The sequence below is a fragment of the Pinus tabuliformis genome, chromosome 7, assembly GCF_031772625.1.
Source record: "Pinus tabuliformis cultivar Carrire ecotype Pingquan chromosome 7, CPIR1, whole genome shotgun sequence".
Classification (NCBI taxonomy): Eukaryota; Viridiplantae; Streptophyta; class Pinopsida; order Pinales; family Pinaceae; genus Pinus; species Pinus tabuliformis.
In genome coordinates this window covers 795,718,488-795,790,576 of record NC_142293.1, presented here as the reverse complement: position 1 = coordinate 795,790,576, position 72,089 = coordinate 795,718,488, and the positions used below count along the sequence as shown (strand labels likewise).

The following is a 72,089-nucleotide window of genomic DNA, read 5'->3' as shown; positions in this document are numbered from 1 at the left end:
TCTAGGTTTTTGACACTTCCTTCAAGAAGATGATGTATACCTTGTCTTCAAAATTCCTTGACAAGGAGATGATATTATAGATGCTTTGATGTCTTTCTAGAACTTTGGTCCTTGAGTGCTTGAGTGTCCCTTATTGAGCTGGTCTTCCTTGATTTGTCAACATAGCTCTAATACCATGTTGAGAGATCTCGATCAAAGATATTAGATGATTTCTCTTATAATGATAACTTCTTGTGAGGAATTTTTACTTTTCTTAATTAGGTTCTTCTTTTACTTGATTACTGTTATGTGTTCTTCATCAAACAACTACAAAACCATAAACAAAAACAAGAAAAAGGAAAAAAGATGTAGGTGATCATCTAGGGCCAAAATGTCTCCAAGCTTGAGAGGAAAGCCTAAAATAATTCTTCTTCTTATAGAATCTTCAAGTGATGAGTTCCAAGACCAAGACCCTTGACCTACTAAATTCTCAAGAACAACTCACAAGGCTTCGTTAAATAAATTCTTCTTCCTTGAGTCAATGATAGTCAAATTGATTGTTTCACCAAGGATCTTGGCTTCTCTTCAAATTTCAACATATTTTTTCAGAACAACAATTCATGGCTTCTTCAGATAGCCTAGTTACAACATATGTGAGGGACCAACACTAATTTTGTCCTTTGTTTCCCTTCTCTTTGGATGGAGTATCCTTCTTCTACAATTTAGCTTGTATTCTTGATTTTCTTTCCTTCTTAATTTGGCCTCGTAAGATGGTAGTGATAACTTTGGCTTCTTCTACAATAGAGAACACTACTGTTCCTCGCACGTGTGAAAGGAATTTTCCTAAAACAGATCATCATTACTTTAGCATCTTCCCTTCTTTTCATTTTCTTGATGGGAGGCTTGTTCTCTTGTGTTTCTCACACTTTTTCTCCTATTTCTGATGATTGATCGAGTGCGCATCAAGTGAGGCCAAGTCCTCTATATATATCATAGTATTCCCATGAAATAAGTTGACTTATGCAAGTGTGTAAGGTGACATGCTCTTCTAGAATGATCTCCATATTCTTTTGGGGGCCGATGTGAAATAGTACTTGTGACAAGGCCTTGGAGGGTTTGTGACACAAATAAATTCTCCTTTTACAATATATAATATGCCCAAATGGGTCTTCAATCCATGACAATGACTCAATAGACTTTATGACTTGATGACTAGACCTAATAGCTCACAATGGGAGCTTTATCTATAAAATAAAATTCCTTAAGCATGAAACCCATGACTCAAGCATAACATAAATAATTTTATTTTTTCTTCTTTGCATCAATTATATAAAATTTTGATTACACGTCATTATGAAGACTGAACCTAGTTGCATATTTCAACACTCTTGGGAAACTAGGTTTTCGCCATTTTATTTGATTTCGTCATTTTTATGCTACAATTATTTATTTTTTGTGCAATATTGTAAATCTCCAATTAACATTGGGAAAACTAACATTTTTCCATCATTTAGTTTTCTCCAGGGCATTTTCAAGTCTCAGGTGTCACCTTCAGTTTGACACTAAATTGGGTTTATCGCAGGAGTTTCCCAAGAATTGTCATGGCGGCTACTCTAGTTACATTATTTCTCATTTTTGTTTTACTCAACATTCACTCCTTTGGTATTTTGTGGTCTCTTGGTAACTCCATTTACCTTTTAGGTTTTTTCTTCTACATTTCCCCTTGTTTGTTGTTCAAGATGGGTGTGGAGGTCGTAAATTTCTGTGAAATGTTGCCGAAACTCTGTGAAATGAAGCTGACACTAATCCTATTCGGCTCTTCCCTTCAGGTAACCATATTACCCTATCTACCCATCATGTGAATGTTGATTGAATTTATATACTTAATGGTTCTTATGATATTTCATGCCTTGTCTCTAATTAAATTTGTGTTAAATGTTTTATTGTAAAGGGTTTTACATTTTATATACCTATTCTTCAATCATTCTAATTTTTAATTGGGATCCTGTGTTTTTTCTTTTTGCAATGGACATTTATAATAGCATTGTCCTTTTTCCAATGGACTCAGGAAAGTGCCTTTGATATGGGAATCTAATTCTCTTCCTTGTTGGGTTGTTACACGCCTTCTCAAGGTGACTATGCATTGACCTTTCAGATATACATATCTTCTCTTTGTTCTCTGAAATTTTACCCAACCTTTTTGCAATGAAATTTCCTTACACAAGGGGTCTTCTAACACTTGCTTCTCTCCTCATATCCTCTAGGTACACATCGCTCCATTCATACTCATGATTACACACCAAAGTATTTTATTTTTGATTCACAGTGGATTTATTTTCTTTCATCAGATGTGTGCTTCAGGTCGGAAACCATTTGTTTTGAATTTCATCCTACTTCTTGATATCTGCAATCTACTACGAATCTGGTTTCCTTTTTCATTTTTTCTTGTAGTTGAGGGACCTTTTTAAAAATATTTAAGTTACATTTCTATATTGGGCACTCCATTCGCATTTATGATGCACAAATGACTAAATCTTACTATTGTTAATTTATAACACTTGCGGTGACATTATTCCATATACAAAAAACAATATTTAGTTGGAAATATTTTTTTACAATGATTCCATGTGTTGGAAATGTTTGAAACTAGTTTGGTCTTCAAATATTAAAGCTCTTCATTATGGAAATTACTCTATTTTGGAAAGGGTCGCACCCTAGTGACTCGTTGTATTTATTTATTTATATTTTGGTTTCGAAGGAGTAACTAACATTGAATATTTTTCTGGTAAAGGGGTTTGTCTGTTTCAAACTCCTCCCTATGAAAAAAAAATTAACCTTTAATATTCTCTGACTATGTATTATCGCTAGGGACTAACATCTTTCAATTTGTAACTCCAAAAATTATTATCATAAGATCTAGCTTATTCTAATCTATATTGTGTATTTCATGTTATTTGTAACAGTCCAAAAACTTCGGACATGTTTCATGTTATTGTTCAGATTTTCTGTTTTGAATAAAATAGGCAAAATCTCAGTAGATGACAACAATAGGAATTAGTTCCTAGATTAGCTCTAGTTTGTTGGGAGGGAGTTAATACATCCTAAATTTGAGTTGAGAGGATTTATGAGGCAGTTAGATTCTTCTTGCTATATAACAGGTATTCATACGGATGGTTTGGGTGTAGTGTGAGAGTTTATGTAATCTCCTGTTTGATTAATAAAGAATTGTCGATGCCTATGTTTGGTGGACGTAGCCCAGATTGGTTGGGTGAACCACATTAATTCCTGTGTTGCCTGTGTATGATTTAATTGTTGAGTATTTGATTTAATTTGTTGTGCATCTGATCTCCAAAAATTGGTATCAGAGCAGTTGGAGGTGGAGCGCGTGCTGGTGCGTGGAGACCTGCGTGGAGGCGTTGCTGTTGCGCTGGAGCGGGGAGGTGTTGCTTGGTGCTGCGTGGTTTGGTTGCTGGCTATGTGGAGTTGGTTTGGTTTCTGGTGCTGCATGGAGTTCTGAAGGTGCAGCAATCAACAAACTGATTTGGAAGAACAGCACTCAGAGTTCCCAGCTTTCTTCCATGCGCAAAAGATTTCTACATTCCGATTACTTGTTTCAATGAATGGTGCTGCCTGGAGGGTGCTGTCTAACCTGCGTAGTGCTGAGTATTGATTGATTGTTGCTGCTATGTATTGATCGAGTGCTACCTGGAGTGTTGCGTATGGTTTTTTGATTGCTGCGTGGGAGTCCAATTCATTGTTGTCTTTGGCGTGAAATCTTTTGGAGCAAAGGGTGAGTCCCGCTGCCAAATTGGTGTTCAATCCAAGTTTTTTAGCTTCAAGGTAATTTTTTTTTGTTGTTTTGGATTAAGGCAATAAAATAAACGTCTCTATTACTCCCGTCCGCGATTTTTGGTTGTTGAGATATAAACATATATTATACACATATGTTACATGGTGGATTAAGCTTAAAGTGGGTGAACGCATATGGTGGGGTGAAGGTATATGACTTATGGTTGAACATTGTCACGACAATGATAATGTCATTAAAGTTTATGGCAATGCATATATATTAACGCAGCAAGTGCGGAGTATTTCCACGCCACTGTTCACATGCTTGTCGCCATTATTGTACAATGGCAGAAACTTTTGTTTAAAAACAAAACAAAGGCATATAAGTGCATATGGCAGAAATTTGTATGTGAAGTACAAAAGGCAGATATTTGTTTGTTTTTTAAAGGCATAGGCATTTTTTTTGTTAATTGCTGGTATTTAAACATTGGTTTTGGAGATTATTGTGTTTTTTGCTGATACAAGATGGCGAAAACTCAAAGTGCCCGTTTTGAAATTGAGAAGTTTAATGGCAAGAATAATTTCGAGATCTGGAAGGTGAAAATGTACGATTTGCTTGTCCAACATGGTGTGGCAAAGGCGTTGTTGGGCAAATCCAAATAGCCTTACAACATCACAGATAATGAGTGGGCCGAGATGGATGAAAGAGCGATAAGTGCTATTCGACTGTGCCTAGCTGATGATGTCCTGTTTAATATCGTGTTGGAGACAACAACTGCTGGTTTGTGGACGAAACTGGAGAAACTGTACATGACCAAATCCTTAACCAATAGGATTCTCCTGAAACGACAGTTGTACAGTTTGTGAATGAGGGAAGGTACATCGATTGCTGATCATTTAAATGCTTTTAATACTCTTCTTGTGCAATTACAAAGTATAGAAGTAAATATTCAATCCGAGGATAAAACTATTACTTTATTGTGCACGTTGCCCGAATCATGGGATCATTTTGTTACTTCTATAAGTCTTAGTTCATCAGAAACTATTGAGTTTGATGATGTAGTTGCATCCTTATTATCGGAAGAAACAAGGAGAAGGTCGCATTCTGAAACCTCTACATCAGAAGCTATGATGGTTAGAGGTCGTTCGAAAGAAAGACACTCCAGGAGGCTGAGCGACTCACGTTCAAAGTCGAAAGGGAAGAAGAGTAAGCTAAAGTGTTGGTTTTGTGGCAAATCAGGGCATTTAAAGAAGGACTGTTGGAAGCGACAGCAACAAACTTCAAAAGCAGATTCTTCGACAGAGAAGAAGGAGGCAAATACGACAGATACAAGTTCAACATCTGGTTCAGGTATGAGTGATGAAGTATTATCATTTAATGTGTCAAATCATGGTAAACATTGGTTGTTAGATTCCGGTGGATCAAACCGCATGTGTATTCATAAAGACTGGTTTATGACATATAAATCAATTGATGATGGTGTTGTGTACATGGGTAATGATGTAACATGTAATATTGTGGGAATTGGGAGCATACAACTGCAAATGTTTGATGGGACAACAAAAATATTAACTAATGTAAGGCATGTACCAGATTTAAGGAAAATTTATATTTCATTAGGAGCACTTGATTCAAATGGATATAAAACTGTAATTCAAGGTGGAGTAATGAAAATTTAGAAAGGTATTTTACTAGTTATGAAAGCTAAGAAGGTAGGAAATCTATTTCAGTTAGAAGGAAGTACAAGGTCAGATTATGTGTCTACGGTGTCTGAGCATGACAGTAGTTCCATTCACTTATGGCATCAAAGATTGGGGCATATGAGTGAAAGAGGGTTAAAAATTTTCGCTGATCGCAAGTTACTTCCAAATCTAAAGTCTGGAAAGTTAGATTTCTGTAAGCATTGTTTGTTTGGAAAACAAAGTAAACAAAAGTTTAAAACAGGCAAACATACTAGTAAAGACATACTTGATTATATCCATTCAGATGTGTGGGGTCCAGCTCCTACAACTTCATATGGTGGTTCATCTTATTTTGTATCATTCATTGATGACTTTTCTAGGAAAGTGTGGGTCTACATGTTGAAAAGGAAGTCTGATGTTTTTTCAGTTTTCAAGCAGTTTAGAGCATTGGTAGAAAACAGCACTGGTAGAACAATAAAATGTTTAAGAACTGACAATGGTGGTGAGTTTACTTCCAAGGAGTTTGAAAGCTATTGCAAGGTTGCAGGGATCGAGAGACATAAGACCACGGTTTATACTCCTCAGCAAAATGGAGTTGTTGAACGCATGAACAGGACTCTTCTAGAGAGAGCAAGGAGTATGCTGAGTAACGCCGGGTTGCAAAAGGAGTTGTGGACGGAAGTAGTGGCAACAGCTTGTTATGTGATAAACCGATCTCCATCAACGGCGATAGGCTGCAAGATTCCACAAGAGGTATGGAAAGGACACCTTTGTGATTATTCTAAACTCAGAGTGTTTGGTTGTGATGCATATGCTCTAGTGCCTAAACATCAGTGAACTAAATTAGATCCAAAGTCCAAAAGGTATATCTTTGTTGGGTATGGTGTTGGAACAAAGGGATATAGATTGTGGGATCCTACTACCCGCAAAATCATCATCAACAGAGATGTGAAGTTTAATGAATCCTCTCTTGTACAGTTAGATGTAGATAGTAGATTGAAACAGGATGATGTATCTGATTTTCAGCACATTCAGTTTGATAGCAATTCTAATAATAGTCGTGATGACCATAGTTTAGATACTAGTCATGATCAGGTTTCAGAATCAGAACATGAACAGGGTTCAGGTATAGATCATGAACAGGTTTCAGATACTGGTCATCAAGAAGTTCCTACAGATGGTAGTCATCCAATCGAGGAAGCGCCAAAAACATCATTAAGGAGGTCAACAAGAATCAAACGGCCACCGAGAAGGTATGATGATTATGTCACTTCTGTTGCATTTACTGCTAATGACGATGAACCTCTGTGCTATCAGGAAGAAATAGAAGGTTCGAAGAGTGATAAGTGGAAAGCAGCCATGAAGGACGAAATGATGGCCTTGGGTAAGAACAACACATGGGATCTGGTTGAGCTTCCGAAAGGCAGGAAAACTGTGGGGTGTAAATGGGTGTTCAAGCTGAAACGGGGTGTGAATGATACGGAAGACAGGTACAAAGCGTGGCTGGTTGCAAAAGGGTTTTCTCAGAAAGCCGGTATTGACTTTCATGAGATTTTTTCGCCAGTGGTTAAAATTGTTTCAATTAGAATTGTGTTAGCATTAGTGACTTTTGCTTGATTTAGAGTTGCAGCAATTAGATGTTAAGACTGCATTTCTACATGGTGACTTAGATGAGGAAATTTATATGGAACAATCGGAAGGGTTTGTTCAGCATCGCAATGAGAAATTTGTCTGCAAGCTCAAGAAGTCTTTATATGGCCTGAAGCAGTCGCCTCGGCAGTGGTATAAGAAGTTTGATTCTTTCATGTTGAGTCAGAAATATGTTAGAAGTGAATATGATCATTGTGTTTATTTTAAACAGTTAAATAATGGCATATTCATTATCTTAGTATTGTATGTTGACGATATGCTTTTAGCAAGCAAAAGCATAGAAGAAATCAACAGGTTGAAGGCTCAGATGGCAAGGACTATTGATATGAAAGATCTAGGAGCAGCAAGACAGATTTTGGGCATGGAGATTTTCAGAGACAGAAGCAATGGTAAGCTATGGCTATCACAACAAAAGTATATTGAGAAAATAATTTTGAGGTTTGGTATGAATAACGTGAAGCCTGTGTCAGTCCCTCTCACTTCCCATTTCAAGCTTTCTTCGAGTTTATGTCCTAATTCAGATGAAGAAAAGGATTATATGTCTCGAATTCCATATGCTAATGTAGTAGGGTGTTTAATGTATGCGATGGTGTGTACGCGACCAGATATTTCACATGCAGTTGGGGTTGTTAGCAGGTACATGGCAAATCCGGGTAAAGAACACTGGTCAGCAGTGAAATGGGTGCTTCGGTATCTGAGAGGCACAAGTAGTTATTGTATCACTTACAATAAGAGTAGTGAATTTGTTTGCGGATATGTTGATTCTGATTTTGCAGGTGACTTAGATAAGAGAAGGTCAACTTCAGGGTATGTCTTTACTCTTGCAGGTTGAGCTATAAGTTGGATGTCAAAGCTACAGAACATTGTCACTTTATCCACTACTGAAGCAGAATACATTGCTCCTTCGCATGCTTGCAAAGAGACAGTTTGGTTGAAAGGTTTGCTTGGTGAGTTTGGTAGGTTACAGGACAACATCAGGTTACTTTGTGATAGTCAAAGTGCAATACATTTGGCCAAGAATCCGGCCTATCATAGTAAATCAAAGCATATTCCAATTAAGTATCATTTTGTAAGACAGGTTATCACTGAAAGGGGAGTCTCTCTTGAAAAGGTGCATACAAAGGAAAACTGTGCAGACATGTTCACGAAACCAGTTTTGTTGGAGAAGCTACGCTGGTGTTTGGCTTCTCTTGGCTTGCAGAAAAGATAAAATAATAATAACAGGGCATCAGGCGAATTGTTGTCAAGGTGGAGATTGTTGAGATTTTCTGTTTTGAATAAAATAGGCAAAATCTCAGTAGATGACAACAATAGGAATTAGTTCCTAGATTAGCTCCAGGTTTTTGGGAGCGAGTTAATGCATCCTAAATTTGAGTTGAGAGGATTTATGAGGTAGTTAGATTCTTCTTGCTATATAAGAGGTATTCATACGGATGGTTTGGGTGTAGTGTGAGAGTTTATGTAATCTCCTATTTGATTAATAAAGAATTGTCGATGCCTATGTTTGGTGGACGTAGCCCAGATTGGTTGGGTGAACCACGTTAATTCCTGTGTTGCCTGTGTATGATTTAATTGCTTAGTATTTGATTTAATTTGTTGTGCATCTGATCTCCAACAGTTATAAGGTATTAAAGATTTCTATGATTGTTCACTCATTATATTTGATATAAATTGACCGGCAAACAAATTTAGTTATTCAAATCAGTACAACCGAGAATATAATTTCTCATTTGTGTATACTCTATGTTTCCTTCCAGACGAAATATAAATTACCTATTCATACAACATGTGGAATTCTTTTCAACTCTAATATAAGGAGTGGCATTTTAGTAATACTATCAAAACTACATCTTTGGTCTCCAAAAGATCCTAAATTATACCAAGTGTATATATGCTTGATGGGTTGGTTCCCTTAACTCTTTGCATCGACCTACTCATTATCAATTTGGTCGCTATACCATACCCTATATCATAGAATTTGTACAACATCTTTTTAAGGTAATGGTAGTGTAAAACGATGTGAGTTGAAGCCAAACTACCCCACCCTCTCATCCCATAATAAAACCTAACTCTGGTTGTTTCCGATCTTTTTTCAACCTGCACATTTTTAAGGGGAAATGGTATATATATATATAGAATTTTCCCTCTTAACCAAAATAAGTGTAGTCAAAATCATATAATATCAAGCCTCATACATGAAACTTAATTAAACACACATAAGAAACACAAAGATAAAAAAATAATTTAGACACAATATGCAAAGAAATATTATATGTTGCATGCATGTTTTCCTTGTGTTATTCTGTTTTTAATTTACTTCTTTATATACACATATAATAAACACATAAATTCAGAACTTAAATCTAAATAGACGTTCTAACCATGTATGCTGATGGAATTACATTTGGGAAAAAACACACTATGCTCCCAACCATGAACTGATCCACCAGTTTCCCCCGAGCTCAAATACGCTTGCCAAAGGAGTCAACAACCTGTGTCATTCCCATGTATTGTAATTTATAAATCTCCTTCCCTAGAAGATTTTACCAGTGTCACACTTTTTGGGTCTGCCAACGCACTTGCCTAGGTTTTTTTTTCAAAAAATGTGCTTTTCATTTTTTCTTAAAGCTTGTCTTTCTCTCCCGCAACAATTTATTCCACCCATATTTAGTGTCTTTCTCCAACTAAGTGATTTAATATATCTTTCTCTCCCATCATATTAAATCGTGTTTATTGTCTCCTAAGGATTTTTAGGAGTCATTTAAAGAAAAAAAAATGGATCTCATGAGCCACCACTAATGGTTTCCAAATCTTGTCAAAAGTATCTTAACTCGAGCATTTGCTTCCCAAGTATTTTCTAATTTTTTTATTTATTAATAAAAATCTATTTATACAGCACATTAACTTTATTGTTCACATTCATTTCAAACCAAAGAGAATGGTTTCCAAATCTTGTCAAGAATCTCTTAACTGAGTGTTTGTTTCCCAACTATTTTCCAATATTTTATTTATTAATAAAATTCGATTTAATACATCACAGTAACTTCCCAACATGGCTTTCCAACCATAAAATTTAAAAATAGTTAAAGTCTAGAAATGAAGGGGTATTACAATATTTTTTAAAATAAAAATAAAATATTCTCTAAATAAAAAAGTAATAGCCATATAAGAAAAGACAAAAGGTTATTTTTAATTAAAAACATCATAAAACGTCAATAATCCCACTCTCATTGTGATGTATTGTTAATTGTTTGGAGAGAAGCTTTCTATAAGCCAATATAAGGCAAGGTGTAATTTGTCTCATTGTGATGTATTGTTGATTGTGTGGAGAGAGACATTTTATAGGCCAATAAGACAACGTGTAATTCCCCCTCAACTTGAAATTGATACATGTAATTTAATTTTAACTTGAAATATGATCTATCAATAATATTATTATTATTATCAATAATAATATTATTCTTATTGTTATTATTTCTAATGAGTAGAGGTCAATTATTATGGATTTTGGGTTGCAATATGATCTATCAATGGTATTATCATGATTATTTTGTTATTATCATTTGTCACCCAAAAAATTGACAACCGGTAACTACCACTATATTTCCCTAATACATAAAATCACATTATCATTATAATTTAAAATAATTAATATTAAATAATTATTACATGGATAATTATTAATGTTATTAATCAACGCTCATTTTCCCGTTTTGTCTGTATGGTCTGTTCGGTGTTTTATGGATTCTTACTTGTGTAGCTCAATTCGTCAGGCACCCTCAAACACTCCAGTCAGCGTGTTTATGAAGCCTAGGATTTATCGCTATGTGCCTATGAATTCTCGTTACTGCTCTTTGTAAATTTTGGAAAAGCTTCTTCTTTCACTAAGGAGAGCATATGTAACCTGAAGATTCTTGATATGTGTTATTGGGATAAAAAAAAATTGGGCAGACAGTAGGATAGATTACTCTCTTTTACAGTGTCTTATTTCGTGAATGGAATATGGAATTTATAAAAAATAAAATAAAATTATTTATTATTAAATATTTGCTAATTTATTATAATTAATTAATATAAATATTAATTTAATAATATTATTATATAAAATATTATAAATTCTTTAAATTATTAATTAATTAATAGTAGTTTACACTAAAAAAAATTTCACATAGATTTGATGTCCCACCGCATGATATCGATCCGAAATTAGATACATGTAGGATGGTACAGTGAATGGTATACATTAGAAGATGAATTGAATTTAAAATGAATCCTCAATTTACCCACTCAAATCAAATATTAATTATAAATTAATTTTATTTGGCTAGCTATGATGAAAAGAAACATTGTCCACTTCCCAATCCAAATCAAATTACAGGTATTAATCTAATGACACTTGTGAAGGATATTAGTTAACTAATAAAAACTGTAAACTTGATAATTGAAAATTGTGTTAAAGCATTAATCTCGCCAATCTTGTGAAAGATATTAGGTAATTATTGAAAACTATAAAATAGATAATTGATAATATTACTGCGGTGTTTAGCATTCACTTCATGGGAAAGTCATTTTGTATCACTTTATTTTTTATTATAAAGTTTAAATTTGATTTTTAAATTGGGTAGAACGACTACATCATATTTCAAAATATCCCAGAAAGTTTACGATGCACTAGTAACTATGATATTAATTTAAATTTAAACATTTCATTTTTAAATTGGGTAGAATGCCTATATCACAATTCCAAATATCCCAGAAAGTTTACAATGCACCAATAACTCTGATATTAGTTTAAATTTCATTTTTAAATTTGGTAGAATGTCTACATCACAATTCCAAATATCCCATAAAGTCTACGTTGCAATATTAACTATGATGTTATGTTTTGGCACTTTTTTTTTTGTATTTTTGTTTTTTAAAGTACTATAAGGATTTTGGTATGATGTTATGTTTTGGCACTTTTCTCCTGTATTTTTGTAAATAATGTACCAGTAACTATGATGTAAGTTTTTAAATTTCATTTTTAAATTTGGTAGAATTCCTACATAACAATTCCAAATATTCCAAAGTATATGTTGCAATATTAACTATGATGTTATGTTTTGGCACCTTTCTCCTGTATTTTTATCTTTTAAAATACTATGAGGATCTTGGTATGATGTTATGTTTTGGCACTTTTCTCCTGTATTTTTGTAAGCACTATGAGGATCTTGAGGATTTTGGTATATTGATGCGAATTTTGAGTGCAATGTAATAATGGACTATGAGGATTTTGGTATGATGTTATGTTTTGGCACTTTTCTCTTGTATTTTTGTAAATAATGTACCAGTAACTATGATATTAGCTTTTAAATTTCATTTTTAGATTTGTTAGATTGCCTACATACCAATTCCAAATATCCAAAGTATACGTTGCAATATTAACTATGATGTTATGTTTTGGCACCTTTCTCCTTTATTTTTGTCTTTTAAAGTACTATGAGAATCTTGGTACGATGTTATGTTTTGGCACTTTTCTCCTATATTTTTGTAAGCACTATGAGGATCTTGAGGATTTTGGTATATTGATGCGAATTTTGAGTGCATTGTAATAATGGACTATGATTATTTTGGTATGATGTTATGTTTTGGCACTTTTCTCCTGTATTTTTCTAAATAATGTACCAGTAACTATGATATTAGTTTTTAAATTTCATTTTTAAATTTGGTAGAATGCCTACATAACAATTCCAAATATCCCAAAGTATACATTGCAATATTAACTATGATGTTATGTTTTGGCACCTTTCTCCTGTATTTTTGTCTTTTAAAGTACTATGAGGATCTTGGTATGATGTTATGTTTTGGCACTTTTCTCCTGTATTTTTGTAAGCACTATGAGGATCTTGAGGATTTTGGTATATTGATGTGAATTTTGAGTGCAATGTGATAATTGACTATGAGGATTTTGGTATAATGTTATGTTTTGGCACTTTTCTCCTGTATTTTTCTAATTAATGTACCAGTAACTACGATATTAGATTTTAAATTTCATTTTTAAATTTGGTAGAATGCCTACATAACAATTCCAAATATCCCAAAGTATACGTTGCAATATTAACTATGATGTTATGTTTTGGCACCTTTCTCCTGTATTTTTGTCTTTTGAAGTACTATGGGGATCTTGGTATGATGTTATGTTTTGGCACTTTTCTCCTGTATTTTTGTAAGCACTATGAGAATCTTGAGGATTTTGGTATATTGATGCGAATTTTGAGTGCAATGTAATAATGGACTTTTGAACACTAATATTAAAATATATATTCTCAATTTATAGATTAAAGTTTTTTTTTTTTTAACTATAAAATAAAAATATTGTTAATTAATATAATAATATTGATTTAGGAAATTTTTTAGTAGAATAAATTATAAAGAAAATTAGTGAATTTATTGTTTTTTTCATTTTTATTTAAAAATTAAAAAATTTGGGACAAAAAGATAAAACCACCTACTAAATTATTATATAGAGGTTAACCACCAAACATCAAAATACGTGTTATCTCATAAAAATTGACGTTTTCCAAAATGATGAAAATATAAAATTAAAATATTAAAACTATATGAGAATGAAAATCATAATGCAATTCATGAAATGATGGAATTTGTAAAAAGGTTTAGATATTTCAATGAGTGAATTTAGGAGCTTCAATTTATAATTCTCAATAGGTCCATAATGGTTATTAGGGTTTCAAGTTTTATCCATTCTATCAGGTTTTCACGAACAACCTAAGTGAAAAAGCCAGTTAAAAGACCCTATTATGATCTAACGTAAATAATTACAAACTATAAGGAAAATGATAAAAGTCATTAACCGAATACATGAAATCATAGCCATATTATACCATATGCATGGATTCACATTTTTTACAATGCAAGAGCCTCATTTATTCTTTTACCCATATTCTTACACAAATGACCATACAATGGTCCATAATGTTGTCAATTCCTTCTTATCATTAATGCATTCTTATAAATCTTTGTGAATTTTAGGCATGCTATCAAGCTACATGTATTGCATCCAAGATTCATAAACATTCAATTTCATGGAGTGTAGATAATGGAGTGTAGATATGCATAGTTCCATCCAAACCTTCAATGACTTGGCTAGGGAGAACAACTAGATATTACACTTGCTAGAGTAGACATGATCTGAGAAATTTTTGTGAGCGTTTTTAAACAAAAATCCCCATCATAAAGGGCCTTTGATTGATGCTTACATTTTCTTTGTGGAATCATGAGAAATGCATATTTTAACAACATTTTAGAAAACCATCAACAAGAAACAGGAAACCAATAAGAAGCAATAATCATGAACAAACATAACTCAATAATATGATAATGAAGTTCACCCAGTGTGGACTACGTCTTCAAGCTCGGTGTGAAGAGTGGGGAGACCACTTCATTAGGTGCTACAAGAAATGATGAGTACATGATGCAATATTTGTCAATACAAGGATGAAACCCTTTTACTAGAGTGACATGTCTCTTCACGAGACTTTCTTCCATAAGAAATCTCACTCATAAAGCCTCTCTTGCGCCATCACATTCTGTAATATCAGTGACATAAGCTACCATTAAAAAAGTTGTAAAATGAGTGTTTTTGAATAATTAAATATTATCAGTTCTTATATTAATATTACATGAAGAATATTCTTCTAATTTTTAATTACAAGAATATTATAAGAAATAATTCTTAATTTTTTTTTATTAGGAAAATTAGTATTCTTCTATGTAAATAAATTGTGTTTTCAAAGTTGATATATTTTATGAGTTTTAGAACTAATGAGACATGGTTTTAGAAAATGTATGGATAAGTGATATGTTGTCCAAAAGGAAAAACCAAATCTACCTTGAAAAAATTCATGAGATATTTATGGATGATTTATTGAGTGATTTTCAAATTTAGTAAAATATGATTTATGGATGATTTATGGAGTGATTTTAGAATTTATAAAAAAATGGGATTTATGGAGTGATTTATTGGTGATTTATGGAGTGATTTTAGAATATAGGGAGAATCTAATTTATGGAGTGATTTATGGAATGCTTTTAGGATTTAGAAAAGTTATTTCATTTTCTTAATCCTGCTTATTGTGAGATTATGCGAAAGTATGAGAAATAATGACAAAATACATGTAGAATCAAGCCAAGAGAGAGGAATGGGTGTTTTTGAATTAGTATATGTACAAAATTGGTTGAATAAAATTCGGCCTGATAGGGAACTCAACGTAGAATTGCTCCGTGTCTTACTTGACCATCGTTGGCTATAGTAGTGTCGCAAACATAGTCAATTTGACATAGAATACCACATCAAGAGTCTCATTGGGATGAAGGATTCAAAACCTGCATTAAAAGATAAATAACTATGCTCTTTGAAAATTATTGTGCTTGCATATGGTGCATGAACAAATAAGAATCAATTTTACTTTCTTTCATATGATAAAGAGTTGATATTATTTTCTTGGGAAAAGCTCCATGGAATTTTGTGCATATATGAATAAGTGTTTTGTTCATTGAATTGTTAAAAGATTTCATGTGCAATGAATTCTTCAAAGATTTTCATGGCTAAATAATTGTGTGAATTGCATGAGTTATTCAAAAATAGGATCCAAATATGTTATCATATCTACCAAATCACGATATATGTGTAAAATCTGAAAGTGGTTTTTGTAAATGAGCCTATTATCACAAGAATACTCTTTTATATTTGAAGCATTCATTTTCAGTCTCTCAAAAACTACATCTAAACTTGATGAATAAAACAAGAAACTATTTAATATTTAAATCTAGAACAATGGTTTGGAAATATTCATTCAAATATTCTAAACCATGACACCTGTGTAAAAACTTAGAGAGGTTTTTATTAATGAACCATTTCCCAACAAAAACATTTTTTTTTTCAATAGTTCACTTCGAGACGTTCGTAAACCATGCCCAAATTTGATGTCTAAAACGGACTAAAATAAAGTATTTTCATTTGATTTGTTAGCGCAATAAGAATAGTTGTTTATGTATATATAGAGATAACTATTGTGTTAATCTTCTTGAAAAGAAATTAATTAGTTGCATGTAGAAATAAATAGCTATTAAGTTTGATATTTCTTAAAAATAAATAATTTATTCACATGCCAAAAAATAGAACAATTATGTTGATACTTCTTGAAAAGAAATAAGTTATTCGCATGCACAAAAATAGAACAATTGTGTTGATAATTCTTGAAAAATAATTAAGTTATTTCATTTAAAATATTGCCAGGGATTTTCTCATGATGCATATGCATTAATGTTTTAAAGAGAAATATTGTAATCTTAAAGAAAATATCTACTTATGTGCATAGAAATAATATATAGTATATCTGGTCTACTGGGAATGAATAGGTGATTTACATGCATGGAAAGTTTAAGTCGTGCAAAAAGAAATAAGTAACTTTTTTGAGAAAGAGCTCACATAAAAGCTTTGCATAAAAGACAATCGGTTATCCTGTTTGAAAATGATTTGTTATTGATGCTATTTCTTGAGGAAGCATTACAAGGATTTCTAATGTTTGAAATGATAGGAATTTTTTTGTATTGCATGCATAATAGCTATTGAGTTAGCTAAATTTTCAAGAAAGAATAATTAGTGTGTTAAATTCCTTGGAATATATATATATATATATATATATATATATATATATATATATATACTATGAAAGAAAATATTTGTTGTGTTAGAACTCTTTAAAAGGAAGAGGAGATCTCGTAATCACATGTTTTATTGTGTTAATATTCATTTGGAAAATTCTTTAGAGAAACATATACACTTGCATTCATGGAAAATTATGGTTTTGGTATGATATTTCTCGAGAAAAGGAAGGTGCAATCACATAATATTGATTGTGTTAGCCTTCTTTTTGGAAAAATACCTTGCATTTGCACACCTAAAGGGATTAGCTATGGTATTAGCTTTCTTTTGGGAGAATATTATGTATATTTATTGGGCTAGATCTTGTGGTAAGAAGAAAATTTCCTTTTTCATGCATGAAAGAATAAATGTTATGCGATTGACCCCTTGGAGAAGAAATGTGCTTATTTTTCCATGCAATATTTAGTTAGTTTACTTTGGAAACAAATATATGTTTCACATGCAATAAGAACAAGTTATCATGTTATTTTATGTTGGAGAGGACAAGTTGTAGTATACCTAGGGGGGATATCTTTGGGTACCTCCCTTTGTACCCCAAAATATTCCCCGCGGGTATACTAGGGGGGATATTATGGGGTACAAAGGCAGGTACCCAAAGAAATATTCCCCCTAGATATACTACACAAGCAGTTGCATGCATGAAATTATAACTATTATGTTAACTTTTTTTGAAATAGAGCTTGCAATTTTGTACATAATAGCCATTGTTAATAATCTCTCATGGAAAAGATGTTTTTGGAAAAGAGAATCCATTCACATGCATAAGTATATAATCTATTGCATCAACCTCTTTGGGAAAGAAAAGATAATGGTAGGAAAAAAGAAAATTTCTTGTTAGACTAGTTCTCTTGAAAACTTGTTTAAATTTGCATGCAAAAGAATAATATCTAGTATGTTAGCTTTCCTTGGAAAGAATATGAAAATGCATTCACGATTTTGTTAGCGTTTTGTTGGAAAGGTGACACTAGATAGTGATTTGCTTGTTATTAATGCATGTGCAATGATGTTAAATAACACACTTCATGACTTTCTATTTATATTTTATGTATGCTCATAAATAGATTTTGAAGTGTTACTAATAAATATTGATTATTTGTTTATTAATCTTCTATCTAATCATGATACCAAATGTGCTGAAAACAACAATGGAAGGAAAGGATGGTGACTTGTGAAAATGATAGTTTATGTTTAACATTGTAGCAGATAAAGATTTGTTGGTCCATGCAAATTGAGGAATTCCAACTGCAGGATGATCCACTAATGGAAACAGTGAGACCACAAAGACATAGAGATTGAGGAATCGTGGGTAAATGATATCATGTTGATTGTAATAGCTAATAGTTATTATGTTGCATTTAAGACGATTTTTCTAGGTAATACTTTATAACAATGGTTAAGGAATGGACTTCCTTATAACCATTGAGTGAGGGGTGAACATCCTCCCGAGATTTTAATAATAAAACTAAACGTTTGTTGGTTTTCACCATACGAGGTTTCCAACATATATCGGTGTCTAATGATTTGATTTTTCATTGTGCTATTTTTATGATGTTAATTTCTTTTATGATGTGATGTTTATATAATACAATATATCATTTACTAATTGAGTTAAAAGAATAATGGAATCGATGAATAGTTATAGTAGGAAATTTGAGTTAATATTCTACAACAAAGGTAGGTAATGGTTGTGTAGATAACTATGCTTTTAATAAATATTTCTCTATGTAATGTTCATGATTATTCTAATGATCATTGAGGGAATATAGAAAGTAATTTAGAAAGTTACACATTGGTAAATCCCGAAAAAAATTCCTAACTCCATGCATTTTCCTGCTAGGTTACTGGGGGATGTTACACGTTTCTTGCAAAAGTCAATGAAATATGACTGTAAACTTAACTCCTTTCTGACTTGGTCAAATCTGGGCTCCCTAGGAATATCAAAGATTCTATGAATATTCTCTTTTGCGAGTTGATTGAAATTGGGTTGCTTAGATGAAGAAAATGATCATGACATCACGTTCCTCACGACATATCTAGACAAATGAGTATAAACTTGGTCTAGTTCTGAAATTTTTAATTTTGAGCCTTTAGGGAATCTTTCAGATTCTATGTATATTCTTGTGTCAAGGTTCCAACTTCATGGTTCTGCACTCAACTTTCTGCTTCTGAAAAATCTGCCACCCATATTAGAAAACTGATGATGCCATGAGACTCCTAGTGAAATTCCAGTTATCTACCATAAACTTGATAAATTTCTATCTCTGTCAAAAATTAGCTGCAAGATAATCTTACAGATTCCTCACAAGATTCTCAAGTTCATGGATCCACTACATTGTTTTGTGTGCCGGCTCATGGTTCCATGCTCAACACTCTCTTTTGTCCCTGCCAAATGAAAAGTGCTAGTTTAAATAGCCCTTAGTGGACATATATCCCAATAACATCGTTGGGCTAGTTGGTAACATGAGTTATTAATGGAGGGGTGACCCCAAGTCAAACCCCTTGGGCTCTGTCTTTGACACATTAGTTTTGACGTTGGTTTAATGTGGCACTTTGTATTAGTTTGGGAGTCACATGTTGGCGGGCTGACTAATTCGGTGGGGCAGGTTTGATCCTCACCGACCCCAATTCAAACAGTCATCAGCCATTGTAACGACCATGGGTCGTGGCCCTATTTAATAATATATTTATTATATATGTGGAGAGCGGTTGGCGTGGGTAGTGGGCTACAAAATTTCTAGTTTTGACTGCCAAAAGATTCCCAATCATTGCCTAGTTAATAGCTACCAAATTTAGCAGCTTCCTTCAAAGTTAGCCATATCACCAATTTTAGCAGACCTCCAAATTTAGTCGGTGCTCTGTCAAATTTAGCCAGTGGGGCCTAGTTGATGAAAACATTCACTGTAAATATTTTGAGCATACGCACTAGGATTTGAGTGACATCTACACCATAGAAAACACGATGATGAGCTTTATGTTCTGGTCATAGTTTCAACGAAATCCTAAGAGTTTGAATTTTGAGCCTTTTTGGAGCTATCTGGATCAAGACATGTCAAATTAAAGTCATGGAAAGTTGATAAACACTTTTATTTATAAGATCACAAAATATAGACATCCATCCATGAATAAGATCTCCACTATACACACACCTAAGATTCATTTGGCTATTCACTAATGATGCATTACACATAATATTCTTGGGAATTAAGTCCATTTAATGAGATATAAATAGCATGTGAGCCTCCATGCCTCTCATTCATGTATCAAAATGCACATTGATAAAAGGGTAAAGGTTTTACACTATTATGGTTAGATGTAAAATTGTTATCCAAAGTTAAAGTTGCTAAAGGTAATTTTTTTAAGCGAAGAAATTCATAATAAGTTATAAAGATTGTCTTTTCCATATTGAATACATAAATAAACATGGATTTTGCCCATTATTTTACCACTGTTTTACCATGCACCTTCTAATAATGTTCTAAAAATAAACCAACAAATAACCATTTCACTTATTGTCAGCCATTCAAGAATGATGTCAAAACCTCGCAAGGAAACTATCATTTTAGCATTTTTCTTAGTAGTCAGCTTCCAACAACATGGATAACACAATTCAAAATAGAGATTGAAATATTTCAATGAATGAAAATTTAAATAATCATTAATATAAGATATTGAAATAAGACAAGCGGGAGTAGGATTTCATGTCATGTATTATGTATGCAAAACACATGAATAAGAAAATGAAATAGTTGGGATTCATATTGTAAGAGTTATGTAATATGATGGTGAAACAACATTTAAGTTAAGACACATGAATCAATTATATCACTATCACTTTCTATTCTCATTTGCAAAAATTTTAGAGATGTAAATTTATTTTAAAACATAGAAATTTTGGTGAGACTCATTAGTCCCTCATATGCAAATTTTAAAATATTCGACTATATTTTCTTAAAAATATTCAAATTTGTATTGATTTTATGTAATATCTCAGTAAACTAATTTTATCCTATGAAATTTTGAAAAATCATTTTTATAAAAAACTGGAAATAAACGAATCTCATATTTAAAAAATACATGGAAAATTAACCTATATGCTAAATTTAGCCTCTAAAATTTCCCCAATTCTCATAAATAATAGCAAAATTAACAAAATTAGTAATTACATACAACATCAAATATTTAAGCATTCCCTGAGGTTGCAGGAGTTAAATAATAGGTTAGCGAAACACTATCAAAATTAGGACAAACTAACCAATAATGTCACCACAACTTCTCATTCTCATAACTAATAACAAAATTAACCATTTATAATAATTAGACAAATCTTTAAATATTTCTATCATCTATTCAATTAGATTTAAAAAATAAAAAATAAACTTCTTAATATCACCATAAATTACCATTAAATTACCATTAACTTACCATTAACTTATAGTAAAAACTATATTAATAATCAACGTTCTATCCTCTCTATAATAATATAACCTGTCAATTAACCCTCAAACCTTAAACATAATAAATGTCATAACATCTTTATTGATTAATTAAATAAACCATAGTTAAATTTCTACGATGTTATAATTATATCTTCAATCAAATAATTAAATAAAAACAAATTGTTGCTACACTAAAAAAAGATTCCGTTCACCAAGGCAGGTCTCCTTTATGCTTTTAAACCCAACTAATTTGAATGCTTCTATATTTCAGGTATACTATTGTTTATACATAAAATGTCAAAATGTTTTAAAAACAAGATAACCGTATGTTCATTATAAATTAAAAAAATTATGCATAAAAATATTATAACAAGTGGTTCCTCCGATGGACAAGTTTCTTTCCAATGTTTATGTGCAATATTGCATTTAAAACTTCTATTCTTTTCTCAAGCCTTCGAACAGGTTTCTAACCTTTAAACTTTAAATACTTTTCTTTAATCATATAATAGAGGAACCCGCAAATCGAAATCAAATAAAATATAACCTCTCAATTTTTTTTATCACAAGAATATCAAACAATTGATTCAATTACAAATATTTTTTCAAATTAGTGAATATATTATAGGAAAGTAATATTTAATAAATTGAGATTATTTTGTTGAACTTATATAATGGAGAAATGTTTTATTTACGTAAACAAAGTTGAGTAAATATTATTTTCAATATAATTGGGTGGATTAAATTATTAAAATATAATCTTATTTTTGAGTATTAATTTTAGTTGAACAATTTTTTAATGTTTAATATTTTAAATAATTCATATAACATTCTTGAATCAAATAATATTTTTTAATAATAAAAAAATAAAATTAATAATAATGAAATAAATCACATCACATAAATCATCACCTAGAAAACTTTCCCTTATTTAACTAAACATAAGCAAAAATGTAAATTTCAAAATAACAAAAAAATCTATTTATTAATATAAAACTTTAAATTATATTAAAACACAAACGACTCGATAACTATATATTATATTTAATTTCAATAATTACAAATACCCACCCTTACATCCAATATGTTTCTCGTTACTCCTAAAAACCAGACTATAATGTCCACCTTTCATGATAATGGACAAAGTGGATTATCTTATATACCACACAACTAATTTAGTAGTGACTACGCAAATCAACTAATTTAGTAGGGTCGCACTTGTTTCCAGCAGTAGATTGCTACCAGGTCTCAGCAGTGTCGATCGATTACCTTTCTACGGTTTTCATTGCATTGGCGAAGTTCCGGAAATTTATGTAAGATGAGCCACCTTCCTTAACCGCATCAATCGCACACTCTCTTAATTTCATCACTCTCGTCTTCATCTCCGCACCTTCCTCGCCCGTCAGCACTCTCTCCACAGCGTTCCTAATCCCAGCCATGTCGATTACTGGTGTTTCATCCGCAGTACACGTACTGCTTTCCTTGACCAAAGACAAGCCGATTTTCCAGACATGGACTATATAACATTGGTTCACAAATTGATCTCCAAAGTAAGGCCAACATAACATGGGCACCCCCATCGTGATGCTCTCCCAGGCTGAATTCCACCCACAATGTGTGAGAAAACAAGCAATGGAAGGATGAGAAAGAACCCTCAACTGGGGGCACCATGACACCAAACACCCTCGTTGGCTCTGTTCGATGCGCTCCACGAACCCTGGAGGGAAGGCAACCTCTCTGCCTTCTAGCAGATCGGAGCGAACAACCCAAAGAAATGGTCTCTCCGTGGCTTCCAACCCAAGTGCAAGTTCTTGGAACTGTGTCTCGCTTAACACACTCAAGCTGCCAAACGAGACATAGATTACAGACTGCCTGGACTGCCTATCCAACCAATTCAAACATTCCCCTTCCTCTGCCCAAAAACCCATAACGATTTCCATTTCGACTCCTGACGTCGAATTGAGAAAGGCAGAAGGAATCAAGGGACCTATTGCATAGACTGAACCACCATTCTCGACTAGACTACATATGGTGGGGGCTTCAAGATGATGGAAGGAATTAAAGATGACCCAATCTATTTCTCGCACTCTCTCCATGCATCGATTTAGGAAATGGAAAATGAATTCTTTCTGAGAGTCTGTAAATCCTGGAACCCATGGAAGATGTGCAGAGCAGAGCGGCGGCATGGAGGGGAGGTATTTCACCATTTTGAAGTCCTTTGGAATGCCTGCATAGGCCTCCATTAGAAAGCACAATATGTTAATATTGGCAATAAATACATAGACTACAATAAAAAGATTCATCAAATAATAGTAATTATTTGTATGCATACCGTCTGAGGGAATGATTTCGGCTGATAAGAGCGGTGCAATATTATAGACCAGTGCATAGGTAGCTGTAAGAGATGTCCAGAGAACGGCCTTTGGAATGTGGTGGCGTTGAGCAATCTCTACTGCCCGTGACGCAAGAACATCTACAACCAAGCAGAGACTTGAATCATTATCCTCCTCTAATTTGATTTGGTGAATGAGGTTGTCAAGAAATGGGACAATCACGTTTTCTGTGACACCACAGAGCTTGGCAATGTCAGTGCGACTATCACTTGAAGGCAGGCCATCAGGGACGACCACAGATTGGATCAACCTGTGGTTACTCAAACTTTTCTTATTAGCCTCTTCTATCCGAGAGTGGTTGTATTCTGTGTTTACAAAGGTGACAAGGAATCCCTCCTTCACAAGCTTCAAGGCCACCTGCGTCATGGGATTTATGTGGCCTTGAGCAGGAAAAGGAACGAGAACTGCACGGTTTCGCTTGCTGGGGCTGATATCCATTATTTCACCCTTTCTCTACTCCACGATGTTGCCTTAAGACACTACTTTCTTTCTCCCGAAATTTTCATCAAGTTTGACAGAGAAGGACGAGGAGTCCTTGTTTAAAAAGCAATAAAAATGTTCCCTGATTTGTCATTTCCGTATTTTTCTTCACATTCTCTCATGAAGCAGTGAAGAAACGTCATCAAATTTTAGCCGTCATGAAAATCAAACGGTGAATGGGCTCACAGTGATTCCATATTTCTTTCCGCGGATTGTAGTTTTCGGAACACTTAAGAAATCTGAAATGGTAAAGATGAATTATTAATCTTGTAGCCGTGTTTAGAATGATAGGTGAAATAGTCTTTTGCATGTGCTTTAATAGTTTGGTGGAGAGGTTTGGTGTAATAGTTATTTGGGGAGATTGGGTCTCACAACTCAATACTACTTTTAACTGAAAGCTCCTCAAAAAGCTGCTCCAAAGCTGCTCCAAATATGATTTTTTCCTGAAAACTGCTCAAAAAGCTACTCCAAATATAATTTTTTCCTTTGAAAAAAAAAATTTGATATGACAGATTATCACTTTTTCAATTACATGCAAAATAGTCTACATGTGTAGTACCTTTATTTTTGTTGATTTTGCATTATTGAATGAAATTATGCATTATTATAATAGGTCTTAAATCGTTGGATACAAAAAAAAGTCTGCACATGTATCACAATTATGGAATGAAAGACATTTTGGAATATTTTATAAATTTGATGATCCCACAACTCAATACTACTTTTATCTGAAAGCTGCTCAAAAAGCTGCTCCAAATATGATTTTTTCCTTTGAAAAAAATCATATGACAGATTATCACTTTTTTAATTACATGCAAAATAGTCTACATGTGTAGTACCTTTATTTTTGTTGATTTTGCATTATTGAATGAAATTATGCATTATTATAATATGTCTTAAATGGTTAGATACAAAAAAAAGTTTGCACATGTATCAAAATTAAATTTGTTAATTTTGGGTTATGGAATGAAAGACATTTTGGAATATTTTATAAATTTGATGGTCCCACAACTCAATACTACTTTTACCTGAAAGCTGCTCAAAAAGCTGCTCCAAATATGATTTTTTCCTTTGGAAAAAAAAATCATATGACAGATTATCACTTTTTTAATTATAATGTGTCTTAAATCGTTGGATACAAAAAAAGTCTGCACATGTATCACAATTAAATTTGTTAATTTTGGGTTATGGAATGAAAGACATTTCTGAATATTTTATAAATTTGATGGTCCCACAACTCAATACTACTTTTACCTACCTGAAAGCTGCTCAAAAAGCTGCTCCAAATATGATTTTTTCCTTTGAAAAAAAAAATCATATGACAGATTATCACTTTTTTAAATACATGCAAAAAAGTCTACATGTGTAGTACCTTTATTTTTGTTGATTTTGCATTATTGAATGAAATTATGCATTAATTATAATATGTCTTAAATCGTTGGATAAAAAAAAAAGTTTGCACATGTATCACAATTAAATTTGTTAATTTTGGGTTATGGAATGAAAGACATTTTGGAATATTTTATAAATTTGATAGATCCCAAAAAATATTTAAAAAGTTTGCACATGTATCACAATTAAATTTGTTAATTTTAGGTTATGGAATGAAAGACATTTTGGAATATTGTTTAGATAATCTTCGGCAAAATCACATAATCAATCTTTTGTCAACGCGTTTCGAACCAACCAGTGTGGTTCATCATCAGGACAAGTTGAAGAACCAATCTGGTTAAGCTTGCTTAAATAGAGTGTGCAGAGATTCCAACGGCTATAATGCCAACGGCTAATTTTGACCAAAGGTTTTAGTCAAACCACTAATTATATTATTAATATTCTTAGAAACCGCTAAAACATATAATTTATTATTATTAGCTTATATACTAAGAGAGTTCCTTTGTTAATTTTGAGTATGAATAATATAATATTTATATAATCCATTCTTAAATATACTGGTCATGTATAATCGTTCATATTTAATTAAATAATATCATTCCAATGTTATTTAGTATTAAATTATTATTATTCTAAGAAATTTTGTTACATTAGGTAAATTGTGTATTAATTTAATAATAAAAAGATAAACTCTAATATATTGGAATATTTTATAAATTTTTTGGGATCTATCAAATTTATAAAATATTTTGGAATATTTTATAAATTTGATAGATCTCAAAAAAAATTTAAATTTATAATTAAATTTTTGAAATCTACAATTTAATTACATTCCATTTGCATTTAGTGAAGTGAGTAGAATAAAGGTTATGTAAAATTTATAATTGAATTACGTTCAATTTGCATTTAGTAAAGTGAATGGAATAAATGTTAGGTAAAATATAACATAATTATGTTGTAATGAGTAAAAAGTTAACTTTATTCTTAATATTAATAAACATTGATTAATTTATATTATATGTATCTCTAAACAATTATTCTATAATCAATTGATATTTTATAAGTTGGAATATATATTATTCATTGAGTTTGTTTTAATAAATATTGATGTAATTTCATCTCAGTGCTCTAGAAGAATAAATATTATAGAGATGAAAATATGTATCATTTTATGATATTACTTTAGTCTTTAAATATAAACCATTTTTTGATTTTCATATATGTTTCTTTTGATTTTAAAATTTTATATATGATGCATATGTTTTCTTTTATATAACATTTATAGGTTTATTTTTATACCCTATTTAGTATGTTATTATTAAGAGTATATTATTTTTATTAAAAGAAAAAGATATGTTTATTTTTATACCATATTTAGTATGTTATTATTAAGAGTATATTATTTTTATTAAAAAAAAGATATATTTTATCGTTAAAATTTTAAATAATATAGATAATTTAATATTTAAAATTGTAATTAAATTTAATATGTACTTGATATATAAAACATCTTTATTTATAAAAGGAAAATTGATATCTTTAATCAACTTGATGTTTAGGATTTTTCAAAATTTTAAACGATAATAATTAAATAATTAAAATTATAATTTCTTAATATATATAGAAAATGTACCTATGATACTCTCTCTAATCTCTAAACTTATTCCTTTCCCATCCCTGAAGGATGTATATACAATAATCTCTCCAATTTTTAATCTTGAGTTTTTAGAAAGAGAAAACTTAACCCTACATTAAAAGAATTCGTAAAAATACATTAAAAAAATCGTAAAAATAAAACTAAATATGGGTACTCACTTTTGTGCACAGAACAAGGGGACCTAAGTTACCCAAGTTTGCCACAACCTTTGGAGGGAGGCAAATCAAATCCTCCTTGCAAATAGGGCAGATCTAAACAGAGAAAGTGTACTTATAATTGTAGGTATTGCTCTTTGAATCTTGAGACACAAGTTGTTTGTCATTGCGATTCAAAATAGGCACCACATTGCCCAAAAAGCTCACAAACCTAACTGCATGACTTCTATTAGCAAAGAAAAAATCAACACCCTGATGCACTTGTTTAACATTGACTGCCTGAGCAGCTGCACCGTGCTTGAGAATCAACTGTTCCAAATAGAAGAACGTTCTCCTATGGCTAACATGCACCGTGCTTGAGAATCAACTGTTCCAAATAGAAGAACGTTCTCCTATGGCTAACATGATGCCTGATTTGCACAACAGCCACGTACTGATCTGGGTTGGATTGAACGCTTGTACAATGTTCACACATATGATCTTGTTGAACATATTCAACAACATAACCATGTTCCAATATAGCCCCATTGAGCACTTCCTTCTGTATTCGCAACTTGACCTTGATTCTCTTAAAATGGGGTTCAGTCCATATGAATTCAGCATGTACAAGCCTAACCTTCTTAAAATTCTTGAGCCTCTTAATGCAAAATGTTAAGAGTTCCTTGGATTCTAATTGGGCTTTTATCCATGTTTTGGGGGGCTGTAAATACGAATTACATTCAGGGCAATGAATGACTGTTACGTGTTTTTGTAGACCTTCTGTGATATCCACTTGGGTTCGTATACAATTAACACACATGTTTGCTACGTTGGGTGGCATGGAAATACCGCACATACAACACAGTACTCGACCCGCGGTCTGCTGTACTGTAAACATATCGGCCATTAGACCCTCGGCCATTTCTACATCGTTTTAGACCGCGAAATGAAGGAATCTGCATCACGTTTTAGCACAGGAAATGTAAAACAAATAAGACAGAGAACAAACTTACTCCAAACACTTAAGCGATATAAGAAACACAAGATTTCAAGTATTTAAACATAAAATGCATTAATTGCTTTTCATAAAATAAAACCCTAAAACCTACTGCTGCAGATTGTAAAGGCCGAGAAGAATTAACCGCTAAACTATTCTACCGTGATCAAATTCAGAGCCTGAAATACAAAAATTTAAAAAGGCTTTTTGTAGATCCAAAAAATGTGGGTAAAGGGTTAGTTAATGCCAACCTGGCAGATAACAGACAGGTCGAATTCCACCCTGAGAACTTGAAATGCCCTGCAAATAGTGGTGGAAGGCTCTGATAAAACCTTTGAAGCGAAAATGGCCACGACAGATGGGTAAATGATTTATTTTGCAGAGTAAATAAAACTCAGCGAGAATGGAGCAAACCCTGCATCAACAATACAAGGCTGTACTGATCAGGTATCGCTCCAGATAATAAGGTCATTTGATTAGGAGATGATTGGTTCGTCGCTACATTCCATGATATGATATGGCTCGAGGATTCGAATGAAGAAATGGACAACAGAGCAACAACCTCCATCATACCCTCATTCAGCTGTGTATCATCTTCATCAATAATACATTAACAAAACACATAAGAAGAATAAGCAAACGAAGAATGGTCATCATCATAGGATCACAGTAGCAGTAGAGCTTAGAAGAAGAAGAAGAAGTTAAAGTACCTCTTCCGATTCAGAAAAGAAGAATAAAGAGGCGGTCGCGGGTTCGATTCCTCGCAGCGTAAAAACAAAGAAGAAGAAGGCCGCCCCCTCCCTTCTCCTCGCACTTTGCTTTTTTGCAACGGCTCGCCTGCAAACAATTGGGCGGAGGCAGATTTAATATGCGTTTAGGTCATGCGGGCAGTTGCGAAAACAGCTCTTGAGTTAAAATAAAAGAGAAAAGGATCGCCAGGGCTGCCGACTGCTTCCAAGGGCCTGTAAACAAACAGACGAGTGACCATTAATGGTGAAACGAATTCCGCCCTTTCTTACCCTGAATCAATCAAGAAACCGACACTAATTCAAACCCCATATCAAGAAACTCAAAACAACATTTTAATAAAGCACCGCCTCTAGTTCAAAACCCACATCAAGAGACTCTAAACAACGCTAAAGCTAGCAGATACAGACAAAATCCACAAACAGGGACGATTCCATATTCTGAAGGCAAAACAATCTACAGGAAAAATAGCCTACGCGGCCCTCATGCCCTTTTTAAAGGTTTTTTTAATGTTTTATTACATTTTTTATTAAATTAGATGGTTGATTTCTGTTCAATCGTCTAACAATAGATCCGACAACTACTATTAGGACAGAAAGACATTTTGGGAGATTTATTTCAAAGGAAACGTCTTATAGCGTAATTATTTATTATTAAATATTTGCTAATTTATTATAATTAATTAATATAAATATTAATTTAATAATATTGTTATATAAAATATTATAAATTATTTAAATAATTAATTAATTAATAGTAGTTTACACTTAAAAAAATATTTTCACATAGATTTGATGTCCCACCGCATGATATCGATCCGAAATTAGATACATGTAGTATGGTACAATGAATGGTATACATCAGAAGATGAATTGAATTTAAAATGAATCCTCGTCAATTTACCCACTCAAATCAAATATTAATTATAAATTAATTTTATTTGGCCAGCTATGATGAAAAGAAACATTGTCCACTTCCCAATCCAAATCAAATTACAGGTATTAATCTAATGACACTTGTGAAGGATATTAGTTAACTAATAAAAACTGTAAACCTGATAATTGAAAATTGTGTTAAAGCATTAATCTCGCCAATCTTGTGAAAGATGTTAGGTAATTATTGAAAACTATAAAATAGATAATTGATAATATTACTGCGGTGTTTAGCATCCACTTCATGGGAAAATCATTTTGTATCACTTTATTTACTATTATAAAGTTTAAATTTGATTTTTAAATTTGGTAGAACGACTACATCACATTTCAAAATATCCCAGAAAGTTTACAATGCACCATTAACTATGATATTAATTTAAATTTAAAAATTTCATTTTTAAATTTGGTAGAATGTCTATATCACAATTCAAAATATATCAGAAAGTTTACAATGCACCAATAACTCTGATATTGGTTTAAATTTCATTTTTAAATTTGGTAGAATGGCTACATCACAATTCCAAATATCCCAGAAAGTCTATATTGCAATATTAATTATGATGTTATGTTTTGGCACTTTTTTCCTGTATTTTTGTCTTTTAAAGTACTATACCAAATATCCCAGAAAGTCTATATTGCAATATTAATTATGATGTTATGTTTTGGCACCTTTTTCCTGTATTTTTGTCTTTTAAAGTACTATATGAGAATTTTGGTATGATGTTATGTTTTGGCACTTTTCTCCTGTATTTTTGTAAATAATGTACCAGTAACTATGATATTAGTTTTTAAATTTCATTTTTAAATTTGGTAGAATTCCTACATAACAATTCCAAATATCCCAAAGTATATGTTGTAATATTAACTATGATGTTATGTTTTGGCACCTTTCTCTTGTATTTTTGTCTTTTAAAGTACTATGAAGATCTTGGTATGATGTTATGTTTTGGCACTTTTCTCTTGTATTTTTGTAAGCACTATGAGGATCTTCAGGATTTTGATATATTAATGTGAATTTTGAATGCAATGTAATAATGGACTATGAGGATTTTGGTATGATGTTATGTTTTGGCACTTTTCTCCTTTATTTTTGTAAATAATGTACCAGTAACTATGATATTAGTTTTTAAATTTCATTTTTAAATTTGGTAGAATTCCTACGTAACAATTCCAAATATCCCAAAGTATACGTTGCAATATTAACTATGATGTTATGGTTTGGCACCTTTCTCCTGTATTTTTGTCTTTTAAAGTACTATGAGGATCTTGGTATGATGTTATGTTTTGGCACCTTTCTCCTGTATTTTTGTAAGCACTATGAGGATCTTGAGGATTTTGGTATATTGATGAGAATTTTGAGTGCAATGTAATAATGGACTATGAGGATTTTGGTATGATGTTATGTTTTGGCACTTTTCTCCTGTATTTTTGTAAATAATGTACCAGTAACTATGATATTAGTTTTTAAATTTCATTTTTAAATTTGGTAGAATGCCTAGATAACAATTCCAAATATCCCAAAGTATGTGTTATAATATTAACTATGATGTTATTTTTTGGCACCTTTCTCTTGTATTTTTGTCTTTTAAAGTACTATGAGGATCTTGGTATGATGTTATGTTTTGGCACTTTTCTCCTGTATTTTTGTAAGCACTATGAGGATCTTGAGGATTTTGGTATATTGATGTGAATTTTGAGTGCAATGTAATAATGGACTATGATGATTTTGGTATGATGTTATGTTTTGGCACTTTTCACCTGTATTTTTGTAAATAATGTAGTAGTAACTATGATATTAGTTTTTAAATTTGGTAGAATTCCTACATAACAATTCCAAATATCCCAAAGTATACGTTGTAATATTAACTATGATGTTATGTTTTGGCAACTTTCTCCTGTATTTTTGTCTTTTAAAGTACTATGAGGATCTTGATATGATGTTATGTTTTGGCACTTTTCTCCTATATTTTTGTAAGCACTATGAAGATCTTGAAGATTTTGGTATATTAATGTGAATTTTGAGTGCAATGTAATAATGCACTTTTGAACACTAATATTAAAATATATATTTTCAATTTATAAATTAACAATTTTTTTTTAACTATAAAATAAAATTATTGTTAATTAATATAATAATATTGATTTAAAAAAAAAATTATTAGAATAAATTATAAAAAAATAATAATTAATTTATTGTTTTTTTCATTTTTATTTAAAAATTAAGAAATTTGGAATGATAAAACCACCTACTAAATTATTATATAGAAGTAAGCTATCAAACATCAAAATAAGAAATTTGGGACAAAAAGATAAAACCACCTACTAAATTATTATATAGAGGCTAGCCACCAAACATCAAAATACGTGTTATCTCATAAAAATTGACGTTGTCCAAAATGATGAAAATATAAAATTAAAATATTAAAACTATATGAGAATGAAAATCATAATGTAATTCATGAAATGATGGAATTCGTAAAAATGTTTAATATTTCAATGAGTGAATTTAGGAGTATCAATTTATAATCCTCAATAGCTCCATAATGGTTATTAGGGTTTCAATTTCTATCCATTCTATCAGGTTTTCACAAACAACCTAAGTGAAAAAGCCAATTGAAAGACCCTATTATGATCTAACGTGAATAATCACAAAATATAAGGAAAATGATAAAAGTCATTAACCAAATACATGAAATCATATCCATATTATACCGTATGCATGGATTCACATTTTTTACAATGCAAGAGCCTCATCTATTCTTTTACCCATATTCTTACACAAATGACCATACAATGGTCCATAATGTTTTCAATTCCTTCTTATGATTAATGCATTCTCAAAAATCTTTGTGAATTTTAGGCATAATGTCAAGCTACATGTATTCCATCCAAGATTCGTAATTCCATCCAAGATTCGTAAACATTCAATTTCATGGAGTGTAGATATGCATAGTTCCATCCAAACCTTCAATGACTTGGCTAAGGAGAACAACTAGATATTACACTTGCTAGAGTAGACATGATCTGGAAAATTTTTGTGAGTGTTTTTAAACAAAAATCCCCATCATAAAAGGACCTTTGATTGATGCTTACATTTGCTTTGTGAAATCATGAGAAATGCATATTTTAACAACACTTTAGAAAACCATCAACAAGAAACAGGAAACCAATAAGAAGCAATAATCATGAACAAACATAACTCAATAATATGATAGTGAAGTTCACCTAGTGTGGGCTACGTCTTCAAGCCCGGTGTCAAGAGTGGGGAGACCACTTCATTAGGTGCTGCAAGAAATGATGAGTACATGATGCAATATTTGTCAATACAAGGATGAACCCCTTTTACTAGAGTTACATGTCTCTCCACGAGACTTTCTTCCATAATAAATCTCACTCATAAAGCCTCTCTTGCATCATCGCATTCTGTAATATCCCTGACATAAGCTACCATAAAAAGGTTGTAAAATGAGTGTTTTTGAATAATTAAATATTATCAGTTCTTATATTAATATTACATGAAGAATATTCTTCTAATTCTTAATTACAAGAATATTATAAGAAATAATTCTTAATTTTTTTTATTAGGAAAATTAGTATTCTTCTATGTAAATAAATTGTGTTTTCAGAGTTGATATATTTTATGAGTTTTAGAACTAACGAGACATAGTTTTAGAAAATGTATGGATAAGTGATATGTTGTCCAAAAGGAAAAACCAAATCTATCTTGAAAAAATTCATGAAATATTTATGGATGATTTATTGAGTGATTTTCGAATTTAGTAAAATATGATTTATGGATGGTTTATGGAGTGATTTTAGAATTTAGAAAAAATTTGATTTATGGAGTGATTTATTGGTGATTTATGGAGTGATTTTAGAATATAGGGAAAATCTAATTTATGGAGTGATTTATGGAATGCTTTTAGGATTTAGAAAAGTTATTTCATTTTCTTAATCCTGCTTATTGTGAGATTATGCGAAAGTATGAGAAATAATGACAAAATACATGCAGAATCAAGCCAAGAGAGAGGAATGGGTGTTTTTGAATAAGTATATGTACAAAATTGGTTGAATAAAATTCGATCTGATAGGGAACTCAACGGAGAATTGCTTCATCTCTTACTTGACCATTGTTGGCTATAGTAGTGTCGTAAACGTAGTCGATTTGACATAGAATACCACATCAAGAGTTTCATTGGGATGAAGGATTCAAAACCTGCATTAAAAGATAAATAGCTATGCTCTTGGAAAATTATTGTGTTTGCATATGGTGCATGAAGAAATAAGAATCAATTTTATTTTCTTTCATATGATAAAGAGTTGATATTATTTTCTTGGGAAAAGCTCCATGGAATTTTGTGCATATATGAATAAGTGTTTTGTTCATTGAATTGTTAAAAGATTTCATGTGCAATGAATTATTCAAAGATTTTCATGGCTAAATAATTGTGTGAATTGCATGAGTTATTCAAAAATAGGGTCCAAATATGCTATCATATCTACCAAACCATGATATATGTGTAAAGTCTCAAAGTGGTTTTTGTAAATGAGCCTATTATCACAAGAATACTCTTTCATATTTGAAGCATTCATTTTTAGTCTTTAAAAAACTACATCTAAACTTGATGAATAAAACAAGAAATTATTTAATATTTAAATCTAGAACAATGGTGTGGAAATATTCATTCAAATCTACTAAACCATGACACCTGTGTAAAAACTGAGAGAGGTTTTTATTAATGAACCATTTCCCAAAAAAAAAATTCCTTTTTCAATAGTTCATTTCGAGATGTTCGTAAACCATGCCCAAATTTGATGTCTAAAATAGACTAGAATAAATTATTTTCATTTGATTTGTTAGCGCAATAAGAATAGTTGTTTATGTATATATAGCGATAACTATTGTGTTAATGTTCTTGAAAAGAAATAAATTAATTGCATGTAGAAATAAATAGCTATTAAGTTTGATATTTCTTAAAAATAAATAATTTATTCACATGCCAAAAAATAGAACAATTATGTTGATACTTCTTGAAAAGAAATAAGTTATTCACATGCACAAAAATAGAACAATTGTGTTGATAATTCTTGAAAAATAATTAAGTTATTTTATTTAAAATATTGCGAGGGATTTTCTCATGATGGTAGTTGAGACTGCAGAGCTAGAACTGAACATGCTTTCGGAAGAGTAGGAAAGAACAACAACGTAGATCTAAAGTCAGTGAGACCTGCAACAAAGGAGAGACTTAATATTGAATTTGATCAGATCTTACTTTTCGAGCCGCAAGATCTGATCCAACGTGCAGGCCACTGCCGATGCTTTGTAGGTCCAGCTGTATTTTTGAAGGTAATTCCATTTCCCTTCACAACTAGGTTTTAGATCTATTTTTTTGCGGCTAGATCTAGATCTAGGCGGCTAGGTTCTAGATCTAATATTCTGTGGCCAGATCTAGATCTAATCTTATCTTCTGCCTTATTTTTTTGCGGCTGGGTTCTACGGGCAAGTAAAATATGGCTCCCAGCTTCACGAAAATAGCTGCTGGCTCATCTGCTTCTAGAGGGCAAGCTCTTGCCCATATCTTCATTGAAGCCCCATCTCCCACTATCTAAGTGGTCCAGGCCTCACTTGATGAGGCTTTGAAGTTTTCTGAAAGTGCCCTAATATGTCGTTCAATGGTTTTTGGCTGCGGCTGACAGCGCTCCACAATTGGATCTTGGAGGTATGGAAGCCTGTCATTTCTGATGAAATTAATATCTACCCCTGTGCTAGGGGTTTCTTTATAGTAGATTTTGAAAATCCTGAAAGCAGACAATGTATTCTAGATTCCGACCCTTGGTTTTGGGAAAAATCAGGCCTATTCATGAAGCCATGGAACCCATCATTCGATCCCTCTATAGCAGTGATAACCTCAGCACCAGTTTGGCTGAGATTGCCAAGCCTACCCTTGCATCTCTGGAATCTCTCCTCGCTAAAAGCCATCGGAAATGCAATTGGGAAATTTTATTGCAGGTGCCCAAAAACAGAGGAATATGCCAGAACCACCTATGCACGCATCTGTGTGGAAATGGACTTCAGCGCTGGATTCCCAGCTAAAACAAACCTAATAAGTAAAGACTATGCGTGGAACCAGAATCTTGATTATGAAAGCGTCCTCTTCAGATGTCGATCCTGCTTTGAGACATGGCATCTAGCCAAAAATTGCCCAAAAGCCTTTGAGAAAAATTTTGCTATAAAAAACCACCACAGATCTACATGGTGGGAAGGAGCACAAAAATAACACTACACTGTCATCAAAGAAGAATATTCTAGAGAAAACTTTGAATCACAAGAAATCGGGGAAGAAAGAAACAGCTCTCAAGAAAAGCAAGGAGAAAGCCCCGCCCAACAAATCAACAGTTATGAGGATTCAAATACTGCACAAAATAAATCTTCATTTAACAGCAAAGCAGATCTCCTAGACCAAACTTCTTCTTCGAATATCTTCAAAAGAACGAACACAATAGATCGCGAATATAAGACGCCAATGTCACAAGAACTAGAAGAGATGAAGGAGATGCAAGATAAAGGATGTTGGAAGACCGTAGAGAAAAAAAAGAAAGCTACAACACCAATCTCGCCAAGAAAGATGAGGAGCCAGATAATTAAAAATTAAGAAAATTGTAGGTCCAATAGACCAATTTGGTCTCAGTGGACGTTAACCACCACCACCACCATCATCATCATCATCATCATCATTAAAGTTTTAAAGAGAAATATTGTAATCTTAAAGAAAATATCTTCTTATGTGCATAGAAATAATATATGGTATATCTGGTCTACTCGAAATGAATAGGTGATTTACATGCATGGAAAGTTTAAGTTGTGCAAAAAGAAATAAGTAACTTTTTGAGAAAGAGCTCACATAAAAGCTTTGCATAAAAGACAATCGGTTATCCTATTTGAAATGATTTGTTATTGATGCTATTTCTTGAGGAAGCATTACAAGGTTTTCTAATGTTTGAAATTATAGGAATTTTTTTGTATTGCATGCATAATAGCTAGTGAGTTAGCTAAATTTTCAAGAAAGAATAATTAGTGTGTTAAATTCCTTGGAATATATATATATATATATATATATATATATATATAGAGAGAGAGAGAGAGAGAGAGAGAGAGATAGATATATATACTATGAAAGAAAATATTTTTTGTGTTAAAACTCTTTAAAAGGAAGAGGAGAAGAAAAAACAGGTCATTGTATGTATTATTGAATTAGATTTTTGGAGAGGAAATCTCGTAATCACATGCTTTATTGTGTTAATATTCGTTTGGAAAATTAGTTAGAGAAACATATACACTTGCATTCATGGAAAATTATAGTTTTGGTATGATATTTCTTGAGAAAAGGAAGGTGCAATCACATAATATTAATTGTGTTAGCCTTCTTTTTGGAAAAATACCTTGCATTTGCACACCTAAAGGGATTAGCTATGGTATTAGATTTATTTTGCGAGAAGATTATGTATATTCATTGGGCTAGATCTTGTGGTAAGAAGAAAATTTCCTTTTTCATGCATGAAAGAATAAATGTTATGTGATTGACCCCTTAGAGAAGAAATGTGCTTATTTTTCCATGCAATATTTAGTTAGTTTACTTTGGAAACAAATATATGTTTCACATGCAAGAAGAACAAGTTATCATGTTATTTTATGTTGGAGAGGACAAGTTGTAGTATACCTAGGGGGGATATCTTTGGGTACCTCCCTTTGTACCCCAAAATATTCCCCCTAGGTATAAAAGGGGGGATATTATGGGGTACAAAGGGATGTACCCAAAGAAATATTCCCCCTAGATATACTACACAAGCAGTTGCATGCATGAAATTATAACTATTATGTCAACTTTTTTTGAAATAGAGCTTGCAATTTTATACATAATAGCCATTGTTAATAATCTCCCATGGAAAAGATGTTTTCGGAAAAGAGAATCCATTCACATGCATAAGTATATAATCTATTGCATCAACCTCTTTGGTAAAGAAAAGATAATAGTAGGAAAAAAGAAAATTTCTTGTTGGGCTAGTTCTCTTGAAAGCTTGTTATGCATTTGCATGCACAAGAATAATATCTAGTATGTTAGCTTTCCTTGGAAAGAATATGAAAGTGCATTCACGATTTTGTTAGCGTTTTGTTGGAAAGATGACGCTAGATAGTGATTTGCTTGTTATTAATGAATGTGCAATGATATTAAATAACACACTTCATGACTTTCTATTTATATTTTATGTATGTTCATAAATAGATTTTGAAGTGTCACTAATAAATATTGATTATTTGTTTATTAATCTTCTATCTAATCATGATATCAAGTGTGTTGAAAACAACAATGGAAGGAAAGGATGGCGACTTGTGAAAATGATAGTTTATGTTTAACATTGTGGCAGATAAAGATTTGTTGGTCCATGCAAATTAAGGAATTACAACCACAGGATGATCCACTAATGGAGACAGTGAGACCACAAAGACATAGAGATTGAGGAATCATGGGTAAATGATATCATGTTGATTGTAATAGCTAATAGTTATTATGTTGCATTTAAGAAGATTTTTCTAGGTAATACTTTATAACAAGGGTTAAGGAATGGACTTCCTTATAACCATAGAGTGAGGGGTGAACATCCTCACGAGCTTTTAATAATAAAACTAAATTTTTGTTGGTTTTCACCATACGAGGTTTCCAACACATATCGGTGTCTAATGATTTGATTGTTCATTGTGCCATTTTTAAGATGTTAATTTCTTTCATGATGTGATGTTTATAATACAATATATCATTTACTAATTGAGTTAAAAGAATAATGGAATCGATGAATAGTTATAGCAGGAAATTTGAGTTAATATGCTACAACAAAGGTAGGTAATGGTTGTGTAGATAACTATGCTTTTAATAAATATTTCTCTATGTAATGTTCATGATTATTTTAATGATCATTGAGGGAATATAGAAAGTAATTTAGAAAGTTACACATTGGTGAATCCCGAAAAAATTTCCTAACTCCATGCATTTTCCTGCTAGGTTACTGGGGGACGTTACACGTTTCTTGCAAAAGTCAATGAAATATGACTGTAAACTTAACTCCTTTCTGACTTGGTCAAATCTGGGCTCCCTAGGAATATGAAAGATTCTATGAAGATTCTCTTTTGCGAGTTGATTGAAATTCGGTTGCTTAGATGAAGAAAATGATCATGCCATCACGTTCCTCACAACAAATCTAGACAAATGAGTATAAACTTGGTCTAGTTCTGAAATTTTTAATTTTGGGCCTTTAGGGAATCTTTCAGATTCTATGTAGATTCTTGGGTCAAGGTTTCAACTTCATGGTTCTGCGCTCAACTTTGTGCTTCTGAAAAATCCGCCACCCATATTAGAAAACTAATGATGCCATGAGACTCCTAGTGATAATCCAGTTATCTAACATAAACTTGACAAATTTCTATCTCTGTCAAAAATTAGCTCCAAGATAATCTTACAGATTCCTCACAAGATTCACAAGTTCTTAGATCCACTGCCTTGTTTTGTGTGCCGACTCATGGTTCCACTCTCAAAACTCTCTTTTGTCCCTACCAAATGAAAAGTGTTAGTTTAAATAACCCTTAGCGGACATATATCCCAATAACATCATTGGTCCAGGTCGTAATATGCGTTATTAATGGACGGGTGACCCCGAGTCAAACCCCTTGGGCTCCGTCCTCGACACATTAGTTTTGACCTTGGTTTAATGTGGCACTTTGTGTTATTTTTGGATCCGCATGTTGGCGGGCTGACTAATTCGGTGGGGTAGGTTTGATCCTCGCCAACCCCAATTCAAACAGTCATCGGCCGTTGTAACGACCATGGGTCGTGGCCCTAATTAATAATATATTTATTATATATGTGGAGAGTGGCTGGCATGGGTAGCAGGCTACAAAATTTCCAGTTTTGACTGCCAAAAGATTCCCAATTTTTGCCTAGATAATAGGTGCCAAATTCAGCAGCTTCCTTCAAAGTTAGCCATATCACCAATTTTAGCAGACCTCCAAATTTAGCCGGTGCTCTGTCAAATTTAGCCAGTGGGGCCTACTTGATGAAAACATTCACTGCAAATATTTTGAGCATACGCACTAGGATTTTAGTGACATCTACACCATAGAAAACACGATGATGAGCTTTATGTTCTGGTCATAGTTTCAACAAAATCCTAAGAGTTTGAATTTCGAGCTTTTTTGGAGCTATCTGGATCAAGACATGTCAAATTAAAGTCATGGAAAGTTGATAAACACTTTTATTTATAAGATCACACAATATATACATCCATCCATGAATAAGATCTACACTATACACACACCTAAGATTCATTTGGCTATTCACTATTGATGCATTACACATAATATTCATGGGAATTAAGTCCATTTAATGAGATATAAATACCATTTGGGCCTCCATGCCTCTCATTCATGTACCAAAATGCACATTGATAAAAGGGTAAAGGTTTTACACTATTATGGTTAGATGTAAAATTGTTATCCAAAGTTAAAGTTTCTAAAGGTAAGTTTTTTAAGCGAAGAAATTCATAATAAGTTATAAAGAATATCTTTTCCATATTGAATACATAAATAAACATGGGTTTTGCCCATAATTTTACCACTGTTTTACCATGCACCTTCTAATAATGTTCTAAAAATAAACCAACAAATAACCATTTTACTTATTGTCGGCCATTCAAGAATGATGTCAAAACCTCGCAAGGAAACTATCATTTTAGCATTTTTCTTAGTAGTTAGCTTCCAACAACATGGATAACACAATTCAAAATAGAGATTGAAATATTTCAATGAATGAAAATTTAAATAATCATTAATATAAGATATTGAAATAAGACAAGCGTGAGTAGGATTTCATGTCATGTATTATGTATGCAAAACACATGAATTGGAAAACGAAATAGTTGGGATTTAGATTGCCAGAGTTATGTAATATGATGGTGAAACAACATTTAAGTTAAGACACATGAATCAATTATATCACTATAACTTTCTATTCTCATTTGAGAAAATTTTAGAGATGTAAATTTATTTTAAAACATAGAAACTTTGGTGAGCCTCAGTAGTCCCTAATATGCAAATTTTAAAATATTCGACTATATTTTCATAAAAATATTCAAATTTGTATTGATTTTATGTAATATCTCTACAATTTTTAAAGTAAACTAATTTTATCTTATGAAATTTTGAAAAATCATTTTTATAAAAAAATTGGAAATAAACAAATCTCATATTTAAAAAATACATGGAAAATTAACCTATATGCTATATTTAGCCTCTAAAATTTCCCCAATTCTCATAAATAATAGCAAAATTAACAAAATTAGTAGTTACATACAACATCAAATATTTAAGCATTCCCTGAGGTTGCAGGAGTTAAATGATAGGTTAGTGAAACACTATCAAAGTTAAGACACACTAACCAATAATGTCACCAAAACTTCTCATTCTCATAACTAATAACAAAATTAACCATTTATAATAATTAGACAAATCTTTAAATATTTCTATCATCTATTCAATTAAATTAAAAAAAAAATAAACTTCTTAATATCACCATAAATTACCATTAGATTACCATAAAAAAAAATATATTAATAATCAAGGTTCTATCCTCTCCATAATAATATAAATGTCATAACATCTTTATTGATTAATTAAATAAACCATAGTTAAATTTTTACGATGTTATAATTATATCTTCAATCAAATAATTAGATAAAAACAAATGGTTGCTTTAAGAAAAAAAAAAAAAAAAAAAAACCGTATGTTCATTATAAATTTAAAAAATTATGCATAAAAATATTATAACAACTGGTTCCTCCGATGGACAAGTTTCTTTCCAATGTTTATGCGCAATATTGCATTTAAAACTTTTATTCTTTTCTCAAGCCTTCGAACCAGTTTCTAACCTTTAAACTTTAAACACTTTTCTTTAATCATATAATAGAGGAACCCGCAAATCAAAATCAAATAAAATATAACGTCTCAATGTTTTCATCATAAGAATATCAAACAATTGATTCAATTACAAATATTTTTTCAAATTAGTGAATATATTATAGGAAAGTAATATTTAATAAATTGAGATTATTTTGTTGAACTTATATAATGGAGAAATGTTTTATTCACGTAAACAAAGTTGAGTAAATATTATTTTCAATATAATTGGGTGGATTAAATTATTAAAATATAATCTTATTTTTGAGTATTAATTTTAGTTGACCAATTTTTTAATGTTTAATATTTTAAATACTTCATATAACATTCCTGGATCAAATAATATTTTTTAATAATAAAAAAAATAAAATTAATAATAATTAAATAAATCACATCACATAAATCATCACCTAAAAAACTTTCCCTTATTTAACCAAACATAAGCAAAAATGTAAATTTCAAAATAACAAAAAAAACTATTTATTAATATAAAACTTTAAATTATATTAAAACACAAACAACTCGATAACTATATATTATATTTAATTTCAATAATTACAAATACCCACCCTTACATCCAATATCTTTCTCGTTACTCCTAAAAACCAGACTATAATGTCCACCTTTCAAGATAATGGACAAAGTGGATTATCTTATATACCACACAACTAATTTAGTAGTGACTTCGCAAATCAACTAATTTAGTAGGGTCGCACTTGTTTCCAGCAGTTGATTGCTACCAGGTCTCAGCAGTGTCGATCGATTACCTTTCTACGGTTTTCAATCGCACACTCTCTTAATTTCATCACTCTCGTCTTCATCTCCGCACCTTCCTCGCCCGTCAGCACTCTCTCCACAGCGTTCCTAATCTCAGCCATGTCGATTACTGATGTTTCATCCGCAGTACACGTACTGCTTTCCTTGACCAAAGGCAAGCCGATTTTCCAGACATGGACTATATAACATTGATTCACAAATTGATCTCCAAAGTAAGGCCAACATAACATGGGCACCCCCATCGTGATGCTCTCCAAGGCTGAATTCCACCCACAATGTGTGAGAAAACAAGCAATGGAAGGATGAGAAAGAACCCTCAACTGGGGGCACCATGACACCAAACAACCTCGTTGGCTCTGTTCGATGCGCTCCACGAACCCTGGAGGGAAGTCAACCTCTCTGCCTTCTAGCAGATCGGAGCGAACAACCCAAAGAAATGGTCTCTCCGTGGCTTCCAACCCAAGTGCAAGTTCTTGGAACTGTGTCTCTCTTAACACACTCAAGCTGCCAAACAGATTACAGACTGCCTGGACTGCCTATCCAACCAATTCAAACATTCCCCTTCCTCTGCCCAAAAACCCATAACGATTTCCAATTCGACTCCTGACGTCGAATTGAGAAAGGCATAAGGAATCAAGGGACCTATTGCATAGACTGAACCACCATTCTCGACTAGACTACATATGGTGGGGGCTTCAAGATGATGGAAGGAATTAAAGATGACCCAATCTATTTCTCGCACTCTCTCCATGCATCGATTTAGGAAATGGAAAATGAATTCTTTCTGAGAGTCTGTAAATCCTGGAACCCATGGAAGATGTGCAGAGCAGAGCGGCGGCATGGAGGGGAGGTATTTCACCATTTTGAAGTCCTTTGGAATGCCTGCATAGGCCTCCATTAGAAAGCACAATATGTTAATATTGGCAATAAATACATAGACTATAATAAAAAGATTCATCAAATAATAGTAATTATTTGTATGCATTGTTAAGCTCCATTGATTTTACACAAAAGCTACCTTGATTTATGGAATTGCAGCTTTTCTTAACTTATGGAAACCAACTGCAGTAGTTTCCTTAAGTTAAGAAAATCAACTGCAATTACTAAATTTATAATTGGGAGCTACTAAAGTGGTCCATCACTTTGATCTGATCTCTACCTTGATTTGTGGTTTTTCTAACACATAGCTTTTAGAAGCTTGATGGAAGCTTAGCTATATGTTCATCTGTTTGGTCCCCAAGCTCATATCTCAAACCCCCTTCAGTTCTACACCATCTAGATGAGATAGCAGAGCTCGGAAGTGCCTTCAGAATTCTTGTGTTCTTTTTCCTTTGCTTGGATTGAAGCTGGAGTGTAGAAGAAGTAGCAGGGAAGTGGACTGTGGCCTTCATCAAAACATCACCAATGGCTGGAGGTAACTCGTATCCCTGGGTATTAAGTTTCAGTGATTCTTTTGAGTTCTTTCCGCATGCAGAATCGCTGTTTAAGTTTATTAGTTTTCTAACAGTTGGTATCGGAGCACCATTTTTTTTGCCTCTGCCTTGGTGTGCGATTCGAATAGCATTAGAAATTAGTTCTGATTTTTGCGAGGTTTCTTGATCTGAATCCGCGTTCGAATTGTGGAGGGCATTTGTCAACTTTGGTTTACCTTTGCCATGTATTCTAAGAGTCTTGAAACGTCGCTCGTGAAGCATGGCGGTTTTTTGCTTATTTTCTTAGAATTTTTGGATGTTCTGAAAATAAATCTCGGAATGATCATCTCTGTATAATGATTTAAATTTTTGATATGCTCAACGATCTCTGTGTTTTGTTGGGTACACTTCAATCGTCAAATATCGTCCCTGGAATCACCAGTTTCATGGATTGCATTAATACCTAAATTGAATTTATTCAAACATATTCCAGAGATTTTCATTTTCCGCCTGATGCATTTTTCGTCTTCATTCTGAGAAGGGAACATTATTCTGATTTGGGAATTTGATCACTTTAAGTTGGATTTATTGCGGCTTTGGAAAATGGTTAGCAATTAATGTCGGAAGCTAACGAATGACTTCTGCAATTACTCGTATCAATTCCATGGAGTTGGGAAGTCAAACTTTACCATATGTTATGTCCACGTTAATGAGGGGATTAATATATATTATGGTTATATATTATGGTTTTGGTTATAACAATATTCCTTTTCATATAACCATACGATTACCTTGCCACGTATTTGTGATACGTTGGTTTTTGTTTTATATGGTATTTACATAACCATTTCATGACCTCCATTTTCAGTAACAGGATACCCGGATTCTATCAAACTAAAGCTTGTTTTCTTTATCGAGAAAATTAAAGAGCGATTGCCATCGCGGTTTTTATTTTTTATTTTTCATCTTTTATTTTTGGAAGTCTCGTACTCAATTGCGAGTATGCAGATATGAAATTATGCAGGTATGCATGTTTTTCCTATTGTTATATGAATTCAGTTGGGCAATATCCCTGTACCCATTGGCCTCTTTTTGCTTGCTGCCAAAATTGGCGAAGTTTTCGTTTGGAATCTTCAATCCTGTACACACAAATCTTATAGAATAAGTGTCGATATGGTCAAGTGAATCTGTGTATGTATGTCTCAATCCACGTCTGCCGCTGGGGCAATTGCTTGGATTGGTGTTGCTTGTAGCAGGAATTGATGTGATTTAAATATGCTCACCTCTGTACTTAAAGTCATTTTGGAGGCACAGTATAGATTGGGAGAAATAATTTTGGTTTATTATCTCGAGTCGGCGGCCAACCGTCCGTTGGATTATGGCTTGGCTTTAATTCTATTTTGAAGGTAAAGATGCGTATTTTAATCTTTTAGAGAGAATGGTTAGGCTGGAAGCCTGTTACGATTTATGCTCTTCAACGTAAAATAAAACCAGCCATATTTACATTCACTTCCTGCTTAGCAGTGGTTTCTATCATGCAACTATAATTAGACCAATCAAGTTACGTTTAGATTAAATCTGTGAATTTTGTGCTTTTCTTGGCTTTTATTGTCAAGGTTGGTATTGCCTCAATGAAAATTTCTACACTTTTGTATCTATTGCCATCATAAATTTGCAGTTGGGTGGGGATTCCTTCGACTGCTTGGTGTAAAATGTACTGAATATGCAGATTTATCCAAACCCATCTAAACCTGGGTTTAATATGACATGCACCTCGAGGGCAAAAAGTTACATGATGTGTATTGTTTTCTAGTGGGAGCTATGAACCCCAAGGCGCTTTAATATGGTATATATTTTGATTATGGTTTTATGGTTTGGTTATAATTTATATAGTTAATTTGGATAACTATATAAAATCAACAATGCAAAATGCAAAGTAAGTTTTATAATTGATTACATATTTAATGTAAAATTTACATTTTTTGCTCATTTGGAAGTATCTCAATTCAGTGGATTTCAATTTAAAACTTTGATGTTTTACTAATCCAGAGACTGAGAGCATTAAATGTTAAAGTGGAAAAATATTACAGTTATATGGAGTTTATTAAAATGTCATTTTGACTTACTCCTTTCAGTAAACATTATTTTTCTCTCTGGATAAGTTTTGTTTATGCAACAAAATTAATGTCTAGTGATCTATGTAATTTTAATTAATTAGAGAGTAGCCACAGCATCTTTAATTAAATAAAATTATATATTGATTGGCAAGATCACATAAAGATTATTTAGACATTAAATTGTAATTAATTACACTGAATATAATAAATTTTACCCCACAGGAATTTTTATTATATTTATGTGATTAATTAGGATAAAATTTCATAACCTACCCACAGGAGTTATGAATTAATAAGTTTTATCATAAAGTTTTATTGAATCAGCTTGAATTGAAAATTTAGCCCACAGGCAATTTTCATGTCATTTGATTCAATTCTTTTTAGCATGTTTTACATTGGTAAAACATGAAAGTTCATAAAAGTTTTGTTGAATCTGTTTGAATTGAAAATTTAGCCCACAGGCAATTTTCATGTCATTTGATTCAATTCTTTTAAGCATGTTTTACATTGTAAAACATGAAAGTTCATAAAGTTTTATTGAATCTGTTTGAATTGAAAATTTAGCCCACAGGCAATTTTCATGTCATTTGATTCAATTCTTTTTACCATGTTTTACATTGGTAGAACATGAAAGTTTATTAAGCCTCAACATAAGCATGTGATTCTTTATTTTAATGCAGTAGTACAACCTGCAAATTTCTCTGAAATTCGTTCTGACATTCCCGAAGTTGAGGAAGTAATCTCGTTTGTTTGTTATGAATCTGATATGGTTAATGTTAATATTAACACATGGTGGATTGATTATGGATCAACAGTTCACATTTCGAATTCCTTGCAAGGTTTGCAAAACCTAAGGAAGCCCGTGGGAAGTGAGCAAAGCATCTTATTAGGAAACAAGATGGGCTCGCATGTGGAAGCTATAAGAACATGTTATTTAACTTTAAGTAGTGGCTTTGTTTTGGAGTTAGAAAAGACCTTTTATGTTCCAAGTTTTTCTAGAAACTTGATTTCAGTTTCAAGGCTTGTACCTTTTGGATATTCCTTCAACTTTTCAGAAAAATCTTTCAGTCTATTCTATAAATCTGATTATGTTGGGAATGGTATTTTGTCTAATGGTCTTTACAGCATTAATTTATAAAACAATGTCACATATGATTCAATGCATGTTCACACTGGCACTAAAAGATGTGTTATTAATGAAGTTTCCTCTAAATTATGACACCGGAGACTAGGTCATATCTCCATAGATAGAATTAAAAGATTGGTAAATGAAGGAATACTTAATACTCTAGATTTTACTGATTTTGAGACTTGTGTGGACTGCATAAAGGGAAAGTAGACCAACAAGTCAAAGAAAGGTGCCAATAGGAGTTCAGACATATTAGAAATCATACATACTCACAGATTTTATTGTCCGTCTCACAGCATTAGGATTGAGTTTCTTGAAAATGACTTGATCAGTGGGAGCGATCAAACCAGAAACATAGTTTCTGAGAAAGATCATTCAGAATCTCAACTTTCCACTTCAAGTGATAGATTGGTTATTATTCATTGCACCCCTCAAGTACGAACTGGTGTTGAACAACCAATTGTTGAAGTTCCACAAGCTGCTGACGATATTCCAGTAGATCAAGGAGTTCAAGAGTTGCCAAGAACTTTTGAACAACAAGTTGAACCACATACTTCTCAGGAAGATGATGGTACAACATTAAGAAGATCTACTAGACCTAAGAGATCAGCAATTCCTAATGATTATGTTGTGTATATACAAGACCTGACATTGCATTTGTTGTAGGAATGTTGGGACGATATCAGAATGATCCAGGTTTAGACCACTGGAGAGCTGCAAAGAAAGTAATTAGGTACCTTCAAGGGACCAAAGACTACATGCTTATGTATATCCTGTTTGAGGTTGCTTTACATGGTGTATGGCTTAAGAATTTCATTTCTGGGCTTAGAATTATGGATTCTATCTCTAAGCCATTGAGAATATATTGTGATAATTCAGCTGCTGGTTTTATGGCTAAAAAAAAGTGGGAGTCGAAATAAACACATCGACATTAAGTATTTAGCTATAAGGGAACGTGTTAAAGAAAATAAAGTGGTCATTGAGCATGTCAGCACTGAGTTAATGATCGTTGATCCTTTGACTAAGGGCATGCCACCGTTTAATTTCAAGGATCATGTATTGAATATAGGACTTGGTTCCATTATGCAGTTTTTCATTGTATGGACAATGTTAATGAAATTCTTAATTATTGTGATGTTTTTTCTCATATTTATGTGCACCTTAAGTTGATTTGAGAAAATTCATTTAAGAAGGACCAAGAATAAACATAGGGTTTATTCATTAAGATATTATTGCCACATAAATTATAATAAGAATAGATGCATAGTAATACATGGAAGATAATACTCGTCATTAGAGGACTTATCGCCATGATTCATGTATCTATTACTTAATACAGATTATCAATGGTTTTTAAGTTGAGACATTAAGTTTGGAAGTATGGACCAAGTGGGAGAATGTTAAGCTCCATTGATTTTACACAAAAGCTACCTTGATTTATGGAATTGCAGCTTTTCTTAACTTATGGAAACCAACTGCAGTAGTTTCCTTAAGTTAAGAAAATCAACTGCAATTACTAAATTTATAATTGGGAGCTACTAAAGTGGTCCATCACTTTGATCTGATCTCTACCTTGATTTGTGGTTTTTCTAACACATAGCTTTTAGAAGCTTGATGGAAGCTTAGCTATATGTTCATCTGTTTGGTCCCCAAGCTCATATCTCAAACCCCCTTCAGTTCTACACCATCTAGATGAGATAGCAGAGCTCGGAAGTGCCTTCAGAATTCTTGTGTTCTTTTTCCTTTGCTTGGATTGAAGCTGGAGTGTAGAAGAAGTAGCAGGCAAGTGGACTGTGGCCTTCATCAAAACATCACCAATGGCTGGAGGTAACTCGTATCCCTGGGTATTAAGTTTCAGTGATTCTTTTGAGTTCTTTCCGCATGCAGAATCGTTGTTTAAGTTTATTAGTTTTCTAACATGCATACTGTCTGATGGAATGATTTCGGCTGATAAGAGCGGTGCAATATTATAGACCAGTGCATAGGGAGCTGTAAGAGATGTCCAGAGAACGGCCTTTGGAATGTGGTGGCGTAGAGCAATCTCTACTGCCCGTGACGCAAGAACATCTACAACCAAGCAAAGACTTGAATCATTATCCTCCTCTAATTTGATTTGGTGAATGAGGTTGTCAAGAAATGGGACAATCACGTTTTCTGTGACACCACAGAGCTTGGCAATGTCAGTGCGACTATCACTTGAAGGCAGACCATCAGGGACGACCACAGATTGGATCAACCTGTGGTTACTCAAACTTTTCTTATTAGCCTCTTCTATCCGAGAGTGGTTGTATTCTGTGTTTACAAAAGTGACGAGGAATCCCTCCTTCACAAGCTTGAAGGCCACCTGCGTCATGGGATTTATGTGGCCTTGAGCAGGAAAAGGAACGAGAACTGCACGGTGTCGCCTGCTGGGGCTAATATCCATTATTTCTCCCTTTCTCTGCTCCACGATGTTGCCTTAACACACTACTTTCTTTCTCCCCAAATTTTCATCAAGTTTGAGAGAGAAGGATGAGGAGTCCTGGTTTAAAAAGCAATAAAAATGCTACCAGATTTGTCGTTTCCCTATTTTTCTTCACATTCTCTCATGAAGCAGTGAAGAAACGTTATCAAATTTTAGCCGTCATGAAAATCAAACCGTGAATGGGCTCACAGTGATTCCATATTTCTTTCCGCGGATTGTAGTTTTCGGAACACTTAAGAAATCTGAAATGGTAAAGATGAATTATTAATCTTGTAGCCGTGTTTAGAATGATAGGTGAAATAGTCTTTTGCATGTGCTTTAATAGTTTGGTGGAGAGGTTTGGTGTAATAGTTATGTGGGGAGATTTGGTCCCACAATTCAATACTACTTTTACCTGAAAGCTCCTTAAAAGCTGCTCCAAATATGATTTTTTCCTGAAAGCTGCTGAAAAAGCTACTCCAAATATGATTTTTTCCTTTGAAAAAAAAATCATATGCCAGATTATCACCTTTTTAATTACATGCAAAATAGTCTACATGTATAGTACCTTTATTTTTGTTGATTTTGCATTATTGAATGAAATTATGCATTATTATAATAGGTCTTAAATCGCTGGATAAAAAAAAAGTCTGCACATGTATCACAATTATGGAATGAAAGACATTTTGGAATATTTTATAAATTTGATGGTCCCACAAATCAATACTACTTTTATCTGAAAGCTGCATTTTTTCCTTTGAAAAAAAAATTATATGACAGATTGTCACTTTTTTAATTACATGCAAAATAGTCTACATGTGTAGTACCTTTATTTTTGTTGATTTTGCATTATTGAGTGAAATTATGCATTATTATAATATGTCTTAAATCATTGGATACAAAAAAAAAGGTTTGCACATGTATCACAATTACATTTGTTAATTTTGGGTTATGGAATGAAAGACATTTTGGAATATTTTATAAATTTGGTAGTCTCACAATTCAATACTACTTTTACCTGAAAGCTGCTCAAAAAGCTGCTCCAAATATGATTTTTTCCTTTGGAAAAAAAAATCATATGACAGATTATCACTTTTTTAATTATAATATGTCTTAAATCGTTGGATACAAAAAAAGTCTGCACATGTATCACAATTAAATTTGTTAATTTTGGGTTATGGAATGAAAGACATTTTGGAATATTTTATAAATTTGATGGTCCCACAACTCAACACTACTTTTACCTAAAGCTGCTCAAAAAGACATTTTGGAATATTTTATAAATTTGATAGTCCCACAACTCAATACTAGTTTTACCTGAAAGCTGCTCAAAAAGCTGCTCCAAATATGATTTTTTCCTTTGAAAAAAAAATCATATGACAGATTATCACTTTTTTAATTACATGCAAAATAGTCTACATGTGTAGTACCCTTATTTTTGTTGATTTTGCATTATTGAATGAAATTATGCATTAATTATAATATGTCTTAAATTGTTGGATAAAAAAAAAAGTTTACACATGTATCACAATTAAATTTGTTAATTTTGGGTTATGGAATGAAAGACATTTTGGAATATTTTATAAATTTGATGGATCTCAAAAAAAAATGTAAATTTATAATTAAATTTTTGAAATCTACAATTGAATTACATTCCATTTGCATTTAGTGAAGTGAGTAGAATAAATGTTATGTAAAATTTATAATTGAATTACGTTCAATTTGCATTTAGTAAAGTGAATGGAATAAATGTTATGTAAAATATAAGATAATTATGTTGTAATAACTAAAAAGTTAACTTTATTCTTAACATTAATAAACATTAATTAATTTATACTATATGTATCTCTAAACAATTATTCTATAATCAATAGATATTTTTTATAAGTTAGGAATATATATTATTCATTGAGTTTGTTTTATTAAATATTGATGTAATTTCACCTCGCTCTAGAAGAATAAATACTATAGAGATGAAAATATACATCATTTTATGATATTACTTTAGTTTTTAAATATAAACCATTTTTTGATTTTCATATATGTTTCTTTTGATTTTAAAATTTTATATATGATGCCTATGTTTTCTTTTATATAACATTTATAGGTTTATTTTTATATTCTATTTAGTATGTTATTATTAAGAGTATATTATTTTTATTAAAAGAAAAAGATATGTTTATTTTTATACCATATTTAGTATTATATTATTAAGAGTATATTATTTTTATTAAAAGAAAAAGATATATTTAATCGTTAAAATTTTAAATAATATTGATAATTTAATATTTAAAATTGTAATTAAATTTAATATGTACTTGATATGTAAAACATCTTTGTTTATGAAAGGAAAATTCATATCTTTAATCAACTTGATGTTTAGGATTTTTCAAAATTTTCAACCATAATAATTAAATAATTAAAATTATAATTTCTTAATATATATAAAAATTTAGCTATGATACTCTCCAATCTCTAAACTTATTCCTTTCCAATCCCTGGAAGGATGTATATACAATAATCTCTCCAATTTCTAATCTTGAGTTTTTAGAAAGGGAAAACTTAACCCTACATTAAAAGAATTCTTAAAAATACATTAAAAAAATCGTAAAAATAAAACTATCAGTAAAAACAAATTACAGAAATAAAGTCAATTTTTCAGAACTATTATCATTAGGAAAAAAAACGCAACCTTAAATCAATTAAATGTATGGAAATAAAAGTCAATAAAATTATAGAAATAATTTCTCATGACAGTTTTTTGTCTGAAGGGTATAAAGTTTACAATTTTGTTTTTGAAGGTTCTGATCAGATGTGTTATATGTCTCATTAGTGATGTTGTTTTTTTGCCTCAATATGTTTTTATGTATAATTTCAGCAATGAGGCTATGCTGTTTTCTCTCTTAAACAATGGCTCTCCCTATCGCGGTCTTTTTTTCTTAAGACCCATCAATTTTATGATGTTAAATATATTTATATTAATGTTTTTCTTTCTGAAAAAAAAAAATCCAAAATTTTATACATATTTTTGATCTTTATTAAACTTAAAATCCTCCAACATACACCGGTAGTCAAATAAAATTATACAGATTTTCACTTGTTTTATACTGAAGTGTACAAGTAGTACACTACAAACTCAGAAGTAAAAGTATATGAACCAGATTTGATAATTCAATCACCATCTGATTGCTCCATTTACGCAGCCAAATAACTAAATACTCCACTGTGAATTAAAAGTGTAAAAATATGTTCCTAGTTAGCCGCACCATACGAACTAAAGTAGCAATTTCAATTAGTGGGCCCTGCGGTACAAGAAAAAATAAATCCTTACCATGTCCTTTTTCTTACCGGTTTTTTTAGCAGATGCTAAAATTCGTTTATTAGAATTGGTTCTTCTTTTCCCTGCACATGCAATTTATTAATAGCGATCAGAAGTCATGAAAGAAATCTATTAAAATTAAATGTATTTAGAATTAAGATCTATTAAAAATCTGATAATTAAAATTAAAATTAATTTAACCCTGATGATCGTTCTTATATAGAAATTAAATTAATTAAATAAAAAATTTTAGTTCAATCTTTTAAACTAAATCTATTTCTAATACCTGATATTATCTTCTCAAAAAATTTAATTAAAATAAAAATAATTATAAAAATAATAATAAAAATAAAAAGTAAAAATAAAAATAAAATTAAAATTAATTTAAGATTCTAACCGACAGTGTGTTCCTAAAATTTTTCCCTCATAAGTATTTATTCTGTCTTTGATTGCTCTTCTTTTATCATCATTCTTAACCCTGATGATGGATCCCATTTGGGATTTGAAACGTTGGTATAAAAATATTCATACTGTAAATTCTCTGGTCAATAATTCGAAAAATACAAACCACAGATCTCTTAAATCCAAAATCTGATAATTAAATTAATGCAAAATTTTTAAAAAATATGAAACAATATATATAGTCAAACTGAGCTTACTAACATAGTTCGCTATCTTAATTTTGGCAGATTGGAAGGGAGAATTTTTAAATATGTTTAGTTACATGCAATATCACGATTTCAATACATATTACAGGTAATATCAGGAGTTCAATACCATATACTATTAATAAGATTACCAGTTCAATACGATATACCATTAATTTAATAAGTTTTGATTTTTTTATCAGGTCAAATTCACTTAACAATCTGATTTAAAAAATAAATTTAAAAAGTTTTGACTTTTTATCACATCGAGTTTACTTAATAATCTTTTTAAATTTGATGGGGAAAATTTCAAATCAAATCTGAAAAACTAGCATGTTCATCTCCCCATCACGTAGGTCTCCCTCAGGACTTTACTAGGAGGGGTAAGCATGCTTAATGAAGTTTGAAATTTGTATCCAGTTTAAATTTGGTTTACACATTTTTATTTGGAAAATATTTTTTTTGTGAAATTACTCATGTTGCCGCATTTATGCCACTGTACCTTCATTTCTCTTATTATACACATTAAGTGTTCTCCTCATGCTCATTGATCATAACCAACATCCTAATCTAGTTTCTATCTGCAATGTTATGTCATTTCTAGGTAGGTTGTCCATGCACTACTCATGTGACATTCAAATACTACAATTCTTTCATAAGTAATAAATATATTTTTTTACCCTCTTTTTAACTCTACTACTACTGGTTAAAAATATAATTTATAGTATAAAATAATTATTTTGATACCACACATAAATGATATACACATAAATAATCTAATAATAAATTTGTTTTATAAAAGCCATTATAATAAAGAATTCTTCAACTTTTAAAGTATACAAAAGGCATTAGAACAAAGAATTATTCAACCTGAATTCTTTAGCCTGTTAAAGTAATTAGCAAGATGTGATGACTTCAATACTATGGATCACTAATATGCAATTCTTGAACCCGGAAACCTAATAAACTATATTATTGGTAATAATAAGTGTTCCAAACCACAATATTGTTTACTTAACAACCTTTACCTTTTCATGAATCTTTGGTTACATGTAAAAACGTGCTTTTCCTTAGATTAAAAGTTCAAATTGATTCAAAATTGAGAAAAAAAAATTTTATTTAAAAATAAATTATGATTCATTAAAACACTATAGTTTTAGTTAATTGGTATTATAAATTTTAAGGTAATTTTTATTAGAGGAAAATTTGTTTTCAATGAAATGAATTATATTATAGCATAGGGAAAGTAGAAAAAAAATTGATTCAAAATTGAAAAAAATAAGTATTATTAAAAAATAAACTATGGTTCATTAAAACACTATAGTTTTAGTCAATTGTTATTATAAATTTTAAGCTAACTTTTATAAGAGGAAGATTAGTTTTCAGCGAAAAGAATTATATCATAGCATAGGGAGACTACTAAAAAAGGAGACTTGTACGACCAACTATTTTTTGAGGCATTTAACTTTTAATCAACAAATATCATATTAAATATTGAATATGATAAATCAATATTTTATTGAATAATTAGTTGATAAAATTGAAAAACAAACTTCTCAAACATTTAAACTATTACTCAATACAAACTATTATTAAATATTTGACCCATATGAATTATCAATGCTACTCGCACATTCACTTTGAATTCTCAAGCAAGTACCATAACCTTTCACAAACATTCTCAGGTAGTTTCCTAACCATTAAGGAACTCATCAGCATAAACTTTGCCATTGATATTGACCTGTACAAGAAGTTCAATGCTAAGGATGAATCCTCTGAATCCGAATCCTCCAATGTACGACTCGTATCCAAAATTCTTGGCTGTAATGTCTCAGTTCATTAGGGGTCTAGAGGAATGACGATAATCCAAATCGATCTTGGGTAGACTGCATCTCTCTTATTTTAGAAGCATTGATCATAATGGACATCTCTCATGCACGCGACGATATTGTCACACGGTCGTTCAAAGGAATACAATGACATGGGTATACAACATATTTGACCTTAGACTTCTTAGGAGGCTATAGGTCTGCTACACTTCACTTCTGTTGTAGTGCATATTCTATTAGAAATGTGCTGTATCAGTTGTTACCGTTGTATCGACCATGTGGACTACTTCGCTAGACACCAGACAGATTCATTCTTATAAACTTTTTATAACGCGTGGCACTCATGTGGACTACTCCGCTGGGTGTTGTACATGATATCTGTTCATTTTGTGTTTGTGACTGTCGCATCTATGTGGACTACTCTATTGAAATATGTGCAGATCCTGATGTGTTTTGTGCCTCTAACTGAGTTGGGACTATTCCCTTTTGACTTGAGACTCACTCTCACCCTCTCCCTTTGCAGTGAAATAACTTAGACACAGGTTACACTAAGCACTCACAAGGCACATGAACATTGATGTTAGAAGACTAATTATACCACTCCCATGTCCTGACAAGCAACAACCAAGGCATATCTTTAAGATAATGGAAACTGGGCCATCATACCAGGTGGAACTCCTACACCAAAATGTGTGAGGTCTAGTTGGGACTTCCTACTAGGGAGATCCCCTGAATGTTGGCAGGTCCAACACTGTCAACATTTTTGGCGCTCGAAGGATGACCACTCATTGTTTAGGGTTAAATGTTCTCTCGCCCCCACTCATCAATCATCTGGTCAATGCAATAACTTGCACTCCCTCTCACCTACGTGCAACTCTGAAATTGGTTACTCCTAACCTCCTAGATGTGAACCTGAAATTTCATATCACCCCTCCACTATGTCTGTCCCATTACCAATCAGTTTTCCAAAGTAGTCGGATTAATCCCAAGAATACAAGATTTTCCATATGCATCAAAGAAGATGAATACCACCCCCATAGGGTGTTGTCTCATCAGTGGAAGAAGCAATTCTTGCCACTCTTAAAGATCTGGCAGAAGCTGTTGAGAATAGAGAGGAACCTCAAGTATTCCGATAGGGAGAACAAGACACCCTCATGATCTTGGGCTCAGACTCTGGTACAAGAGGTGGAGGGGAAGGCAATAGAGGAGGTGGAGGTGGAGATGAACCAACAGACTCAGAGGTGGATCAATCAAATTCTGAAGCAGAGGAGGATGACGAAGAAGAAGAAATGGCAGACCAAAACTTGGAATGGATGACTCAAGGACCATTAGCTCTCCTAGGTGCTTTGTACAAGATGCCAAAGTGTTTAGAGAGGATGTTGACAAAGTATAATCCTAACAAAACATCGAAGGAAGAACACCACTTCGACAACTTCTACCTACAGCTATAGAAACTCAAGGTATGGTACGATGACATTGCATGTAGATTGTTCCATGTACCTTGGATGGCTAGGCAACGGTATGGTATCACAGCCTTCCTGTCAAATCCATCTATAACTGGGATATGTTCAAGAGATTTTTTTTCGAAAAATTCGTTGATGACAAGACCCCTACCATGTTGCTCAAAGAGTTAGGCAGTGTTAAGATGGAGTTGAAAGAGAAATTTGAAGACTTTAATGATAGGTTTTTATGCATCTTGAACAAGTTTGTTGTAGACAAAAAACCTCATGATTCCATCACTATCGACTATTACACGTCTGCACTGCCAACCAGTATTGCATAGTTCGTTAAGTGAGTTAGAAACAAATGTTACTTGAAAATTGTGAAGAAGTGATCACTGTGGAAAAGGACCTGCATGCAATTGGAGTCATCAAAGATGATGAACCAGAAAAAGACTCCAAGGATGCGAGTAGGATACCCCAGGTTGCTGCGTGTAAGGGGAAAGACAAGGAAGCAAGAAACATTGAAATCCTTACTCATCTCATCAAAACCTTGACAATAGAGGTGTCTAAACTAAAGCAATGAACGGTCAACACATCTTCTAGCAATCGACCTCCTAGAAAATAGAAGAGGAGTGCGTCATGAGGTAGAAACAACTTCATGGCTAAAATTGCACAGAGCTCGAGCTCAGTGTTCCAGACGAAATTGTGCAGGAACTTAGATTTTTTCTCATTCCATGAAGACCATCACATGGAAAGGACTCGTCTATATTGGAAACGAGTTGTGGACATGGTGTACAATAGTATGAGAAACGTGGTAAATAATGAACAGTGTCAACCATAAGGCGAAGATGATGAGGAAGATGTTGCATCTCATGAGGCACCAGTTGTTGGGATGGTGATCAACATGTATCAATGCACACGTGCAACATAGAAAATGAAAACCGATAAACAACCCCTAAAGAAAAATGGTCAATACAATATCAAAAGTCAAGGGGCTGCCCTACCTATTCGGGAGCTGCATGAAAAGCTTGAACTAATGAGGAAGGTTGATCTATCAGTTGTCCCCAAGCACAAAGCACAAAGAAAGCCTACAAAGACAACTACAAACAAGAGTACATCCATAAGCAGTAGACTTTAGACCACTCTGTTAGAAAATATAAACACTAGTCTAACCTCGGACACCTAGGTGAGTCTACCCAATGTTGACTACAATATTGTTGAATATATGAGGAAAAATCGAGCGAAAATCTCTTTGTTCAAGTTAGCTAAGCTCAAGGGTCACCGGGATATTCTGCTGCACGCATGAGGGCAAACATCCATAGACAGCACAACCTTTACCAGCAAGGTAGCAATCACATCTCTCGGTTCACTCACAACTTGATCAACACACTCTAGATGGAAGAAGAAAACTCTGTTTTCCCTCCATTATTTCTCTTATTAGAAATATTTATCTACATTGTTCACAACTGCTTGGTTGACTCTCACACATCAGCTAACGTCATGTCACTATCCATTTCCAAGAGGATCAACCCACAATGTAGCACGACATCTGCTAAGATCATCCAACTAGATCAAACATGTGTACCGGCCATTGATGAACTATGGGATGTGATCATCTAATTATCTCATTTCAGTTGAGTTCACCAATGCATCAACATTTCTATTGTGGACGTACCGAAACATATGGCTCACTGCTTAGCAGAGACTGGTCAAGCAAGTTGAATGGGTACTTTGCCACAAACTGGTCACACTTATAGCTTCCATACCAGGGAAAAATCAATCATATCTCGGTGTTATCCGAGAAATAGATGAAACATAATGTCACTCCTATCAATGGTGAGAATAAACCATTGGCTTTCGTGGTACTCATTTTCAGAAACTGCCTCTTGGAAACACAACTGGGGTGTTATCTCGCACAACTAGCTCCAACCCCACCAGATACGAAGTTGGATCTCCTTCCTTGCCTGACTGATGATAATGAAACATTTGCAATACATTGTAACACTAGTAGCAGTAGTAGTAGCAATAGTAGTACTGGTTCATCAAGCGTTTGTGTAGAGACAAGTTGTGGACCATGTATTTTGATGGATCAAATACATAGGATGGATCTGGAGCCGGGTGTGTCTTGGTAGACCCAAAACACATGAAACACTTGATTTAAAGCTGCTTGGAGTTCAAGTGCATGAACAACACTACTGAATATGAAGCACTCCTATTGGGCTTGCACAAATCAATTAGCCTCAATGTTGCTACGCTCAAAGTGGTAGGTGATTCATAAATTGTGGTACAGTAGCTACGTAGCACCATACACTATTTTTCACCTCATCCCAAAATGTATCAACAAGAGGTATGACCACTGATATTTAACTTCCAAGATTTCAATATCATTATAATTTGGCCAAGAATGCATAATGCAGTTGGCCATGCCTTAGCTAACGTAACTGCTAGGATGACACTGCTTAGGGATAGGTTTAATGTTGAAATTTTGTATAAATCTTCTATCCTTGATAACATAACTAATTTACATGTTTTTTCACGATGATCAATAGATACTTCACTTCATGGCCAAAGCTAATTTCTTCAAGGATGCAGTGATGATGAAGATGAGCACGAGTAGTCTCTACAAGCTACAGATAATAACAAGAAAGGAAACCTCATCCCCAAGGGTGTGGTATCTCTCGAATATCTCTATGACTTATAGAACCACTTTCAAGGGCCAAGGAACAACAAAACCCACAATTCCAGCACGAACAAATCAACCTGGGAATAGAACATGATCCGAAGTTTGTCAATCTCAATACGTGTTGTAAGCCACAGGAGCGACAAGCCTTCGCCCACTTGTTCAAGTAGTACCGAAATGTGTTCGCGTGGACATACGATGATATGAAAACATATAACACATGAATAATCTAGCATGTGATTATGATCAAATAAGGGGTCAAGCCATTTTAGCTGAAGCTGAGAAAAGTACATCTATCACTTGAACCCCTCATACAAAAAGAACAGAGAAAGTTTTTGGATGCTCGAATCATTTATAGATTTCATCATTCTACGTGGGTTTCTAACTTAGTTCCTGTACATAAGAAGTCCTGGGATATCCACTTATGCATTGATTTCCGAAACTTGAACCGTGCCTCAGACAAAGACAATTACCCTATGCTGTCGATGGAAAATATTTTACAGATGGTATATGGAGGGGAAATGTTTTCTCTGGCCGATGGTTTTTTAGGATACAACTAGGTTTTGGTAGCAGAACGTGATAGATTGGAAACTACCTTCCATCCCAAATGGGGTACATTCGCCTACAGAAGAATGCCATTTGGGCTTGTGAATGCAGGGGCAACCTTTCAACACACCGTGGACATTGCCTTTCATGGACTTATTAGATAGAGTGTAGTGGTTTAACTTGCTGACATGACTGTCTTTTCCAGAAAACAATTAGACCACATACACCATCTGAAGAATATATTCAAGTGATGCCCTTGAAAAGAGTTTTACTGCAATTATTTTATGTACAGGTGACACGAATAATTGTAGAAATCATTAATACAGAGTAAATTTTTTCTAATGAAAACCCTCACAGGCTTTGGTACAACATTTAATTGTTGTTCCCCTATAAGACTTCTAGTATTGAATATTGGTTCCATTGAGTTAACCCTATTTGTCAATGGTTTTATTTCTTGAAATCATTCATTAGTGATTGTTCTATTCATGTGACTATACTAGGTTATTCATATTTTGTTGTGTGTTTCTCTTATTTCTGAAAATAGTATATGATTTCCTATTCCTTATGACTTATGGTGAAATGGTACTAGCAAAATAATTTATGGATTTGCAAGGGTGATGGTTATATAATTTGTAGAAAAATGAAAAATATTTATCAAACTTCTCCTTTGAGAAGCTTCTAAAGTCATTTTAACTATTTACCATTGATAGAGATCTGGAATTCCTACTCTAGAGGTATTATCTCTTATCTTTAGAGCTTATCCTCCTTCATAGGTGTATCTCAAGCCTAGATCAGTAAATCCTAAACTACCGCTTTTACCCTATAAATACACTGCCTCCCATAGCGTCTGGGTTGGCCTTTGGAATCTAGTCGCGTTGAGAAATCTCTACTACCCACTACGCAAGAGAATCTACTACCAAGCAGACACTTGAATCATTATCCTCTTCTTTGATTTGTGAATGAGGTTGCCAAGAAATGGGACAATCACGTTTTTTGTGACATCACAGAGCTTGGAATGTCAATGCAACTACCACTTGAAGGCAGGCCATCAGGGATGACCACATATTAGATCATCCTATGGTTAGTCAAACTTTTCTTATTAGCGTCTTCTATCAAAGAGTGGTTGTATTTCATGTTTAAAAAAGTGACGAGGAATCCCTCCTTCACAAGCTTTAAGGCCACTTGCGTCATGGGATTTATATTGCCTTGAGCAGGAAAAGGAATGAGAACTGCACGATGTCGCTTGCTGGGGCTGATATCCATTATTTCTCCCTTTCTCTACTCCACGATGTTGCCTTAACACACTACTTTCTTTCTCCCCAAATTTTCTTCAAGTTTGAGAGAGAAGGATGAGGAGTTCTTGTTTAATAAATAATAAAAATGTTACCTCATTTGTCATTTCCATATTTTTCTTCTCTTTCTCTCATGAAGTAGTGAATACACGTCATCAAATTTCAGTCGTCATGAAAATGAAATGGTGAATGGGATAAAAGTGATTCCATATTTGTTTATGTGGATGGTAGTTTTCGGAACATTTCAGATTCCATATTTCTTAATGTGGATGGTAGTTTTCGGAACTTTTTAGAAATCTGAAATGATAAAGATGAATTACTAGTCTTGTCTCAGAAATCTGAAATGATAAAGATGAAGTAATAGTCTTGTCTTATGGAGAAATAAGGAAGAATAGAGTTTAGAATGATATGTCAAATAGTCCCTTGTATGTACTCTAATAGTTAGGTGGGAATGTTTGACCTAATAGTTAGGTGGGGAGGTTTGATCCCACAACTCTTGTAGTCCAGTATTTGGGAAGACTAAGACTACTTTTACTTGAGAGCTGCTCCAAATATGATTTCTTCACTAGAAATATAAAAATGATATGACAAATCCCAAATATGATTTCTTCACTAGAAATATAAAAATGATATGACAAATCCCAAATATGATTTCTTCACTTGAAAAATAAATGTGATATGACAAATAATGCCCGACTTATCAATTTTTCGGGTAAATTGCTTGGGGCTCACGTGGCTCATGCTGGATTAATTGTATTTTGGGCCAAAGCAATGAACCTATTCGAAGTGGCTCATTTCGTACCGGGAAAACCTATGTATGAACAAGGATTGATTCTGCTTCCCCATCTACTCTGCATGTGTAGTACCTTTGTTTTTGTTGATTTTGCATTATTGAATGAAATTAGGAGTTATTATAATATACTGGAAAGTTGCAAAAAATAAAAATAAAAAAATCTACCTCTGTATTACCTTTGTTTTTGTTGATTTTGGGCTATTGAATGAAAGGTTGCTTCTATGTACATTTTGGAATATTTTATAAATTTGCTGGATCAAAAAAAAGTTAATTGTTTGAATTTATAATTAAAATTTTGAAATATACAATTGAATTACATTCCATTTGCATTGAGTAAAATTTAACATAGTTATATTGTAATGAGTAAAAAGTTAACTTTACTTTTACCATTAATAAATATTTATTAATTTATATTATATGTATGTTTAAATAATTATTCTCTAATCAATAGATATTTTATAGGTTGGAATATATGTTATTCAATGAGTTTGTTTTAATAAACAAAGATGCAATTTCACCTAGCATTCTTAGAAAATAAATATTATAGAGATGAAAATATACACCATTTTATGATAATAATTTAGTTTTTAAATATGAACCATTCATTTCATTTTGAAATATTTTTCTTTTGATTTTAAAATAATTTATATATGATGTATATGTTTTCTTTTATATAAAATTTATATGTTTCTTTTTATACATTATTTAGTATATTATTATTAAGTGTATATTATTTCTATTAAAAAAACGGATATATTTTATATTTTTAGTTAAATATTTAAAATAATAATTATCTTTATTTATGAAAGGAAAATTGCTATTTTTAATATTTTACAAAAAAAAATTCAGCACGAAAAAAAGCTTTATATTATTATTATATTCATAAAAGGGGATTGTACAAACATATACATGTATGGAAGGATAATGCCAGTAGCAGAAGCAGATATGATGTTCAAAGCCACATATTGTGCATAAAAAACATAGGATACATATCCTACTCAGTGACAAAATAGAATATATGAGGATAGATATATATGAGCAACAGATATTGAGAAAATTGATTCCTATGGTAACAAATATATGTGAGCAAACCTTCGCAATGAGACAGGCAGAAAAGGAAAAGTAGATACATACCAGATATTCTTCATTATAAAGAAAATTAAGTACCCGGAAGACTAAAGTCCTGGATCTGGTAGGTGATGTCGTCCATCTTGATCCGCATCCTCCAAACACCTTGGGGAGAAGATAGGCCCATTTTGGATAAAGCATCTGCTTTTTTGTTTTTATCCATGTCAATATGAGAAATAGTGTAGTCCCCCCTGCTATTCCATAATGCTTCAATCCTGTTTAGCGATCCATCAAGATGTATGTTTTTTATGTTGTGTTTTGACAATAGATGATCAATGATGACTTTCAAGTCTCCGAAGATTTGTAAATTCGGTTTTCAAGAAAGATAGAAAAGGAAAGAAGACCAAGATCCAACAACAGAGTTTTCCGAAATTTTAAATAATAATTATTAAATATTTAAAATTATAATTTCTTAATATATATGGAAAATCTATATATGATATTCTCTCATCTCTAAACTTATTCCATTCCAATCCCTGGAAGGATGTATATACGCTAATCTCTCCCATTTTTAAAATCTATATATGATACTCTGCAATCTCTAAACTTATTCCATTCCTCGCAGGATGTATATACATTAATCTCTCCAATTTTTAACCTTAAGTGTTTAGAAAGAGAAAACCTACCACTACATTAAAAGAATTCGTAAAATACATTTAAAAATTCATAAAAATAAAATTATCAGTCAAAGACAAATTACAGAAATAAAGTCAATTTTTCAGAGCTATCATCTTTACGAAAAAAACCTAACCCCAAATCAATTAAATGTGTGGAAATAAAATTCAATAAAATTATCGGAATAAACTCCAAAATTTTATACATATTTTGATGTTTACTAAACTTAAAATCCTCGAACATACACCCGTGGTTAAATAAAATTATGTAGATTTTCACTTGTTTTATTCTGAAATGTACCAGTAGTACACTTCAAACTCAAAAGTAAAAGTAAATGAACCAGATTTGACAATTCAATCACCGACTGCTCCATTGACGGAACCAATAAACTAAATAGTCCATTGTGAATCAAAAGTGTAAAAAGCTGTTCCTAGTTAGCAGCACCATACGAACTAAAGCAGCGATTTCAATTAGTGGGCCCTGTGGCATATGAAAACATAAATCTTTACCATGTCCTTTCTCTGGTGTTTTTTTAGCAGATGCTAAAATTCGTTTATTATAATTGGCTGTTCTTTTCACTGCACATGCAATTTATTAATAGCAATCAGAAATCAGGAAAGAAATTCACTTGTTCTTGTACCCTGACAACTTTCAGTTTTGCGGAACTTTATGAAGTTTTTTTTTTCCAGGAACATTATGAAGTTGTTTAGAGTTTCATTCCCGTAACTAAAGTCTCACACATATGCTCAATAGGATTTGTCAACTTTTCCAATAGACCCAGACATTAAATGTATTTAAAACTAAAATCGATTAAAAAACTGATAATTAAATTAATGCAAAAATAAAAATATGAAGCAACATATACAGTCAAACTAAACTTACTAACATAGTTCGTTATCTTAACTTTGGCAGATTTCATGGGCGAATTTTTAAATATGTTTAATTACATACAATACCATGACTTTAATATCATATTACAGAGTTCAATATTATACACCAACAATAAGATTACTAGTTCAATACCATATGTTATTAATATCAATAAGATTACTAGTTCAATACCATATGTTATTAATATCAATAAGAAACCTAGAAAATAAATTTACTAAGTTTTGAATTTTTTTATAGGGTTAAGTTTATTTAACAATTTCTTTAAATTTAATTGGGAAAAATTTCAAATCAAATATGAAAAACAAGCATGTTATTTAACAATTTCTTTAAAATTGATTTAGAAAAATTCAAATTAAATATGAAAAACTAGCATGTTCATCTCCCCATCAAGTAGGTCTTCTTCAAGACTTTACTAGGATGGGTAAGCATGCTTAATGAGGTATGACATTTGTATGCCAGTTTAAATTTGGTTTACAAGTTTCTATTTGGAAAGTAGTAATTTTTTTGTGGGGTTACTATTGTCCTTGCATTTATGCCACTATTCTTTCATTTCTCTTATACACTTTAGGTGCTCTCCTCATTCTCATTCATTATAACCAACATCTTAATCTAGTTTCCATCTACATTGGCTTTGGCCTTCACTTGTTGAACCAACAATGTTATGTCATTTCCAGATAGGTTGTCCATGCACTACTCATGTCACATTCAAATGTTACAATTCTTCCATAAGTAAAAGACAGTTGTTTTTGACCCTCCTTTTTACTCTAATACTACTTGTTAAATATGAAATTGATAATATAAAATAATTATTATGATACAACACACATAAATGATATACACCCAAATAATCTAAAATAAATCTGTTTTACAAAAGCCATTAGAATAAATAATTCTTCAACCTTTTAAAGTATACAAAAGTCATTAGCATATAGAATTATTTAGCCTAATTGGAAACATCTAATGACTTCAATACTATGGGTCACCAATATAAAATTCTTGAAATCACTACTGGAAACCTAACAACCTAGGTTATTAGTAATAATAAGTGTTCCAAACCACAATATTGTTTACTTAACAACCTTTACTTTTTCATGACTCTTTGGTTACATGTTAAATCAAGTTTTTCCTTAGATTAAAAGTTCAATTTTTTTCGATATTGATAAAAAATATATATATTATTTAAAAAAAAAATTATGATTCATTAAAACACTATAGTTTTAGTTAATTGTTATTATAAATTGTAAGCTAACTTTTATCATAGGAAGATTAGTTTTTAGTGAAAATAATTATATCATAGCAAAGGGATAGTAAAGAAGGAGACTTGCACGGGCAATTATTTTTTGGGGTATTTAACTTTTAAGCAACGAATATCATATTTAAAGATTGAGTAAGATAAATCAATATTTTATTCAATAATTAGTTGATAAAAGTGAAGAACAAACTTCTCAAACATTCAAACTATTACTCCTTTGACATTTAATACCATTATTAAAGATTTTACTCATACAAATTATCAATGCTACTGGCACATCCACTTTGAATTCTCAAGCGAGTACCACAACCTTTCCTAAACATTCTCGGGTAGTTTCCTAACCATTAAGGAACTCATCAACATGAACTCAGCCATTGATCTCGAACTGTACGACAAGTTCAATTTTAAGGATGAACCCTCTCAACCATAATCCTCCAATGTGCTTCTTGTACCCAAAATTATTGTCTCTAATGTCTTAGTTTGTTGGGGGTCTAGAGGAATTAGGACGGTCCAAATCAATCTTGGGTAGACTACATCTCTCTTATTTTAGAGGCACTGATCATAACAGACGTCTCTCATGCACGTGTCGATACTGTCACATGGGTGTTTAGAGGAATACGATGACATGGGTACCCACCATATTTCACCTCGGAATCCTTAGGAGGCTACAGGTCTGCTACACTTCACTTCATGGACATTCCCAAAGGAATCCATAACCTTGGTCAAACATAATAGAAATTGATTTTCTAACCTTCAAGTGAACAAGGTACATTTAATCTTATTCTAATAGAACATACATAACCCAACACACATTTGGAATTTACATTGCTAGAGAATGATTTTATACATTGCGATGAAGGTTCTCGATTCTGGATTGTCGATGACAGTGGCTTCTTTAGCAAGCTATTTGAACTCTGTAGAAGGAATGAGACTTCCTCTTGAACTGTGGAGAAGACTTCGTACATAACACAATTAATGCAGAAGTTCGGTTGGTTGGAATTTAATGTTTTCCAACACTCCCCCTTAATTCCAACCACATGAAAAACACACAAAGTACCCTATAGCACAACGCATAAGACACAAACATACTCTTAATTGAGATTCCTGTTGGTCTAGGTCTTATCTAGGATTACACCATAATATGGATTTTGTAAAAGACATAACTTACTTTTACAAAACTCAAATTTTGCCTTTGCAAAAGGCTTAGTGAATATGTCAGCTACATTCTCAATTGTATCACAATATATTAAGTCAATTTCATATGATTGAACCTTTTCTCTTAAAAAATGATATTGTGTGTCTATATGCTTTGACCTTGCATGACATACAAGATCGTTTGCCAATTTGATGGTGCTTTGATTATCACATTTGATCACTGTAGGTTCTTGTTGACCTTTATCAACGTCTTCAAGTATTCTTCTGAGCCATATTGCTTCGCAAGTGGCATTGCATAATGCTTTATACTCTGCTTCAGTTCATGACAAGGAACATGTTGGTTGTTTCTTATTGATACATGATATAGCTCTTGATCCTATATTGAACATGTATCCAGTGGTGGATTTTCGACCCAGTCAAAATCACAATATCCTATCAATTTAACATTACAATCATTAGTATATTCAGTACCAAAATCGATAGTTCCCTTTAAATATCCAAGGACCATTTTTGCAGCTATCCAATGGATTTCATAAGGCTTAGCCATGAATTGACTAAGTATGCTTACTGCGTAAGCAATGTCAGGTCTAGTGGTAGTGAGATAATTTAGACTTCGCACTAACTGTCGATACAATGTTTCCATTCACTTCTTTTGTTCCATCATCACCTCTCATTTTGATATTTAGCTCCAATGGAGTACTCACTACTTTACATCCATTCATATGAAATCTCTTTAGTACCTCGTTTGTATATATGGTTCGTGTGATTAAAGTCCTTCGATCATCTCTCCATACTTCAAGACCCCGACAATAGTGCATCGCTCCAAGATCCTTGATCTCAAATTCCTGTGATAAATTCATTTTTATATCCTTAATCAATTTATCACCACTCCATGTTATTATTGGATCATCAACATGTATAGAGAGTAATACTATATCTCCATTTGTGTTTGTTTTGAGATACAATTTAGGATCATTTTTACTTTCGTTAAAACCTTGCTAAAAGAAGAATTTATCTGTTTTCTCATACCAAGATCTGGGTGCCTATTTTAGTCCATATAAGGCCTTTTTAAACTTGCATACAAGATGTTCTTGTCCCTTCTTTACAAATCCTTCTAGTTGAACAAGATAAATATCTTCTTTTAAGTCCCCATTTACAAAATTTGACTTCACATCTAATTGATATAAATTCCAATCATATTTAATGGCTAATGCTATCATTATTCTAATTGTATCCATTTTTCCACTGGAGCAAAGGTATCTTCATAGTCTATACCTTCCTTTCGTGAGTAACCTTTTCAAATAAATCTTGCCTTATACTTGTTTATGCTACCATTTGCATTAAATTTTGTCTTGTACAACCATTTTCATCCTATAGAGACTTTGTTTTCAGGCAATTATGTTAATTCCCAAGTTTCATTTTTTATTATAGAGTCATATTCTTCTTTCATAGCTTCCATCCATTCTTTATAACTTTTAGTTTGTTCATAATTTAAAGGCTAAAAAACAACCATTACTTGAGACATTAAAGCATAATCTTTATACCTAATAGGGGTTTGAGTTTGACGTGTTGACCTTCTTAGAGGTTCATTACACTCTCGAGTACCTTCTCCTCTTATTCTTCTTTATGGGTTTCCTTCATCACTTCTTTGTTGACTTTGACTTCTTGAAATGTATAATGGAATGTCCATGCTTTCTTGAGCTTGAGATGACTGATCTTATTCTTCTTCCTTAAAGCTGTCATAAGGAGGCTGCCATAAATTATGTTTATCTTCCTTTATTTGTTTATATGCATGCTCATGAAATATAACATATCTACTTGGAAATGCCTTTTAAGTACTTGGATCATAGATTTTATATGCTTTTTTATTAGTACAATATCCAATAAAAATGCATTTGATGGCTTTGACATCTAATTTTCTCCTAGCCTCTTTAGGAATATGAGCAAAGGCCTTGCATCCAAATATCCTTAAATGACTAAATTTAGGATTATTACCATAAAATGCTTCAACTAGTGTTTTGCACTATAGATAATTTGTAAGGGCTTCTACTTTTGACGTATACAGCTATATTAATGGCTTCAACCCAAATTTTTTAGAAAGTCCCTTACTTTTTTAACATACTATGAGCACATTGAACTAATGTTCTATTCTTCCTCTCAGCTACTCCTTTTTTCTAAGGTGAATGTGGTACTTTAAATTGTTGTATAATACCTTTTTTCTTGCAGTATTTGATGAAAGAACCTGAAGTGTACCCACCACCTTTATCTGATCGGAGAATTTTAATGCTCTTTCCTATTTTATTTTCAATGATACTCTTGAATTTTTTAAAGTATTAAAAAACAACACTTTTATTTATTATAAGGTACACCCAAATGTATCTAGTGCTATCATCAATAGAATAAGAAAGTAATATGATCCGCCAAGTGACTTAGTTTGCATTGGACCACATACATCAATATGCACTAGTTCAAGTATTTCACATTTTCTTCTATTTTCATGCATATGAAATTCTTCCCTATGTTGTTTTCCTAGTGCACAACCTTCACTTTCAAAGTGTTCACCCTTAATATTTGGAAGGCATTCTATGATCAATTTCTTTTGTAGTAACATTAAGTCATTATGATTTAAGTTTCCATGCCTTTGATGCCAAAGCTCTATATTTTAAATGCTTGTTGATGCCAAATCTTGATGCGCATTCTTCATTACAACCAACTTGTATAATCCTCCAACTCTCATTCCTTTTGCAACAACCTCATAGTCTTCCTACACATCCTTTACCAGACAATTTGATTTCACAAATTCAACTTTTAAATGCTGATATGTAATAGTAGAGACTAAAATTGAGTTATTTTTTAATCTTGGAACATACACCACATTTTGAATTTGTTTTTCTTGTCCATTAGGCATCATAACACTTATATCACCTTATCATTTAATTTCATGTGATCTATTATCGCCTAAATATATGTGTGCACCATTATTAAACTCATGATAAGTATCAAAATCAATCTCTTTTGCATGACATGTGGATTGATGCACCATAATCTATAAACCAAGCATTACCAACATCAATTTATGCTGATAAAGCAACATTGAACACAAATAATTTAAGATTTCTAAAATCATGATTAATTGTTTCATCTCTATCAACATAATTTCCTGAATTCCTTCTTTGTTTAAATTGATCAGGCCTTCTTTTCATATATCGAAAAATGAACAAGTTTTCCATGGTAATAATGCACATCATCTTTACTTGATTTGGCATTTGTCCTTTCTGAAGGTCACAGTGAAGGTGTACCTTGAAATGATTTTACTTGTGGATTTTTGCCTTTATTTTTCTCCCACTATTCACCTTTGAAGGACTGCTTCCCTTTAGCCATCAATGCTAAATTTGAATTGGGATATTTTTGTTTAAGACTTCTTATCCACTCTTCATTATGCATAAGTATACCTGCCAACTCATCAAATGTAGGAGCCTTCTCTCTAGACGAAAGACCAATGATAAACATTTGATATTCATCAAACATTCCATTTAATGTCATAGTAACCAAGTATGTACTAGATATTGTTTCAACAATGCCACCTAATTTATCATTTAGATCCTTAATTCTAGAAATAAAATTACTGACACTTCCATTGTATTCCATCTTAATTGAAATAAGCTTACTCTTTAAATACAATATTCGATTTTTAGTCTTCATCTCGTACAATTTTTTGAGAGTGTCCTGCATCTCCTTGAATGTTTTACATTCTCTAATGTGTGGAATAATGTTGTCCTTAACGGACATCTGCAAAATCACCTTCACTTTATTTTCCCGTCACTCCAAATATTGAATTGCAACATATGTGGCTTGAGGGGACACTGGCTTGACTTCAGCTCCAGACACAATCGTCCATATATTGTAGCCTTCCATCAAAGTTTGCAGCTTAAACTTCCAATTTGCATAATTTTCACCATCTAGCTTATTAGAGTCAAATAAATAAGATTACGCCAATACATTAGCCATGATACTAATCTTATGAATCCTCCAATCTCTAAATACCAATAACTTTAACGATTAAATAATAACACCTTCTTTGACTAATTTTGCTTACTCCTTAACAACACTTTTTTTAAGATATATATATATATATATATATATATATATATATATATATATATACATATATATACATATATATATATACATATATATATATATATATACATATATACATATATATATACATATATATACATATATATATATATATATATATATATATATATATATATATATATATATATATATATATATATATAAAGTTCATCAATTCTTTAAAATAACTTCATAAAAAACAAAAACAACAATTTTCCCAAATCACAAACCACAACCTCGAACGATTTTTTTTCACAAATCCCAAACTTAGCTTGGGATTAATAAAGATGAGTGCAGTTACACATTTCAAACTTGACCACAACTCATTTTCACAAACGCCATTCAAGATTATTTAACCCTTACAAGAATTTTTTATTTAAATATGTGAGCATCACTAAAGATCAACATAAGTGATAACCTGGTGGTGAACGACTTGACACTCAACAAGGACTCCGCCTCGTGGCACCTAACCCCCGGTGGTCTTGATC

General features: G+C 32.2%; 1 protein-coding gene and 1 pseudogene across 1 annotated transcript; both read right to left on the bottom strand.

Moving 5' to 3' along the window:
* Positions 1-22,286: 22,286 nt before the first annotated feature.
* Positions 22,287-24,412, bottom strand: LOC149249973 (UDP-glycosyltransferase 85A4-like). The gene is made up of 2 exons (XM_089456362.1): positions 23,591-24,412; positions 22,287-23,485 (listed from the first exon to the last, which is right to left on the bottom strand). Exons 1-2 carry the CDS (start codon positions 24,087-24,089, stop codon positions 22,524-22,526), a joined length of 1,461 nt encoding a protein of 486 aa, XP_089312488.1. The 5' UTR covers positions 24,090-24,412; the 3' UTR covers positions 22,287-22,523.
* Positions 24,413-27,675: 3,263 nt separating this feature from the next.
* LOC149249972 (UDP-glycosyltransferase 85A5-like) lies at positions 27,676-50,038 on the bottom strand (annotated as a pseudogene).
* Positions 50,039-72,089: the final 22,051 nt, after the last annotated feature.

Coding starts and splice junctions, on each gene's coding strand:
- LOC149249973 (XM_089456362.1), bottom strand. CDS start 24,089: ATGGATATCAGCCCCAGCAAGCGAAACCGTGCAGTTCTCGTTCCTTTT. Junction 23,486..23,590: donor CGAAATCATTCCCTCAGACG/GTATGCATACAA, acceptor AGGCCTATGCAG/GCATTCCAAAGGACTTCAAA.